The sequence below is a fragment of the Azolla caroliniana genome, unplaced genomic scaffold, assembly GCF_043228905.1.
Source record: "Azolla caroliniana isolate FFs.n. ecotype wild unplaced genomic scaffold, voAzoCaro1.0.p SCAF_9, whole genome shotgun sequence".
Classification (NCBI taxonomy): domain Eukaryota; kingdom Viridiplantae; phylum Streptophyta; class Polypodiopsida; order Salviniales; family Salviniaceae; genus Azolla; species Azolla caroliniana.
The window spans coordinates 12,821,820-12,893,908 of NW_028230444.1; the positions used below are offsets into that span (position 1 = coordinate 12,821,820).

The window sequence follows — 72,089 nt, forward strand, 5'->3', positions numbered from 1 at the left end:
ACATGGTCGAGTAGTGTGAATACAATATGCTGGACAGACCCACGCCCACAGTACGAAGCGTAGAAACACAACGACCACCTCGCCAAAATGATCAAAGGCGCCAAGAAGAATGACCCCGGTATACGGATCGGAATTGCTGGAATAACAACGATTATGAGGAAGAAGAGCCGGAGGACGAAGATTACCGGGGCAACTGCAAATATAATAAAGGAGGACACCGTTATGAAAACTATCGTTTGGCGAACAAACGTGGTGGCTTCAATGGGCCTCGTGGGAAGCATCGACAGTATAGGGACCAACGGCGTTACGACGAAAGTTCGGAAGATGACCGGCACCAAGAGCCGCGCCGGGACCAACAACAACCACCGCAGAATTTCAGAAGAATAAACCAAGACTAGGAGGAGCAAGCTACACCTGTGGATAGGAACACACCACCAGCTGCCGAGAAAGGCGAATCCAACATCCATTGTTTCGTTTGCCAACAACTCGGACATTATGCCACTCAATGTCCAGTACACAAGGGCAAAGGTCCTGCCTTCAATACAATTATGGTGGAAGTTCAGCAAGTTACGACGATGCAGCAAACAAAAAATGTTGATTGGGCCGCGCAAGATGAGATAAGTAAGACGGCCCAAGCATGGGTCAAAAAAGCAAATGTGGCCAATACGGAGCGCATGCGGCAGGAGTCCGCAAACAATGTGGGGCCATTAGAGGAAGAAATAATATCCCCGAATCCCATATGGCAGGCATTGGCAGGATGCGAAATAACACTAACCATGGAGAAACTACTTCAATTAGTCCCACGGTTCCATCAAGCCGTCGAGGATCGCATAACATGCAGACCTGGGGTGACCGTCTCCGCCAATTTTACGGACGCCAGCAACGGACCGATGGTGGTGGATCACCACAATCCAACTATTAAGTTGGTATTACACGATCAGGAAATCGCAAGATGCGTAGTTGACGGGGGCTCCGGCGAAGACATGCGAACAATTGGGAATTTCAAAATGGGAAACTTGCTCATTTTGGCTTCGCATGGCGGATATCCACTCAGTTAGGCCTTTAGGCTTAATCCGAAAATCAAGCATCATCATTGGCGGCCATCACTTCGACATCTCGGCGGTAGTCCTCGCCCTCGACGCTCCGGGAGCATATCCAATGTTGCTTGGCAGACCTTGGCTTCGTTCGGCGAATATCAAACAAAGTTGGCAACATAAGTGCATCAGTTTTCGTCGAGGACGCACCAAGATCCGCGTACCCACAGAGGAGATGACGGCACAACCCAAGGGGATAACACCATTATATGCAGAAGAGATAAATATGCTGGATGGGGTGGAGGATAAAGAGTTGGAAGCATACTTGGATGACCACCCCCGAATCATTCCACTATTCGAAATCGACGTAATGGAAACCGCGGAGGAGTTTCAAGACGAGTCGTTGCCTCGTCCCTAGAAGAAGTTAATGTAGGCACGACATCAGACCCCTGACTCCTCTCCATCGCAAAAGAATTCTACCGGATCAGAGAGACGCGATGATAGCACTACTCAAGAAGTATAAAGATGTGTTCGCTTGGTCCCATGAGGACATGAAGGGATTAGATCCGAAGTTCTATCAACATAAGATCAATTTAGCGACTGATGCGAAACCAGTCCAGCAGCGTCAATACCTCATGAATCCGAATTACGTGGCTCGTGTAAAAGGGTAAATTGACAAACTTCTCAAGGCCGGATTCATTCGACCAGTCAAGCAAGCTACATGGCTAAGCTCGATAGTAGTCGTACCAAAGAAAAGTGGAAAAATACGTGTGTGCGTGGACTACAGGATATTGAATGTCGTAACCATTACAGATGCGTTCCCTTTACCTTTCACCGACAACACACTGGATGCAATCGCAGGGCATGACATGTACAACTTTCGCTTCAGTGGGTACAATCAAGTACGCATGCACCCTGACAACCAAGAGAAGACAGTGTTTGTCACAGACTGGGAAGTTTATGTCAGGGTCTTCATGATGTTCGGGCTAAAGATGGTGCCGGCTACATTTCAGCTGACAATCACAGAGATTTTTGGGGAATATATACCTGCCTTCATGCAGGTCTTTTTAGACGATTTTGCAGTGTATGGGACAACATCCGAACATTTTACGCATCTACAGCTTTGCCTGGAGCGTTGCCGAACTTCACGCTTAAACATGAATCCCGCCAAATGCGCCTTCGACGTCACCAGTGGAGCCCTCCTTCGCCACATAGTCAGTAAGGAAGGGATAGCGGTAGATCCAAACAAAATCTCCACGATTACTCATGCAAAGACACTAACAAATGCCAAAGCACTCAGCCGGTTTCTAGGACAAATACGATGGCACAGTCGGATGATATGCTATTTGGCGGATTTCACCACACCATTACATACCGTCATCCACCGTACTCCTTTCAAATGGACAGCAACGGAAGACAAGGCATGTGATGCGCTAAAAATAATGCGAACGCAGGCACCGGTCATATAGCCACCAGATTGGGCGAAACCATTTCACGTTTTTGTGGATGCCTCAGATATAGCAATAGGTAGTGCGCTGATGCAGCTCACGGAGCCGAATTGGTACCGACCCATGTACTACGCTAGCCAGAAACTATCAACGGTTGAGCGTAACTATTCCAAAACAGAACGTGAAGCATTGGGTATGATATACAACATCAATAAATTTCGGCATTATTTGCAAGGGCGAAAATTCACGTTTCACGTGGATCATATGGCATTGCTATATCTAGTGGAGAAACAAGCACTAACAGGAAAATTGGCTAGATGGATGCTGTTGCTCCAAGAATTCGACTTTGCAATTCAACACCGACCGGGTGCGCAACACGAGGTGGCGGATTTCTTGAGCAGATTAGATAATGGAGAAATGACACAAAAGGATGACGATGACTTTCCGGATGCAGACATTCTGCGAGTAGCAACTTTAGCAACAAGAACAGAAAAGACTTTTCCGGATCGATGTTGGATGGAAATGACCTACTTCTTGACCACGGGATTACCTCCACCACAATTAAGGACAGACGAGAAAAAATGGTTGGCCGTCCGGAGTCGTAATTTCTGTTTAGTTGAAAATTTCCTATATCACAAAGGCAGTGATGGCATCTGGAGGTGCGGGATACGGCAAGATGAGAAGGCAACGGTTTACGCGAAGCTCACTGTGGTACGACGGGAGGACATTACGCGGGCGATGTTACAACCCGTAAAGTCTGGCAAGACGGACTGTGGTGGCTGATTATGCAAAAGGATGCGTATGAATATTGCATACAATCCACACCTTTCAGGCTAGCATTTGGACTAGATGCCATAATGCCAGTTGAATTTCAGATACCCAGTCTGCGGATTCAAGTACGAGACCAACTGCCAGAGCACAAATCCGAACAAATACGGCTACAACAACTGCTAGAACTAGGCAAAACACGATTACGCAGTATGGCCATATTGGAACAGAAACTGCGGCGGCACAAAGCATTCGTGGACCGACATCGGCATGCGCGTTGAAAGGATCTCACGATCGGGAAAGCAGTACTAGTTTTTCAAACACACATGGGGAAAATGCTACGAAAATTAAGATTCCGCTGGACAGGCCCATACTGGATAGGTGGAGCGGAACACGACACGTTTCAACTTGGCACCTTGGCTGGAGAAGTGCTACGACAAAAGGTAAATGGGTTTCTCTTAAAACCTTACCTGGGGCCTATGCCACCTAATTTGTTCCCCGCTAGACAAGACAAAGCTGGAGAATCCACAGAGTAATTATAGAGACCTACTTGTATTATAGTTTAAACAGAATATTGTATGTAACCGTTACGAAAGAAAAAAGCAAAAAAGAAAAAAGAAGAAGAGAAGATAGCGACGCTATTAAAAGGACTTGATCCATGCACAAACTTCTAGAGCAAGAACACGCGGCACCACGATGGCTCACAGACCAATGAACCCTAGGCCACAAAAAGAAGAAAATAGAAGGTTTTCTACAGAGTACAGAAACCAATCTTCTAACCCTCATCACTCTCATTGCTCTAATCGCTCTCCTCACTCACCTTCCTCTCCATCATACCATAGAGCTCATGTTCGCCATTGCCAGCATACCTCACCCTCTGTAACCCACGAGTCTCACACACCTACAATGTTGATCACTATTTCTGCTGCCTTGCGTAGATGGCTTGTCGAAAAGTGACTGGATGGATGCATCAAAGTCGCAGAGGCACCTGCTCACCCTGAACCCCTGGACATTGCCAGGAAACTCAATATAGATACGGTTACCAACACATCCATCTGGAAGAAGCTTGACCTGTCATCACTTGGAGAAAGACATTTCAACATCCCTCCTGCAAAAACCTTGCAGAGATATTTCGGGGCATATTCATCATCCGCCAAACCATACAGGACGAAGGAAATCCCCAACCCCTTCTTTCGTGAAATAGCCAAGTTCTTGTTGGAGGTAGGTTGCCTGCATGTAAATGCCTATGGGATGCCAAAGTAGAAGGCAGGCATCATCATTGATACCTTCGAAGGGCGTGCGGTCGATTGGGGGGTAATTACGGGACCAACGTTACAAGAAGGCCTACACGCGTATCAAGGCGGCAAAAAGCTAACGCCAATCATACAACAGTATCTGACGATACTATTTCCACCCCGAGGTTTGCCCGCACCACAGCCCAGCAAACCCACGCCGCTGCCACGTTCCGCGAAACAGAGGTTAGCAAAGTTGGCTACCACAGAATGGGAGGATGAACCCCAATCTTCCCAACCCAACACGTGGACAACACAGGGAGAACGGCCGGAGATCAGGGAGGAAGCTCCGCAGGAAGCCAGCCGAGCAACGCTAGGAAAGCCCGAGGCCAAAATAGCGAAGGCTAGACAGGAAAGATGGGCGCGGATTAGTTAAAGACACAACCGTGGCCACAAAGACAACCGCCTTGGTCGACAGTTCCGCAACTATGGAGCCCAACACCACTTTCGAAATAATCCGAGAACCACGGTCGATCATTACGGCCCAATCACAGCGGGGGAAAGGCGTGTTTACGGCGGAAAGCGAGGTCCTAAAGTATCCAGACATTCCGGGCACAACCCATGAGTTTGGCGCACTGTTACAGTTCGGAACGACTTACGAACTCATGGAAATTTTGGCGACGCAACAAATAAAAGTCTCACAACGGATGACCGAGGAGCATGCGGAACAACAAATGATTGAGTGTGCGCTAACACAAACAATAGAAAGCGATGATGAGGGGCCGCTAGCCAGAGTAGGCAGATAGCGGAATGTCGGTATATTGAGCTACCCCCATTAAACGCAGCCCTCGTCGAGGTTCATCGGGAATTGGCTAAGGTTAGTATTGGAGCCAAAGATATGGCGATAAAGAACAAAAATGTCTAGAAAACGGTTAAACAGACCCAAGTTGAGCTACAAAAGGCCAATGTTACCGGCCGGCAAAGAAGGCTAAAGGAGGTCCAAACCAGAGTGTGAAAGGAATAGTTATTCGGGAACTGTTGGAATTAGTAGTCTTAATATATACATATTATTATATAAGAAGATGTGGACAGACGGACCGGAATCGGTATACCCATCCAGATCCGGAACAATTCCGTAAAGGTGCCGTTTGGCACCGTTTTGTATTTCGCACCGGAGACGTATATAAAGGCCCGGTTACAATGTAATCAGGAGCGGATAATTAATAAAGCTTATGGTCTTAATCTTCAAGTGTTGATTACTGTTCTGTGATTATTGTCATATCTTACGCGTGTTAATTACGAATGGCTAAGTAATCGATTAAGGTCTAATTAAGCGTTGTGTCGTAAGTCTTTCTGTCGTACCACCCTTTGGTGACGTGTCTTAAGTGGACACCCTGTGTTAGGCTGTTGTCCGGCCCTAGCAATAACACAGTTTTTGGTGACCACGATTCCTACATTATCGCAGTGAACAGCGGCAGGAATGGATGACTAGGCCAACAGACGACCCGGTTATGGAGAGAGCACGAAGACTTGCTGAATGGAGACGGCGGCGAGAGGCTTTTCCGCAAACAACAGAAGAAATCCGAACGGATCGATCATTTTCCAAAGTGATCCGGAAAGTGGCGGAGGAGTCGCTCCGTCTGCAACAAAACGCCTACCCGGACGAAGGAAGCAGCTTAAGCAGCCTCCGGGAAGCGGAAACCCTTCTCCAAGCCCTGGCCGGAAGAGAAGGCGAATCTGAAGCATTCTCAGCACTGGAATCGGGTTCGGAAGGGGGTTACAGCATGCATACAAACTATCGCAGCAATAACGACACACTAGGAGGACCGGAGGACAAGGAGTCGGATACTTTACCGACACCAGAACCAGAGTTGGCAGACCAAGAACCTCCGACACTTGTCGTGGAGCAACCTCCGGCACTCGTCAGGGAGCAACCTCCGGAGACGGAAGTACACAGGCAAAAACCTCCAACACCGGAAGTCGAGCCGGCAACACCAAAGGAAAACCGGCAAAGACCTCAGACGTTGGCGGAACAGCAGGAAAGACCACCGACACCGCCAGACCGCGTACCAACACCGGACGACGATATGCCGTCCCAATACTCCAAGTATCGGGATGACCCGGACGCGGAGGCTCATGTTCACGCATTTGAACAAACATGGGAAGCAAACCATGTGTCACAATGGTTAACCGCGGCAGAAGAGAAACAATCTAAGATAGCCGAATTCGGCGTGACATTAGAAGGACCGGCCGCCAGATGGCACCGGATGCAAGATCGCAACACCATCACCACCTTTGCGGACCTGAAAGACAAATTCTTGCACTTCTTCCAGAAGGAGGTGGATCAGCGAGAAATGCTGGGCTTATTTTACACCATTTGGCAGGACCACGACGAGAGCATCCCACAGTTTGTCATACGGTTTCAACGGATGCACAGTCAGCTTAACCGCGCACCTCCGGAGGAAGAAACGCGGGATATATTTTTAGCCGCGCTCCGGGAACCTCTACGAACGGTATGCACGGTCCTTGACTTTCGCACAAGCACCGTCGACCAGGTCATCGACCGGGTTCGAGAAATGGAGAAAACGACCTCTTGGCTAACAATGGGAGCCCTCCAACGAGCATTACCAACCGATGAGGATCTCCGTTTCCGGCAAGCAATCCAATGCACGACTTGCTTGAATTCCGGACACTCGTCACTAGAGTGCACCATGCAGACGCACTGCTTACTCTGCCAATCTACGAGCCACACGATGGACCAGTGCGAATATAACTTATTGAATCGGCAAGCTCCACCAGTCTAGCAAATCGAGCCACGTAGCAGCCGAGACGAAGAAGACGAACGCTGGCAACGAGAGGAGCGATATCGACCGGCACAAGATGTTCGGTACGACAATCAGTGAGACAACTACGACCGGTACAAGAGATACGACAAGTACTGAGAATACAATGGACGGTACGAGCATCACAACCGGGATCACTTCCCCGGGTATCACCAACGACAGGAAGAGTACGGGAGGTATGACGACCAACCCCGGCAAGGGTACCGCAACAAAAAGAGCTTTAATAAAAAACAGCATTTCAAAAACGGGAGCTACCCACGTGAACCGGAAAAAGGCGCCTCAAGCAGCCAACCAGACCAGAGCCCCGCGGTTACCACAAGTCCTCTACCGGGTACAGGAAACAATGTCGAGTCCAGCAACACCCGGAAAGCATATTGCTATTACTACCAGCAAGAAGGACATTATAGTAATCAATGTCCGGCAAAAAGCTACGATAAGCGACCGGTAGTAAACATGGTAGTCGCTGAAGTCGTAGACCTCCAGCAGGTCACCACAAGGTCGAAGGGGAAGACTACGGAATGGGAGACACAAGAGGCCATCTGGAAACAAGCAACGGAATGGGTAAAAAAGGCCAATGAGCGAAATGTAGCAGAACTCGCGCAACAGAAGGAGAACACCGAAGAGCTCGCCGGAAGCAGTCAGTCCGAAAACGCGACATGGCAGGTATTGCAGGAATGCCAGATCACGCCGCCGTTAGGACGACTCTTGCAGCTAGTACCAAGATTCACAGAATGCATGACGACAGGCGGAACACCACCGGCTCCGGCATTCTTCTCAAATCCGGAGGAGGGACCGGCCGTGGTGGACCCCAACAGTCCGGCAATTACGGCCATTGTGAAAGGGAAAGAACTCCCCAACACAATAATAGACGGAGGCTCCGGCGTTAATGTAATCAACCTCCAGACATGCGATGCTCTTGGAATCCGAGAGTGGGAGCCATGTCCGTTCTGGCTCTGAATGGATGACACAAGTTAGGTGCCACCGACAGGATAAATACGGAATTTGGAAGTAACCATCGGGGGCCACACATTCCGAATCTCTGCCGTAGTTCTCCAGTTGCAGGCTCAAGGAGCGTACCCATTATTGTTGGGACTTCCTTGGTTAAAAACGGCACATATCAAGCAGAACTGGAGGAGAAATATGATTACGTTTCGGCGGGGAAAAGCGAAGGTATGGGTACCAACACAACAAAGGGAGAGCACCGGCAAGGACCTGACACCGTTATATGCGGAGTGTGTCAATATGCTGGAGGGATTAGCAGACAAAGAAGAAGAGCAGTACTTGCTAGAGAACCCGAAGATTGTACCCCTCTTCGAAATTGACGTCGCGGAGGCGGTATCACCCTACTTACTACAACCGGACGAAACCGAAGTGGAACCAGATAAAGAAGCAATCCGGGAGTTACGGCATGCGCAGGAGGCGTTGGAAAGGGAAATGGTCGTATCCCAGCGCGTAAAAGCGTCCCAATTAGAAGAAGTAAATCTAGGAACGGCGGAGGGGGCAAAACCGGTGCACATCGCCAAAGAAATGAATGTAGAGAACAAAACGGTGATAATTACACTCCTCAACGAGTTTCGCGACGTCTTTGCCTGGTCGTACGAGGATATCAGAGGCCTGGATCCTCAGTTGTATCAGCACCAGATACATCTGAGCAAAGACGCCAAGCCGGTGGCACAGCGTCCGTACCGGATGAACCCACACTACGCTGCCAAAGTCAAGGAGGAGATCGACAAATTACTGAGGGTCGGCTTCATCCGTCCCGTAAAGAAATCCACATGGCTAAGCCCGATTGTAGTCGTACCGAAAAAGAACGGAAAAATTAGAGTTTTTGTCGACTATCGGAAGCTCAATGCGTCAACGGTAACGAATGCATTTCCACTTCCGTTTACGGATGGAGTTTTGGATGCCGTCGCCGGCCATAAAGTCTACAGTTTCTTAGACGGATTTAGCGGGTATAATCAGATCCGGATGCACCCTGAGGATCAAGAGAAAACGTCTTTCGTCGCTGAATGGGGAGTGTTTGTTGCGGTGGTGATGATGTTCGGGCTGAAAACGGCACCAGCAACATTCCAACGGATCATCATGGAGATCTTTGGCAAGTACATACCGGCTTTTATGCAGGTGTTCCTTGACGACTTCGCCGTCTATAGTAGAGAAGAAGATCATTTGCAGCATCTCAGACTATGTCTAGAGAAGTGTAGGGCGTACCGGCTAAGCCTGAATCCGGCGAAGTGTGTATTTGGAGTGGCCAGCGGAACGCTACTAGGGCATATAGTAATCAAGGAAGGCATTGTTGTAGATCCAGACAAAGTGAAAGCAATCCGGGAAGCACCGGCCCCGGCATTGAGTCGTTTCCTAGGACAAGTCCGCTGGCATAGCCGTATGCTCCGATATTTGGCAGACCTGGCTACACCTTTGCATACGGTAGTACATCGAACACCGTTCCAATGGACCGACATCGAAGACAAGGCGTACCGGGCACTAAAGTTGTTATTGTCACAAGCACCGGTAGTGCAGCCTCCCGATTGGAGTAAAGAATTTCATGTGTTCGTGGACGCTTCCGATATCGCAATTAGCAGCGCGCTCATGCAGCTTACCGAGCCAAGGTGGTACCGGCCAGTGTACTATGCCAGCCGGAAGCTATCCCAAGCGGAACGAAATTATTCTACCACGGCAAGCGAAGCTTTAGGAATGATCTACAGTGTAACAAAATTCAGGCATTATTTATTGGGAAGAAAATTCTCCTTCCATGTGGATCATTCGGCACTCCTTTACCTAGTATCCAAAGCGTCACTTACCGGTAAGCTGGCCCGGTGGACTTTGTTGTTGCAAGAGTTCGAATTCGAGATATTCCACCGACCCGGCATACAGCATGCAGTCGCAGATTATCTAAGCCAGGGGAGACAGGGGACGGAGTACCGAACGAGTTTCGGGATGCAGAGCTTTTTTGAGTCACCACTAAAACGGCAACAGATGAAACGGTGGCACAAGAAGATAAGTGGCTAACTAATATACACCAGTTTTTGAGCACCGGATTGCCTCTGGAGGAGATGAACCGGGACGAGAGAAAACACCTGGCGGTACAAAGCCGACACTTCTGTTTATTATAGGACATGCTATACCACAAAGGTGCAGACGGTATTTGGCGACGAGCGGTGCGCAGCGACGAGAAGGAGGTAATACTACAGGAGGCACACTGCGGAGTCGCCGGAGGCCATTAGGCCAGAGATGCGACGGCAAGGAAAGTATGGCAAAGTGGCCTATGGTGGCCAACCACATTGAAAGATGCAGTCCGGTATGTGAAGGAGTGTGATCTATGCCAACGAATGGGTAAGCCAACGGAACAAGCTCGGATGCCACACCAGCCAGTCCTACCACTAGAACCATTCCAGAAATCGGGGCTGGATTTTGTCAGGCCATTCAAACCACCAGCAATGAAAACCGGCAACCGGTACGTGATCGTCGCGACGGAATACTGCACTAAGTGGGTGGAAGCAAAAGCCCTACGAGACAACACCGCGGCATCAATAGCGAAATTCTTATACGAATACATTTGGTGCCGATACGGATGCCCCATAGAACTAATAAGCGACCAAGGAGGGCACTTTCTTGGACAGGTGGTAGAAAGTTTGACAACGTTCTATGTGGTAGTACATAAAAGAAGCACACCGTACTATCCGCAAGCAAATGGGATAGCTGAGTCGACGAACAAAATGCTCCAAAATATCCTCTGGAAGATCGTCAATGAAAATCGGACAGATTGGGACACAAAGCTACACAGTGCGGTCTGGGCTTACTGGACAGCATACAAAACAAGCATCCGGACAACACCGTTCCGGTTAGCATTCGGATTGGAGGCAGTCATGCCGGTCGAGTTCCAGGTACCAAGCTTACGGAGTCAAATTAGGGAACGATTGAACGAAAAGGAATTGGAGGCAATTCGGTTAAAGGCTCTGTGCGAACTGGAAGAACACCGACTGGCGAGCATTATGAACCTGAAATTGGAACAACGGAGACGGAAAGCATTTGTAGATCGGCACCGAAAGGGAAAAAAAAAAATGTTCGGGACTGGCAAGCCGGTACTCGTGTTCCAGACCCGGATGGGCAAATTGCCAGGTAAACTACGGTTTAGATGGACCGGACCGTACTGGATCACACGCGAGTTCAATGGGTCCTACCAATTGGAGACACTTGCCGGAGAAGTGTTGGGCAAATGGGTCAACGGATTTAGATTAAAACCATACAAAGGACCTATGCCTAAGAACCCATTTGAACGAAGGGCCGAAACCGAATCAGACGCCGGCAGGCCAACCATAACGGCAACCGGTGGAGACGACGGCTACCACCAAGCCAGTAAGGAGAAGCATGAGCCGGCAAACCGACAAGAGGCCGGCGAGTTGCACGCTTCGGGCAAAGGTCCGACAAGACTGGAGAAAAACTAACCACACAAGTAAGTTAAAAAAAAAAGAAAAAAGAGAATAAAGGAGCGAATCAAATCCATCATGGAAAGGAGTGGTGGAAACGGCCATGCACACGAGGAGTAAAGAGGCACGTCGAAAAGGTACGAGGAGCTATGAATAGGACATTAAACCACCGCCACATGGCACGCAATGCTATTATAGTATGTAGAAAGTAGTGTGCGGAAGCAAGTATGAAGACAGAACAGAGGAAGGAAACACAGATTTAATGGAGAGCTTGGGCTTACGCAGTATACGTGGGAGAGACAGAGAGAAAGATCAAAAACTATATTTCACAATAATACTCAATCTCTGTGTACATAAGACGTGCTCCGTGAGCACTTTTATACAAGTCCTAGAAGGACTGACCGAAGTACTGACAGTACTTCAATGCTCATCAAGAGCCCCTACACTAACTCCCAAATATATTCCTCACGGAATATCTTCCCTAACGACCTCCCGGTTTACGCACTCAGCCTAACCGATCGGTCCCAGCCGATCTGGCCGATGTTGAGCTTGTCTCTCAATACTCCCCCTCGAGCTCAACTTGAGGTTCTTCGGGATCTTCACAGCACCGGTTCCTCCTGGCTTCTCGCCTCGCTCGCTCTCCTCGACCTGTTCGACTCCGGGCGCTTCGACCCTTCCGGTCGGCTTGTATGCTCATGCAGCCCTTATAAGCTCTTCCGCTGTTGCGGTGTCGACGCTTCTCCTACTGCCTTTTCTTCCGCTTGGGCCTCGGTTGATTCAGCCTGTCTGAATCAAACATCCGAACCGACTCGGCTACCTCCGATCGGTTTTCGCTCTCGTCCGAGTTGGTTGTCTCCAACTCGTCTTCGGTTTTCTCGCCCTTGATGGCGTCATCTCCCCTATCCGTGGTTGGCTTCGGCGCTCTCCTTCTGTCCTCTTCTGAACTTTTCCGCGGGTCCGCCCTCGGCTTCTTCAGCCGATCCGTCTTCAACCGAGTCAACAAACGAGTCAACCGACTCGGTGTCATGGTCACTGCTCCTTTCCTGCTGCCTTGCTTGGTCGTTCGGGACTGGGACTGTTCTCCCCCTCAAGTTCGGCACGTCGAGATGACGCAACCCGAGCGCACTTGAGAATTGCCGCAACTTGTCCAGACCAAGAGGCTTGGTGAAGATGTCGGCAGTCTGTCGATCCGTCGGAACGTACTGAAGTTCGACTTCACCGGAAAGGACACGCTCACGGACGAAATGGTAGTGCACCTCAATGTGCTTGGTCCGTGCGTGGAAGACGGGGTTCTTCACGAGCTGGATGCTGCTGAGGTTGTCGCAGTAGATCGTCGTTGGATCAGACACCTCCTCTTGCAGGTCCTTAAGTAGCCGCTTCAACCATATGGCTTCGCATGTCGCGACAGCCGCTCCTCGGTACTCCGCTTGAGTGCTCGACAGTGCAACTATCGGCTGCTTCTTACTGCTCCACACGATCGCGGCACTCCCGAGGGAGAACGCGTATCCAGACGTGGATCGGCGATCGGCGGCGTTGCCAGCCCAATCAACATCGGTGTAGCCGACTAACTACACGGCTGCACCGGTCCGATATAGCAGTACTCAGTCCTTAGTTCCACTTACGTACTGCAGTACGTGTTGCGCACACTGAAGGTGCTCCTCGGTAGGTCGTGCCATGAACTGACTGATCACCCCGACCGGATAGCTGAGGTCGGGTCGGGTGATGGTCAAGTATATGAGGCTTCCGACAATTTGTCGGAACCTCGTCGGGTCGCATACCTTTCCCGTATTGGGACGAAGCTTGATGGTTCTGTCCAGAGAAGTCGAGACGGTCTTACAGTCGGCCATCCCGAATTTGAAGAGCATACTCAACACGTAATGACGTTGGCTGATCAATATGCCTTCGGAGGTACAGATCACCTCGATCCCGAGGAAGTAATGAAGGTCTCCCAGATCCTTCATGTCGAACGATGCCGCAAGCTGGAGCTTCACGCGGTCGATTTCACCGAGGTCGGCGCCGGTGATGACCAAGTCATTAACATACAGTAAAATACTAACCGGTCCGAGTCGACCTTTCCGGATGAACAGGGAAGAGTCCGATTTTGACGTGACGAAGCCCATCCGACGCAGTTGTTGCGTGATCTTCGCGTTCCAGGCACACGGGGCTTGCTTTAGTCCGTAAAGAGACTTCTTCAGTCGGCACACTGCCGAGGAGTTCGTTCCGGAGTGAAATACGGGGGGTTGTACCATGTACACCTCAAGGTCACCTTGCAGGAACGCATTCTTTACATCCATCTGATTTAAGTGCCACCCCTTGGCCGCGGCTACTGCGAGCAAAAAACCAACGGTCGTCATTTTTGCAACCGGCGCAAACGTCTCATCGTAGTCGATGTCGTGTTTCTGCGCATAGCCCTTTGCCAATAGCCGAGCCTTGTACCGGTTGACCGAGCCATCGGTGTTGTACTTGACCTTGTACACCCATCTACACCTGATCGGCTTCACACCCTTCGGTGCGTCAACCAGGTCCCAGGTCTCGTTCTCCGCCAATGCGTGCATCTCTTCCTCCATCGCGGCACGCCAATTCGCGTCTTTAGCCGCTTCTGCGTAGCTCTCCGGCTCACGCACATCCGCTACACAGGTCATGTACACATAATGATGCGCCATGTACTCGTTGTATCCGAACCGCACAATTGGGTTCTTTTGGCGGGTAGATCGGCGTAGTCTCACATTAGCCGATGTCGAGGCCTTCTCGGTCGACGCAGTCTTCACCTTTAAAGATCTGTCATCGGTTCCCTCGGAGTCGGATTCGCGTCGGTCTGACTCGTTCCTTTCCGTGCCGGAATCCGACACCTTCTTCTTCCCTTTCTCTTTGCGCGTAAGCCGTCTCCTCGGCTTCCTGCGCGGGGACTGCACGACCGAGTCTCCACTACTCGCCGGCTCTTCATCTGACTGGTCGTACCGACTCAGTCATCCAATCGGTCCGCTTAACCGGAGTGAAATCGGACTCTCTTCGCGGGTCTCGATTTCGGGCACATCCGGAGGCATCTCGGCCTCGCTGACCTCATCGTCAAAACTTGGATTGGACTCGGGGTTCGGAGTCGGGGGCTTGTACCAAGATGCGGACTCGTCAACCACAACGTCGCGGCTAACACACGCTTGTTTGGTGCGAGGGTTATAGCACTTATAACCCTTTTGCTCGTCCGAGTAACCGACCAAGATGCACTTCTCGGCCTTTGCATCTAGCTTCCTCCTTTTCTCCTTCGGTACATGCACATACGCAATGCTACCAAACACCCTCAAGTGTCGCAAGTTCGGCTTCGTTCCGAAATGTAGCTCGTGCGCCGACACTTTGTCTCCAATCCGGTTCTGGATGTATACTGCGGTCCTTACCGCCTCGGCCCAGTAGAACTTGGGTAAGCTCTTCTCCTCCAGCATTGCCCGTGCCGCTTCCACAATCGACTGATTCTTCCTCTCGGCCACGCCATTCTGCTTTGGCGTGTATCTACAACTGAATTCGTGCCGAATTCCCATTTGTTGTAGATAACCGTTGAATTGACCGGAAAAGTACTCTTCCCCGCCATCCGACCGCAGGCACTTGATCTTCCCGTTTCGGCTTCCACGAACCCTTTGAGGTCTCGGAAACAGTCGAAGAATTCGCTCTTCCTCTCAATGAGGTAGATCCACGTGTGCCGCGTGTGGTCGTCGATGAAGGAGACGAAATATCGGCTCCCGCCAAGACTAACGTTTTGTGCCGGCTCCCACACATTCGAGTGTATATGGTCGAGCCTGTTCCGGCTCCGGTTTCGCTCGTTGGGGAAAGGAAGTCAGTGTTGCTTCCCGAGCTGGCAGGCTTAACAAATTTGTGCCTTTCGGCCACTAAACTTGGGCAATCCGAACATTACCTGTTTCGATTGCAGATCTTGAAGCCGCTGGTAGTTGACGTGGCCTATCCGCTTGTGCCACAAGTCGATGTCCGACTCGGCTTTTTGTCCCTTTGCGAACATTGCGGTGCCGCCGTCAGTGGAATCGAGGATGAACATCCTCCCGTCTCTGCGCCCTTGCGCAATCACACGGCCTTCTTCCTCAATGAAGCACCCGAGGTGTGTAAACCGAACCTCCATCCCTTGGTCGACGATCTGTCCGACCGAGACCAAGTTCTTCGTGATTGTCGGAACGTGCAACACGTTCTTGAGTTTCCCTTTCTGCCCTACATGGCTAAGGGGAACTTCTCCGACATTCACGATCGGATGCGGAGTGTCGTCTCCTGTTGCGACTACTCCCGGTTGTATCGGTTTTTCAAGGTACGAGAACCACTCCTTATGGCTCGTCATGTGGTTTGACGCGCCGGAGTCCACGTACCACACCTCGTCCGATCTCGGGGTGCTCTGTTTCATTGAGTTTGCTTCGTGTTTCGTCACGAAGACAGACCCTTCTCCGGCTCTCCCGGAGTCTTCGGCGTAGTGCGATCGCTGCCGATTTCCCTTATCGGTATGTTTGGAGCCATTCCCGGAACCAGTTCTCTCCGAGTCAGCGCGCTTCTTCCAGCACTCGCTTTCCCTGTGGCCTTTCTTGCCACAGTACCAGCACTCCGCGATGGACTTCCCTTGCCAGTTCTCATCGCTTCGACTCCCCCTGTTTCCGGAGGGTCCGGAGTTGCTGTCGGCATCACTTCGGTGCCTTCTTTCTTGATCTCGTCGGCCGCCTCCATTGCGTGCCGACTCGACTCGTCCTCCACGTCCACGAAGCCTATCTCCCTTTGTGTACAGCATTCTGTTGTCGGTGTGCGTGCTCGTCGACGCACCCGCGTGGTTCTCCTCTACCAGGAGCATCGACTGTAAGTCGAAAAAGGACGGCGTATTCTCCCGGGTACACACAACCGTTCGGAACGCTCCGAACTTCGACGCCAAACCTCCGAGACAGATCTGGACCATCTCGCTCTCCTCGATGTTTACCTCTATGGAGGCGAGGGAGTTGCAGATATCCTTGATCTTCGAGGTATAGTCCGCCACCGACAAGTCGCGTTGTCGTAGGTTGCTCAACTCTTGTCGGAGCTGCAGCTTCCTGGCTGTGGTGCTTGCGGCGAAAATCTTCTTCAGATTTTCCCACGCACCCTTCAGCGTCTTTGCATCCCGAACATAGCTCAATAGTTGTTCGCCCACACACGACGCGAAGCAGTATAGTACCCTGCTCGCTGATTGCTCCCACGACGGGAAGTCTCTGTGTGCCGCGTCATTAGCTCCTTCGACCTAACTCCAGTAGCCATGCCCGAGCAGGTACTGGTGCATCTTGTAGGACCAAGACGCGTAGTTGGCTCTATCGAGCTTCTCTGTTGGAAGCGAGCTCGCCATGCCTCTATCCATCGTTCTTCTTGTTCTTCTTCGTCAAGTTGTGTCGGCTGCAGAGAGGTTCTCAACCCTCGCGCTCTGATACCATGTAGAAAGTAATGTGCGGAAGCAGGTATGAAGACAGAACAGAGGAAGGAAACACAGATTTAATGGAGAGCTTGGGCTTACGCAGTATACGCGGGAGAGATAAAGAGAGAGATCAAAAACTATATTTCACAATAATACTCAATCTCTGTTTACATAAGATGTGCTCAGTGAGCACTTTTATACAAGTCCTAGAAGGACTGACCGAAGTACTAACAATACTTCAATGCTCATCAAGAGCCCCTACACTAACTCCCAAATATATTTCTCACGGAATATCTTCCCTAACGACCTCCCGGTTTACGCACTCGGCCTAACCGATCGGTCCCAGCCGATCCGGTCCTCGGCTTCTTCAGCCGATTTGGCCGATGTTGAGCTTGTCTCTCAACATAGTACACAACCTACACATGCAGAGGCTCGAAAAAGGCGCCAAGATGCAGAGAGAAAAAACCCCACGCATTGAGACCTTCTCCTATCGTGAACCAAGGAGAACAGACGCAGAGCGACGCGTTGTCGCGTTGTTACGCGCGTGCGTGGAGAAAGGCGGGACCACGGGGGTCTTGGACTAGGGAGTGACGGAGTGTAGGAAGTCGTACTTCACCGTTTCCGGGGCATCCCAGAAGCACACCGGAAGCAACCGAAGGGAGAGAGAGAAATAGAGGGAGTGTGCGTTTGACACCGACACACGCGCACACACAGGCCGACCCGACTCACGCCCTTATGTACAGGAAACGCAGGAAAGGGGAAGCAGCCGACACCAACAGAGACACCAATATACATAGACAGACGCAAATGTATATATATAAAAGGAGGAATACATTCCCGGCTTCGAGCCGGACCAAGGTAGGTTACAGTAGTCGTTGGCTGCCAAGCCGCAGGTCAGGAGCTCACAGGCTTGTCGCGCCGAGCGGGGTCTTGCACAGGAGACGAGCTGAAGCAAACCCTAAGCAAACAGAAGGGGGAGAAGAAGAAGAAGAAGAAGAAGAAGAAGAAGAACTAACCCTAAATCTAACGATATACCCTCTAACGCAAAATGGGCAACCCTTTCATAAAGACCGCTCCTTTCCTTTAATAGAACAAGGAGAGGGATGCGTTATAATGTGGGATAAATCCCGCCTTACATGGGATCGTCTGTCCCGACTTGACTACTCTTCGGCGCCATAAAGGCACACTCGTTATTCACACTAAATGTACAAGGGTGCGCACACATGCTGCACCCCGCCGATGTAGCCAATGTTTCCCTGTTTCCGCCTCTGGCCGAAATTCTTCACGACATTCGCCCCCACCTAACCACACATCCACCGGTATGTGCCAAAACATAGGGGAGAGAACACGAGATTTTCGGCCACGACGACCGGCCGAGTCCTTAGCGCCCTCGTGGGCCCGCCCGGTTTTGTCCTCCACTTCGAGCAAGACCACCCCCCCGTCCACACAAACTGTCGCCGCCTTCCGGTCCACCATCCTCGCCGAATGGTCTCGAACCGTCAGCGCCATCCGATCCGCCACACTCGACGATGTTCGCCGAGTCATTGCCTCCACCCGATCCGCGACGTCCACCGTGGGTCCTTGAACCACCGACTACATCCGACCCGCTGTATCCGATGCCCGTGCTTTCCTCCCCGTTCGGTCCTCCCGAACGTCGTCGCTGACCCGGTTGCTCTTCCTTTGTCCGGCTCGTATATCCTCCGGATGAGCTCCCGGTCGCATGCCGGATTCCGCCCTTTGCGTGCCGCACACCTCGGCGTGCCGATTCTCTTCACTCCCCGCTTGCCTTCCGTAGGCTTTCCCCGTTGTTCACCGTGCTCTCTCGCGGTAGAGCGTACTGTCATCCCGACCTCCGTGTCGGTGTCCCTCGAGGCTCTCGTTACCGCTTCGCCTCAACTTGCGCCCTCTTGGCCCGCTTGGCCTTGCATGCCCTCCGGGAAGCCGCGCTTCCTCTTCCCGGCGCGTAGCCCGTTGCTCTCTGCGCACCTTCTTCATTTCTCAAGACACGACTCTCCGCTCATGCCGATCGCGCTCGGCCCATGTCGTCGGTCTTGGTGTTTCGCCGCGCCATCCTTCGTCCCACAGTTGCCTCTCGAAGGCTTGACCTGACCGTCATCGTCGGTCAATCGTTGTCGCCCATGCGCCGTATGCATGATTGTGTCTTGGCCCTCCACCGGCCGTAATGCATGCGTCTCATGTCGCGCTTCCGCCGTAGACCCGACCTCCGCGTTGGTCTCCAACTCCTCGCCACCACCCACCGTTTCTTCGTTCTCCTTTCTATCCACGACCGCCGATGCCTCACGGGTAGGTGTGGAGGGTTCCTCCCACTCTCGGTCCACCACGGAGTCCTCGCCTCTCAAAGGCTCAATGGGTCCACCGTTTCCGGTCACTCGTTGACGCTCTCTCAGATGCATGCTCGTTCTTGGGCCCTTCACCGACCGTAATGCATGCTTCGTGTTACGCCCTTCATCCGTCGTAGACCCGACCTCCGCGTCGGCCACTTCTTCCTTTGTCACCGTAGCCCGTTCCGCCCCGGGCTCGCCATCTTGGACCCGCTCGTCCATCATCTCATACCGGATACCCGCTCCAATAACTTTGTCCGCTTCGGCCTCCGACTCCTCGCCGCCACCTGCCGTCTCTCCGGTCTCACGTTGATCTGCAACCGCCGAAGTCTCTAGAATGGGTGTGGAAGGTCCCTCTCGCTCTCGGTCTTCTAGCAAGCCGTGATCACCATGCCCACTAGGCCTCCTATCCTCACGGCCACCGCCCATCTCTCCGGTCTTATGTCCGCGCTCGGGCGCAACCGCCGAAGTCTCCGGCCCCGGTGTCGAGGGATCTCGCCTCCATCTACTACAAACCTCCTCTTCGTCATTTCGGTTGCCCGCCTTGCCGCCGCCACCGTCCGTCTCTCTAGGTCTCACACCGGTTCTCGGGCCGGTTGCCGGAGTTTCTAGGACTGGTGTGTGGAAGGTCGTGGCACCGCCGCTCGTCTCCTCTTCTTCCTCGATTTCGCAAGCCTCGAGTATGCTCGCGAAATCCTCGTAGAACGTTTCAGGCAACCGCGTCCCGAAACTTTTGCCCACTCTCGAAGTGGCGTCCATTGCTCTGTAGATATCGGCCTCATCCATGGCCGTCCTCTTTCCACAAGTCGAGAGGGTCGCTAGCTTCGCACCCTCTCCCATATCGTCGTCGTGGTCGCCCGCCTTGCCGCCGCCACCGTTCGTTACCCTAGGTCTCACATGGGCACTCAGGCCGGCCGTCGGGGTCTCTTGAACCGGTGCGTGTAAGGTAGCAACGCCGCCACTCGTCAATGCTATGCCCGTAGCCACCTCCATTCGGACATCGTCGTCCGTGGCTACCCCGCCTCCGTATATGCAAGCCTCAATTATTCTTGCCGCCTCCTCTTCCACGGTCTCCTTACCGTTGTCTCGGTTGCCCACCTTGCCGCCGCCACCGCTCGTCGCTCTAGGTCTCACGCCGGCAATCGGGCCGACCGCCGGTGCCTCTAGGGCCGGTGTGTGTAAGGTCATGGCACCGCCGCTTGTCTCCTCCTCACTCGGTGTTTCGGGCCGCCATGTCCCGAATCCGTAGTTACTGGCCTCCATGGCCGTCCATTCGCCGCAAGACGAGAGGGTCGCTCTTTCCGCACCCTCTCCCATGTCACCATCGTGGTCGCCCGTCTTGCCGCCGCCACCGCCCGTCACTCTAGGTCTCACACCGGCTCTCGGGCCGGTTGCCGGAGTCTCTAGGCCCGGTGTGCGTAAGGTCCTGGCACCACCGCCCGTCTTGTCCCTGCTCGATGTTCCGGGCCTCCATGCCCGAACTCCCTCATGTCCGCTCGAACCGGCGATCGCCGCCTCACCGTCCCCAACCTCGTCCTCGGTCGATCTTTCTCCGCATGTCGAGAGGGTGGCTCGCTCCGCACCCTCTCCCGTGGTACCGATGTACCATCCTCTTTCGTCCTCCTCATCCTCCGATCCGCTCAGGCCCGACTCCGCAATAAGCCCTTCTTCGACTTCGATTTGTGCCTCTACGATCTCGTACGCTTCCCGCACCAAGGCTTCGATGTCGAGCTCCTCCGAACCGATTTGCGTTGAGCTCTCTTCCGGCGATAGTGCGTAGTCGGTCGCCGCTCGCGGGCCGCGTTGTGGCCGACCGACTCTCATCGCATTGTATGCACGCCCATTCCACCTCGTTCCAATCTTCGGTGAGGCCGTACGCACCTTCATCGTCTTCGAGGTAAGGAAAACTGGCCATTCTCCCCCTTTCATTGACCGACTTCAAGAATACTGGGACCTTGTCCGCCCCCACCGATTCTTGATCCCGGACCAAAAGTTGGGAAAACCGGAGATCGAACTCCCGGAATGCCTTCATCGCGCTTCGAGGAGCCTTTGTCGACGACACCCATAGATCGAACTCGCATCGATCGTACTTGTACGCCTCTTCTCGTCTTTCTCTCCTTCTTGCGTAATCCCTTGCCATTCTCGTAATTACTTTCGCGATGTCTCCGTCTTCCATCTCCTTCCTCCCTTGCCGCCTCTTCACGTCGGGTTCACCAAATATGTCGCGTTGTTACGCGCGTGCGTGGAGAAAGGCGGGACCACGGGGGTCTTGGACTAGGGAGTGACGGAGTGTAGGAAGTCATACTTCACCGTTTCCGGGGCATCCCAGAAGCACACCGGCAGCAACCGAAGGGAGAGAGAGAAAGAGAGGGAGCGCGCGTTTGACACCGACTCACGCACACACACACACACACACAGGCCGACCCGACTCACGCCCTTATGTACAGGAAACGCAGGAAAGGGGAAGCAGCCGACACCAACAGAGACACCAATATACATAGACAGACGCAAATGTATATATATAAAAGGAGGAATACATTCCCGGCTTCGAGCCGGACCAAGGTAGGTTACAGTAGTCGTCGGCTACCAAGCCGCAGGTCGGGAGCTCACGGGCTTGTCGCGCCGAGCGGGGCCTTGCACAGGAGACGAGCTGAAGCAAACCCTAAGCAAACATGAAGGGGGAGAAGAAGAAGAAGAACTAACCCTAAATCTAATGGTATACCCTCTAACGCAAAATGGGCAACCCTTTCACAAAGGCCGCTCCCTTCCTTTTATAGAACAAGGAGAGGGATGCGTTATAATGTGGGATAAATCCCGACTTACATGGGATCATCTGTCCTGACTTGACTACTATTCGGCGCCATAAAGGCGCCCTCGTTATTCACACTAAATGTACAAGGGTGAGCACACATGCTGCACCCCGCCGATGTAGCCAATGTTTCCTGGTTTCCGCCTCTGGCCGAAATTCTTCACGACAGCGTGAAGATAAATCGTAGAGAGCTCGCACACAGAGAACCCCCTCCCTCAAAACTTTCTCTCTCACATTCTCCCCACCATCAAACCTCTCCGACCTCGACGCAGAGATGGACTGCCAAACGCTTTCTGAAGCCGCCAAGAAATGGTTACGGCAGCACGGTTTGGAGGGTTTCTTAACGATCATGGAGGCAGCGCCACACAAAGAGACCGAGAAGATTATAAAAGAAATCGACACGGAGGTGATCACGGAGGAGGCGATCCGTGCGTTAATAGGCTTTCCGGAGGGCGGTATCTACACGATCAACAATCCTACCCCCGAGCAACTTATCAAATATTTCGGTGAGTACTCTCTAGCCAACAAGGGCTATAGTACACAAGGCGGCGAAGATATTATATTCCGAGAAATTGCCCGTGTGCTCCACGAGTTCGGCCACGTGTAACCTCGACCCCCCGTCATGCCTCAAAACCGAGCAGGCTTGATCATCGCAACGTACGAAGGGGTCAAGGTAGATTGGCCGGTGCTGATCGCCGATGGGTTGTGTACGGCCATTGATATAGTAAGGGGAAAGGACGGCAAGGAAGGCCGGAAAATATGGCATGCAGTGACACAATGGCTCACCCTGTTGGCGCCACCGGTCGAGCCCGTCCAAACCAAGAAGCGGGGAAGAACAACGGACGGCACCCCGAAACCTGCTTCGAAACATCAACAACTGTTGGCTTCCAAGGCCACTAAGGGGAAGACTTCCGAAGTAGAGAAGGCGACGAAGGAGCGCGCCAACCGGAAGCGACCAGCGGACACGCACGAGGAGACACCGGCACGGGCCTTGAAGAGCCCACTCCACCGACCAGCACAACAAGAAACGGACACCTTGGCCGCAAGAATGAATGTCGGGACTCAGACGGAAGAGATGGAGGAAGAACCCACGGAGCACCTCCAGCGGCGGCCGGTGAAGAGCACCGCAGAATCAGTCGGGAAACGTTCAGACCCACAGAAGGATGGAACACCCGCAACTCACGCTGAGCAACCCACGCCAAGGGAGGCACCGGAACCGGTTCGGATGGAACCGGTCACAGAAGTCCCGGCACAACAGGCAACACTGGCAAGCCCTGTCACCCAAGAGCCGGAGATACAAAGGCCAACCGCCCCAGCCGGCCAAGAACAACTAGACAAGGGGGCGACCAGACGAAACACACTTAGAGCCGGAACGGCAAAGTGGTCAGCTGGCAGAACCAGAAGCGCAGCTTGACACAGAAAGGCGGGACCAACCACCGGCGAGTGAACCCATCAGCCAACTCTCCGTGCAAGCGCAACAACAGTGCACCGGCAGCCAATGGCTCCGGTGGATAGGAGACCAAATTGCCGGAGTAGTCAGAGGAAAGAGCGCAAATGGAGTGATTGCTCGTCACAACCGATGAACTGGAGATGGCCCGGTCAAGGATCCGGTGCCTGGAACAAGACTTGGATCGTATCACAGGAGATATGGCCAAAATGGCCTTAACCGCAACGCAGGTCTAAGCACCGGTGACTCTGGTTGATGTACAGAAGAATAAGACCTCGGAGACACAAACGGTCCTGGAGAAAGAGGCGGCGCAAGCCCAAGAGCTTGCGGAATTACGAGATGAGCTAGCCGCACAAGAAGCATTACGGAGCCGCAAACGCGACTTGAAGAAGGCGGCTGAAGAAGAATTAAGAAAGACTGCTGAGAACCTTCGCCGTGCAAAGGAAAACCTGCGTAAAGGACATCATACTTACGACTAGCTGAAGGAGGAAAAAGAGAAAGTGTTGCAAGAAAAAGACAAGCTGCGACGGATGGCGGAAACGGAAATCAAGCGGGAGGACCACGCGCGTCGTCAAATAAACCAAAGGTTGAAGCAGAAGACCGATGATTTCGATCATCTGCATCGGGACTACAAGCAGCTGGAGACGGAGCATCAGCAACGGATGGCCGAGCTCCGGCAAGAAGTTGATAAGGCCACAATGGCACTCGCCGAAGAACGAGCGGAAAGTTCCAGGCTATTGGAGGAAGCGTCGAATGCCCGGATGGAGCTCCACAAACAGAACCATGAAGACAAGGAAAGAGCGACAATGGTACTACAGAGGTTGCAAACAACCTATCAAACTCAATTGTCGCATTATAGGGAGTAGGAGGCGGACACGGTTCGGATCATCAAGCAGTTGAAGGAAGAGCGACAAGCCACAGAAAATAAATCACAGATGGGAGCCGAACGGATCCAGTGCATCCTCCGGTCATGGCTCACTAAAACCAAAAGCTTGATTGATGACAACTCTGTGCGTTGGTGGGCAAAATGGGCGCAGAATACCGTGGAACTCCAATTGCTTAGGGCGGACGTTGAAAATCGGCGAAAGGAGGGCGACAACTGCTATATGCTGACCTCAGAGGACTTGACCACCGTCAGGGACGAGCAGGCGGAAGATTTCACAGCCTAGCGACAAGCCGCAGAAAATAAATCACAGATGGGAGCCGAACGGATCCAGTGCATCCTCCGGTCATGGCTCACTAAAACCAAAAGCTTGATTGATGACAGCTCTGTGCGTTGGTGGGCAAAATGGGCGCAGAATACCGCGGAACTCCAATTGCTTAGGGCAGACGTTGAAAATCGGCGAAAGGAGGGCGACAACTGCTATATGCTGACCTCGGAGGACTTCACCACCATCAGGGACGAGCAGGCGGAAGATTTCACAACCCTGGCGGATGAACAATTGGTGCAGGTTCGACAGCTCGTAGCTCAACTAGACGATGATCGGCTGGAGGCTCAAATCCAGTTCGAAAGCTATGAGTGGTCCTGGCTCCGGGAAGAAAAAGCGCGAAAGACGGCAACGATCAACCTTAGTGATGAGGAACCGTCGCCGGTGCAAAGACCGGAGGGGGAACAGGCCGGGGTCAATCAGTCACAGACAACTCCGACGGAGGAACCAACGACGGAAACACCGGTGCCAGAGCCACAAACGGAGCAACAGCCACATCCGCAAATGGAACAACAACAACAGCCACAGCAACAACAACAGATTCTCCACGAGCCACTAGAAATTTTGGAGCAAAGCATTCTGGACATTTTGGACGAAGCGTAAAAGGGCCGGATAGTGGGTTCGACGTACAAGGTACTATCCCACGGGCGTGCCATGTGTTACCGGTCGGCAAAGAAGGCTAAAGGAGGTCCAAACCAGAGTGTGAAAGGAATAGTTATTCAGGAACTGTTGGAATTAGTAGTCTTAATATATACATATTATTATATAAGAAGATGTGGACAGACGGACCGGAATCGGTATACCGATCCGGATCCGGAACGATTCCGTAAAGATGTCGTTTGGCACCGTTTTGTATTTCGCACCAAAGACCTATATAAAGGCCCGGTTACAATGTAATCAGGAGCGGATAATTAATAAAGCTTATGGTCTTAATCTTCAAGTGTTGATTACCGTTCTGTGATTATTGTCATATCTTACGCGTGTTAATTACGGATGGCTAAGTAATCGATTAAGGTCTAATTAAGCGTTGTGCCGTAAGTCATTCTGCCGTACCACCCTTTGGTGACGTGTCTTAAGTGGACACCCTGTGTTAGGTTGTTGTCCAGCCCTAGCAATAACAGCCAACGAACGCATCGCGGAGTTGGAACAGAACGCAACTATGGCACAACAGGAATCTCGACCAATAGACACCACCGGTGAGGTCCAGTCCCTATGAGAAGAGCTTGAAGCCCAGATCGCCATCACCTCAAAAGCAAAGAGGGTCGTGTAGCTGGCGGAATCTGAGATTGACCGCCTCCGCTCCGAACTCTGCCAATCCTTCGACAGAGAAAAGGATATCCTGGCCAAAGGCCGACAAGTAGGGAAGACCCTCAAAGAGAAACTCGAAGCGGAGGAAGCGGTGCACACCCGCACGAAAGAAGAAAACACCAAACTACGCGAGGAAGCGCAAAAGTCGGAAACGGTGATCATAGGACTCCGGGTGTTATTGGAAAAGAAGAAAGTGTGGTACGACGAGCATCTCATACGGGAATAGGAGGTGAGGCATCAGGTCGAAATTCGCCTGAACAATGAAATGGGCAAGCTAAAGGAATTGCACTCGAAGGAATCTCAGATATGGGCAGGAATGAAGAGCAATTATGAGGAAGTGGTTGTGGTCAGTAAGCAAGAAATCGAAAACCTCAAGAAATCCCTGGAAGAAGCACGTAACCACTACCAAGTAATAATCGACAACGTGCGCATAGTTCTTCAGACAAATCGGGAGAGGTTTACGGCGCAATTACAAGCGGCGCTAGACAAAGGCTGGATGGCATGGGCAACACAAGCAGCGGAGTTGCATACCTACCGGGCGGACTGGGAGAACCGAAGCAAGGACAACTGAGGTTTCTACAAACTCAATGAGGAAGGCATTGCGGCAGTACGCGAGGACCTAGCGCAGGATTATCACACGCTAGCGGACCAGCACTCCGAGGAACTCGCGCAGCTACTGAACGATTTCGGCGAAAGTCAGGAGGATATGTTTCACCGAATCATGCAAGCCGGCAGCACGCGGCCAAGCGCAGAACCAATCGCGATACCATAAAATGATACTCCCGAACAGGAGGAACCTCAGCCCACTTGACCGGAAATAACAACTATGGCCGGCAACACTGAGGAAGTGGCGGACAGGACAGAGCCTCAACCTACCGTGAGCCCGTAGACGGATGAGCCAGCCACAGTAGAACGGGATGAGCCAACAGAGCCCGATCCGCCCACACAGGGAGACGTTGACGCCATTGAGAGTCCCACCGAACAAGTACAAGACATGGAACCGTGCAACGACGCGCCTACGGACACTGTGTCGTCCCCAGACCAGGACATCGGAGTGGAACCAAACATTCGGGCTATTTTGGAGGAAGAATAAAGGGATGGGTCCAACGTGCCATGGCATTGTCCCACAGGCGTGCTAGGTGTTGTCCGCCGTAATAGTAACTGACTGACAAAAGCGCAGAAGCATTAAATATAGTAAAGCGTAAAGAAACACATGTAATGGTTCACGCGGGAAGCGTGAATGGCTAAAGGCCCTGCGTATATAAATGGCAGAAATCCTCTATAAGAGGTAGCTTGTAATTTTGGTGCATAGAGCGTTTCTCTAAGAGAATACTATCTTCTCTGATTTCTGTGTAGATCTATGGTTTTATCTACTGTGTTTCTTGTTCTTTGTTGCGTACTATTAATCATAAGGGTGTAGGCGTAAGTGCGGATACTAGTGCACTTCCTAAGGAGTTCGGTTGTAGCCATCTCCCTTATACGCTACTAGGATACGAGGGAGTATCCCATTACGTATTACGGCACGACGATACCATTCCTTGCAACACAGTCACCTTGAGGCCTACGTCGAAGGACTGACCGTAGGCAGTATTCCTAATCGGTAACACCAGATCACTGCTGTACGATCGATAACTTCGATCGGAGCTTTGGTTGACTCGAACCTTCTTGTTCGGTCAGTACAATTTGCAATTGGATCACACACCAATCGGCTAGTTCAATATGGATTACATGGGTCCTGGATTCGGTCAACTATTAGAAAACATGTTGAATTTCTTGTCTCACATACAAATGGGCACATCATCCATGGTGAATATTCCTCCTCCTCATCCAAATTCTTCGTCTACAATGTTTTCCCCACAACCTAAGGAAGAAGAGCCACAAAGAATTACACAAGAAGAACAAGAGCACGAAAATGAGCATGAACGAGAAGAACATGAACAAGAAGTGCCCCAGATTGCATCTGATGAAGCTCCTGATACTGTGACTGGTTATATAGTATTTGTGCTATAGCTTAAGGAGCATCCAAAATTTAAAAGAAAGGGTGATGATCTGTTTGTAGAGCATGCCTTGAACCTTACAGAGGCTCTGTGTGGCTTCCAATTTGTTCTTCAGCATCTTGATGGACGATAGGTGCTGATTAAATCAAATGTTGGAGAGATTGTGAAAGCAGATCAATTCAAGGCCATTAACGATGTTGGCATGCCTATGTATCAGAGACCTTTTATGAAGGGCAAGCTTTATGTTCAATTCTCTATAGAAGTTCCAAAATCAGGGTCTCTGTCTTTAGACCAATGTAAGGCTTTGGAAGCCATATTGGCCCCTCGGCCATCAAATGGAATGACAAATATAAAGGTTGAAAAATGTGAAGAAATTATTTTCCAAGATGTGAATATGGAAGGTTTGAGCAAGGTGCTCGAATTTTTGCTTAATATCAGAGAAGACTTCATCAATATGAGGCCTAAGCAATATCGAGATAGAGGGCCTGATATCCATCGTGGAGATGCGATTTGCCGCCGTTGTTGCCGCTACCGCCATTGCGGAGATGAGAATTGTTGTTGCCGCCGCCGCCATCGTTGCCACCGTCGTCGCAATCGTTGTCGACGCCGCCATATTGATGTCGCTAGAATACCAGTCAAAGAAGATGGAGAGGAGAACGAAGAGAAAAGGGCAGAAAGAAATTTACAAGAACTCGAGGGCACGCACTCGAATTTCAAAAGCTCGAGGGTAGAAGAAAAAATTTCAAAAGCTCAAGGGCATGACATGAGATTTCAAAAATTGGAGGGCAGAATCCAGAGGCCGAAAATAAAATTTCAAAAAATTTGAGGGTAAAAATTTTAAAGACCAAAGGGTAATCTATATATATATATATAACTCACTTCACATGATGAAAGAAAGAATACACAAATGCACAACACGATTTCACGACCCATGCTACATTGAACTAGCTGATTGGTGTATGATCCAATCGCGACTTGTGCTGACCGAACGAGAAGGTTCGAGTCAACCAAAGCTCCGATTGAAGTTATCGATCGTAGAGCAGTGATCTGGTCAAGGGATTTCCAACCGTTGAGACGACTGATGGAGTTCCAGTCGAGAAGAGTTGGCATGGCGAGTGGGTTCACCGTGCAATGCATTGTCCCACAGGCGTGCCATGTGTTACCGTAAGAATATACGGGGAGGCATAAGGGTATGTGTAATGATGTGGTTGATGTGTATGTGTAAAGTAAATGAGTATGTGAGGATGACTCTGTGTGAGCACATGCACAATTATGTGCATGTGACAAGAGTGTAACGGTCGTCTCTTTTGTAACGGTCATTATTTACCGTTACATTATGTATTATATAAACCCCTTATGGGGCATCTAATGGATATACATTTTTCCCCTCTCATTTTGTGTCATATTGTATTGGTCTTTCTCTCTTGCTCTCTCTCTAACTTAACCCCCTTAGGAGGGGGGTGAAGCCATTCTAGGTTTCACCCCCCAACCCCAACAACAATGTGCAGGTTTAATGGAAGCTACAAGAATAAGTAGAGAGAGCAGGAGAGACAGAGAGAGTAGAACAGTAAACCTTAATTCAAAAATAATGAACACTCTCTATACATACAATGTTCTCAATGAGCACTTTTATACAAGTCCTTAAAGGACTGACATGTACTTCAAAGCTCGTACCGAGCGACTGACACTAACTCCCAAAAATATGCCTACATACTAGGCTAGGATCGTAGGCCTCTAACGGCCTATTGGTTACACTCTGATCCGGACATTGATACGGCTCAGGCTTACTCAATCGATCCAGATCAGGTTGAGCTTGCTCGCACAACAGGACAGTCCCAAAGAGTCATAAGCAAAGTTGGGACAAGCTCATACAGCTCTGTTTCAGTCCCAATTTGAGTTGGGACTCAAGAAAGGAACTAGACCTAGTCCCTATCCCTATCCCTATCCCAAAAGGGGTGCCACCCTAGGTTGGGACAACTAGTCCCAATGGACTACCCAACGACTAGTCTAACAACTATATCTTGGCCTATATAAGGAGGAGCCTCTCCTCATTTTTTATGATTCTTTATCTCTGAATTGTACTCTCTCTCCCATTGTAATATTGAATACTCTCTAGCCCTTATTTATCTTTTTGTTTGTCACAACATTGGGACGGTTGTAATCTTGTATCTCCTTATAATATAAATCATCTTTCTTGTCCCAATTCTCTCTAGATCCCCATAATCTAGGGGAAGAACACATTATCTCAATATCCTAATGATACTATTGAGATGTTGATGATGATCTTTTAGTGTCATAAGGAGGCCATTGCCACAGGTGCATCATTTACTTTCTAAGTTCACTTGTGTGCTTAATAAGTAGAAACCATCCACATGTGCCTAACAAGTAGTTGGGGGCTTGGTGTTTTAACTTGAAGAGCAAGTACCTTAGTGTGTGTGGTAATTGATGGCGGAAAGCATTATCAAATGTTGCAAAATTTATGTCATTGTCATGCTTTCTTCATATTCTCGAATATACGTTTTATGAGTTTTTGAACGTTTGATTATAATTTATAATGACATATTTTGATTCAATCTCTATAGTTCATACTCATTTTTTTATAAAGTTCTAAAAATGAAGAAATTGATATCTTCATTAGTTGCGAGATGAGAACATCGATAATTGCAAGATGAGCTCATCATCAATACAATTATGCCTTTGAATTATTTGATTTTTATGTTCGTGCTTTCTAATGTTTAGTAGTTAAGTAATTCCTAAGTTTTGAGCTTTCAATTGTGTTGACATTTGATTCAATCAATATATAATATAGACCATAGTCATTTTTTGAAATTCCAATCTTTATTTTTTTTCCAACTTTGAGATGATTTACCATACATGTTTGATTGAATCATTCTTGAATGCGAATGCACGTATGTTACATATGGTTCATTCTATGGTTGCAAGTTTGCACATTCCATCTCGTAAACCGTTTGTATGTATTTTCTAGTTAGCAGAAGACACAATTTTGCTTTTACTTGTTTTAAATATTTTGTGGCTAGCATCCCAAGCATGGATTATAATGCAATATGCTTCTATGTCATTTTTTCACATACATGTGAGTCTCATAGGACCCTTTAGTTTGATGGGTTTCACAACTATTTCAAGGAGTTGAATGGTGGTAAACGTTGAAATTTCCTACATGGTTTATGGATAGGCCAAATAGAGCAGGTGACAAGCGGCACCTGTCCTTTATCCTAAGATCGCTTCCAAACTCATGAAAGCAAACCATATTGTATTTTTAGCACACATTGCACTTGCAATTTTATGCCTCACACATGAAAGAATCCATGTTAGCTTACCCGTCTTTTAAGTTCTGCTCAGTGTTTTTTCTTAGTTGTTAACAAGAATCTTTACATTTGTTATCAAAATAATTATTGTAAGGGAACTCTATGAGCTTGTAATTACCTCTCTTCTTAATTCCAAAGGCGAATTGCAAACATTTTGGATCATTTCAATTAATTTATGTCCATGTGGATGTACATTTCTTTGAGTTAGCTTTCAAAGAAATCAAAGTATATCTCAAACTTGGCATAGTTTAACAACTCAATATTCCATGATAATTTCATGGAATATAGGTTCTTCAATCAAGTTTCCAAAAAGATAATCACAAAGTAAGGAATGTAGAGAGATAGTGCAAGATAGATGAGAAAACAAAATTTTTCTGATTATTGTTGATTATACTAGCAATTGCATTGTCCATGTTTTCTATATAATTGGAAACTTCAAATATCTGGATGGAACCAATCTCTACATTGTTATACAATGAAAGTACATACTTGAATATCAATGTCTTTCTCATTCCTCTTAGGAATAGTTTTGGCCTCTCCAATACAACTTAATTCATACTCACAAATTAGAGATTTAAAGGAGACCTAGACAACTAAGGGAATTTTCTCAAAGAACTGGTAAACTTACACAACTCAAGATTCCTCACTCAATTATAATGCATCAGGTGGTTGGTAGGTAGGTAAGTAGTTTACTACATAGTTTACCAACCATTGTTCCCCTATTAATGGCAAGTATTGAGAGAATTTACTTGATCCACTTGGTTTACTAGATTGTCTCGGTCCATCCCACTAAACGTGTGAGTATTAGGGGGGGACCCCTAATCTTAAGGGGTCAAAGCAACCTTATGAAAACCATTATTGAACTTGAAAATTTTCCTCTTCCCAATTCGAATATCTATCAGGAATCAAAACTCAATCCTAGAACATGAAACATCATGAGTCATTTCAATTTTAACATTAATTTACACTTAATTGTGCTCATGATTAAGGCTCAACAAAGATACATGTCCAAATTCCTTATACAATGCCATTAAAAAGGCTAGAAATTCAAAAGTATGGTAACAATGATGAAGAATTTCCTACACATGATGCATCTGTAATTAAGAATCTGGGGCAAGCTCTAGAGCTGAAATTCCATAAGGACCAAGTTCGATCTCCAACCATTCACGTTCTCGTATCCAATCGCTTCTTGCCTTGGATTTCCCTTCGGCAAAATCAGGTGATTGATTCGAACCCATAGTTATAGTATGCTCTCTTTTTGTCCTCCATTTCTTCTTCATTTTTGCTTGTATCACATTAGAACAGAGGCTTGAAACATTTATGCTATTTGAACTACTAATTGCACTACTATGTGCTCCTGAAGTTATATTAGAAGATTTTATTAGCCTCTGTTCTCTTTTTATAGACTTTACTAACCGCTTATGCTCTTTCCGTATCTCCTTCTTATGTGCCTTTTCTGCATCCACATCTTTAAAGTTCACATGAGATACATCCTCGTGTGGAACAGTTTCTTGTGTATGACTTTCCTCATATCTTACTTGCATTTTAGAAACGCCATAACTAATATCTTTACTGCTTGATTCTCCATAATGGACGTCGTCATGCTTGTTTCCTCTATGACATGATGTATTGAAAGAGTCAAATCTAACATTCTTGGTTTGTTGTTCCTCCCCCATTGTGCGTGGCTGGACATTATGAAGACTGTTTCTGGTGGCAATTGATTCAACTTCACTCTTTAAGAAAAAGTATACAGAGAACCGCTTCATACCCACTTTCTTGAATCTAAGAGGTTGCAAATCTTCATCTGTTAAAAGATATCGCTGCTTTGCCTCCATCTTAGTCACCAAGGAATATTTCTGACATGCATGCTCACATCTGTGGCAGCACAAAATCTCATTGAGAATCTTCCGTCATGTCATCGTGATTGTGATCATGCTTATTGTTTGATTATAACCAAGCTGAATGAAATAGGAAAAAAAATGGATTCTATATATAATCAGACTTTGAACTCTTTCAGAGGCATACCTCTCACAAAGTGGAAAGCGAGAGCTAGATAAGGTGTGTACATATGAAGTATGCTCCTGACATTCAATGCATCTTCTGTTCTGTTTGCACAAGCAAATAAAGTAAGTTCTAAATAATAATCACTAAACTTCTTCTAAGTAATGGACTTACATCAATTTTGTGAAGCCCCAACCAATATAATCACTTATTTAAACGCCTTCCCATGTTTTATGTGATTTCTTGTTAACATACAGCATAATCATGCTACTGAAATGCACCATGTCAAATTTGATGTCAAAAGAATCATGCATCATATCCTCAAACAAAAGATCCTTCACATGGAACTAGTTTATTTTTGGAAAGTTTTGTGCATTCTAGTGAATTCCAGAGGTATTTTGGTGTTTCACCCTCTCTCTGCTTGACCTCATCATATCTAGGGATTTCTCGCCCACGCCAGTGGAAATCTATGGGAGCGTGTATATATCACTTATCCACAAAGTTACTGCTAACAAGAAACATCATGTGAAGGAATTTCATTTCATTCCCCTTCCATCTTCGTCTTCAGCTTTGATTTTCATTTTGATTGTCTTGTTCATTTTCATCTTCACTTTCCACTTCCGAGAAAATTAAAAAAAACCTGTTTATAGCAGAACATTCGATGCCAAGAAGGCCACGGCGAAGGAGGAGACGTGAAAGGTTCTCGGAGACCCCATTCTAAGACGAAGATTGGGAACCAGAGGTTGTCTGAGGTAGAGACTATAGAGAGCCTCCTGTTGCAACAGGAAAGCCTGGCCAGAGAGTCACGATCCAAGAGCGGAAGCACAGAATGGAGCAAAACAGAGTCGGGGATTGATTCCAAGGGTGCCTCCATCGCTGTGACAAGCGATCCACGCACGCGCAAGATAAAAAAGAGCGTTAAACTCTCTCTCTCTCTCTCTCTCCTGATGTGAGAAAGAAAGAAAGAAAGAAAGAAAGATATATTAACGTCTTCTAAGGCCAAAATTGGCCCATGAGACAAATGGTTTACAACAAAAATGGGATATTTACCCATTCATCGAAGTAAAAATAAAAATAAGATGAAAAATAGAGTTTAAGCTAAATAGTTCTAAAAAATAACAAACATGTTTTATATAGAAACATGTTCTACTACAATGAAAATGGTGTTATACAATTGTTATTTTCATTTCCATCCAAGTCTCTCGAAGAGAAGCGGAAGGTCAAAGGGTTGCGATGTGGATGTGGCCCGTGGTCCCCATGTAAGAGGTACCCCAACCATAGCTTCTAGTCGACGTAGCTCACGTTCCCTTATCTTCTTAATCTTGTCTACTCCGCGTTGACTTGTTTTGAAGCCCAACATTCGAGGGCGTTTCGTTATTCTTTGCATTTCTGCTTCCTCAAGGGAGAGGCCGAGCGGCGTAAGTGTATCCACATTCATCGTCTCCCCTTGTTCCTGAAAAATTACACTAGTTACATGGTGATGAATACTAAGAGGGTTATCGTTAGCACTTTGTAATTTATTCTCCCTATGTTGTTTTAGGTCTAAGATATATCTACCTAGTCTCTTTACATTCGGGGTATCTAATAGTTTGGAGAGGGTGGGAGAGGGTCCTAGTATGTCTTGGTATTCCGCTCGTATCTCGGCATAAGTTGGGCATTTGCATGTGAAGTGATACTCATCCGCTATCTCTATGTGGCATAACCTACATAACCTTTCCTCTCTAGGGACTCTATTAGCCCGACCATTCTCAATCTCAAGTTGGTGAGATGATATCCTAAGTTGTCCAATGGCCACCCTTAGTGCATTTGATAAGAATGTATCTAAATATCTTGGTCGTGTAATAAAGCCTAGCGTAGAGAAGCGCAAGAAGTGTTCCTTATAGTACACCATTTTAGATGGGAGTGGTTCTCGTGGGGTGATCCATTTGTATCGAGTGTAAATTTGCCATATTTCTTGGCGTATCACTTTATTACGATCTTCGTGAGAGATTAAAGTTTGATCAGTCCCATGGTTGTACTTAAGGGGAGGTAGGTTATTAATGTCTATGCCGTTCGCACGGAGCCAACTCACCACGATGCTATACCAAGAGCTAGTGTCGCCAGACACATATAAAGATCGAGACGCCTCAAAGGCTCGACGGGATATCCTATCTTGTGGTTGGCTATGTATCCGATGAATAAAAACTACCACTTGAAAGAGTGCTTCTACTAACATCGGGGGTAGACTGAACTCAGCTCTAATAATGTCATGTGGTACTGTCGATTTGCTTCGGAGTTGACGTGATAACATCGTCACTAAAGGTCTCTCTAATTGCGTCCACATGAAAGATGGTAAACCTGGAGCCCATACTACTGATGCATACATGAGGAACGGGGTCACTAATGAGTCAAAAAGCCATCCCTTAGTCCGTGGCTCTTGAAAGTATGCCTGATGGCATTGTCTCTCTAAGAGTGAGAGGGATGCATACCCTCTCGTTAGCCTATCTTTGACTGCCTGGGTCATCGAGAATTTACCTGAGCGAGCACTAAAGGTGACTCCCAAGTATACATACGATCCCACTACCTCAACTGGTTTATGAGAGAGGATTAGGTGACATTGACTCCTAACTCGGGACGATGTATGAAAGATAAGGACTTTAGTTTTCGCTAAATTCACTACCAGTCCTCGTTGTGTACAAAAGTCATCCAGGGCATTAAGATGCTTTTGTAGGTCGTGTTCCGACTCTGAGAGCAAGACAATGTCGTCTGCGTAGAGTAAGAGACTAACTGGCGTCTCCCCAATAGCTACTCCCTTGCCTCCCTTACGAGCAATAAAATCAGTGATCTCATCAATGTAGATCCCAAAAAGAGTCGGTGATAGGGGGCAACCCTGTTTTACACCAATGGTGCTAGTGAAACAATCGGATAGGCCACCTGGGCATCTTACACACCCAGAGACTTGCTCATATAGGGCATAAATGGCCCAGATCATGTCATCTGGTATCTCCAAGCTCTTAAGTCTATCAAACAACCTTTCCCTAGGAACCGTGTCAAAGGCCTTGCGAAAGTCCACAAAGCAACAATATAGTTTCTTCTTACGAGCCTTTGTCTGGTCAATTAAGCACCTGAGTGTGAAGATATGGTCAATAGTGGAGAAGGCTCGTCTAAAGCCAGCTTGCTCAGGTGCTCGAAGACTTAATGTTTCCATATAATCACTGAGCTCCGCTTCCATTACTGCACCATATAGTTTAGCGAGCGTATGACCTATCATAACGGTCCTATATGTATTTGGGTCCATTGAGTCCCCTCCTTTATGTATAGGGGCCACTGTGTTCATGGCCCATTGTGGTGGAAAACCCTCGGCGAGGGCGCGGTTGAAGATTAGAGTGAGAAGGGGGGCTAGGCACTCTCGAGCATATATGATGTGCTCGGCACACAATCCTGTGTGGTCCATGGATTTCCTATGTTGTAATTTTTTGATGACCTTCGTGACCCTAGAGGTCGTGAAAAGTGTCCCCATGGTAGGTCGAGGTGTGGAGGGCATTGGAATGGGTGGTTGGTTCGGGACATGGTAGAGTCTCTCAATATATGTGTGCCAAATATTGGGATCCTCGATGGGTGTTTGTGGTCTCGGTTCCCGTAGCCTCTTCCATGCGAGGGCACAATCCCTACTCATGAGCATATGGTAGAGTTCCCAATATTGAGATGCTTCCCAAGCCCGTCTTTTACGACGTGTCATCTTGCGCATCTCTTTGCGAGCCTGTACTGAGGAAATAGTACCACTAAGCCGCGATACTTTAAGTTGTCTATACAACTCTCTACAATCCTCATCATACCACTTGTTCTATGGCATAGACCCAACTCTACTATGATTGGAGTCTTTCGTGTATGGGAAGCTACTAGTTGCTGCTGAGTGGAGGATGTGTGTGAGTTCTGTAGTGAGGTGCTCTAAAGGCAAGGAAGAATCAAAAGAGGAGAGATGCGCTTGAACATGTCGAGAATAGATGTCAGCGAGCTCATGCGTGAAATGGATTATAGTGCGATGGGTTGGTTTACTAGAGTTGGTGGCGTGGGAGGCGTCACATTTTAGCTCAAAGTATAGGAAGCTATGGTCTGCGCCAATGGGGCATGGGGCCACCCGGAAGGAGCTAACCATGTGGGTAGCTTCAGGGCGTCCTATTAGGTAATCAACTGTGCTTTCCCCTCCTCCATGTGGGAAACATGTGAGCTCTTCCGAGCCCGGCCACTTGGCTAAGCCATTATATATGATCATCTGGTGTCGGCTTCCAAGTTCAAGCAGATGATGGCCAAAGCTTGTGGCGTCCGCACCTTGATCTTTTGATGTACGTGTTATGCCTAAGGCTAAAGGGTCGACATTCACCATTTCTAGGTTTCTATCCATCTGAAATATTGTGCATTGGCGGGATTGGGTTCTCGCATTGAAATCTCCTACAAGGAAGACTTCCCCTTGAGAAGAATATCGGATTATGTCATCCAATAAAGGTTCGTATGGAGAAGGCCCATGTGGCGTTCCTTCATCAACTATACTCGCCACTCCAGCCATATTATACCGAGATCCTTTCGGGGGGAAGTAACAAATGGCAATAAATATCACCTGATCTTTGCTAGTGAGTACTTTCACCCACATAAAACGGGCTTCTGGGTCTTTCTTTAGTATTTCTATCCTACTATGTATCTCTCTCCGAAATAATATCGCAACCCCTCCAGACCCTCTAGTAGTGTGTCGACGTGAGGTTTGTCTAAAGACAGATTCCCAACGAAAACCATCAACTCGTGGTAATCCTCGATTTGGACTTTGATGTGTTTCTACCAAAAAAAGTATATCAGATACCCTCAAAATCTCCTCTAGACGGCCAGGGTGTGTCCAAAGTGCACCGTTACAATTCCATAAACTCATCCTAAGTCTATTATTTGTCACATGGGCCACACGCCGTCAATTGGCAGCGCGATCATTTATTATGACCCGTCCGTCTCGGTAGAAGGCACGATGCCCCTCTTTACGAGCTTGTATGACTCGCGGCATACAAGTTTTACGATGCTCAATTTGCATCTTGGTCAAGTCTTCATCGAGGTAGATGGGCTCCCCGCCCAATCCTCGAAGAATTGGTCTCTTTTTAAAAAAGGCGATTCTAGATTCCGAGTCCTTAAATTGAAGAACTAAAGCTCTTTTCCTAGTGGTGTCACGCCCTACCCTCCAAGTTTTAGTGATTGGTAGGGCTTCATATCCCAACATTTTACCCAAGGTTTGTGCATCTTCGTCGGGAGATGCCCCTTCCTTGAGCCCAGTAACTCGTACATTTAGGCGTCGAGCTTGACGCATTTTTTCCTCCTCGAGGGTAGTGTTTACAATATTTTCGTCCTTTAGTTCTTTTTTAATATTATGTTTTACTACATCAACCCACCCAGTTTTTGCTAGTTCTATATCACTTTTAACCTCTTCTTTAACTTTTTTTATCTCGTCCTTAATATCCTCTAGAGAAGATATTTCACCATCTTCCCTAGATGTTTCAAGGTCCTTAATTCGTTTTTGAAGGTTTACGTTATCTACCTTAAGTTTCGCTACTTCAGCAATAAGCAATTCTCTTTCTTCCTTATCTTTTTGTTTTTCAGCTTCAATTTCTTTCACCCATTTTTCCATTTTAACGAACCGGTTAAGGACATCTAAAAAATCTTCCTTACTTATAATTTCTTCGTTTGTTTCCTTATGGTTTCGTCGAGAAGTCATCTTGTAATTCAAAAGATAAAGAAAGAAAAAGACAAAAGGACAGAAAAAACTTAGCCGAGCATCGACGTCTTTCGCGCTAGATATGAGTGTAGAAGCACATGTATGCTTGTTTCAGCCGGTGACGTCGTCCGGTAAGTGAAGTACCACGATGAAGGGCAACGGCTACACACGATAAAAGCGGCCAAGAATCGAGGACGGCGACAATCGGCAAACAACACGCCCAAGAACGACGGTAGACGAAAGAAGATGGCAACGGTGACGGCGACGGCGACAGTCGGCAGACGGCAGACGGCAGACGGCGGCAGCAGACGACGACGACCGTTGACAAACGACGGAGACGGCGGCGACAGTCGGCAGACGACGGCGACGACGATAGCAGGCGACGGCGGCGTCAGCAGCAGCAGCGACAACAAGCGGCGTCGTCGGCAGCAGGAGACGGCGGCGACAGCAGGCGACGCGGCTGCAGACGACGGCGGCAGCAGATGACGGCCACGTAACGGTCCGAGACAACAGGCGACAAGTTAAGGCGACAATGTATGTACATACATACATATGCCCCAACAAAAGTTCAAGAGTCCGAGATATGTATATGTATATATAATCTGCGCTCGCTCTGCTTTGCTCTACCTTTGATCACCTTCAACACTATTATGCTTTCCACACATCTTCGGTCAAACACAATCCTTGTACGAATTTCTCTTACAATCACAATGTGCACTCTTGATTGCAACATTTATTGGTAAATTTCTTGATCATCGAGAGTTGCTACTCTCACTTTCACATGTATTACGTGAAATGTAATATTTTTGGACTCATGGGTCATATTTAATCTCCAAAGACAATAATAAATTCTATCTATCCCTATTTTCTTAAGATACCAAATTACCACCTAAGTTTCCATGAATGTAGGCGTGTGTGCGCGTGCATTGCCTTGCCATCATCTTAACAAACGAGATGTTGCACTTTGATGGTTCTCTGAGAACGAAGGGGGTGAATGTTCTTGTAAAGAGTTAGAAACGAGTTACAACTCAATTCAATTGGGTGTTTCTGCCCTTTGGATGGATGAACAATCACATGTGGCCGCCAAAATACCAAGTGAAATAGCGAAGAGTCTTGAATCTACCTACTCTGACACAAAATTGCTAAGGTTGCTCTACCACTCCATGTTCACGAACTAATGCATAGTCTCTCACTTTCCTTTCTCAAGGCCATTCAATAGCATATAAATGACTACTCCCTTGATTAATTTTGATCACTCAATTGTTGACCGGTCGTCAAATTCAAAGAGATGGCATATGGATATATATACACCTTGATTTTTCCATTGATTATATTCTAGTATATGGGTAGGTTGTTCTATGCTTACCTTGTTCACAAACACAAATTATAGAATGTAAAGCATTTTGTTGTAGACCTAAAACATGTCGGGAACTCAACGCTCCTTATACCCAACGCTCGGCCACAACCGAGCCTCTTCAATACACAGGAAACAGGAAACGAAAACACGCGACACAAAGGAGAGAGAAAAAAAAGGGTACACAGAATGTTTACGTGGAAAACCCAAAGAGGGAAAAACCACGACAGCCCACAGGCTGCAAACTATCACTAAGTTGGAATGTACAAAAACAGTGAGTTCACAAAAGCAACGACCTTGTGCTCACGATCTTCGCCACAAGCAGCGGTTACAACAGAGGCAACGACCTCTTTCTCTCTCTCTCTCACTCTGTACACTATTACGTGCTCTCTCTTCTTCTTGCACCAACAAGAAAAGTAACAACCACACAATTAGTTTTGCCCTAAGTCATATTTATACTAATATGACTTTTCGGCTATTTACAAATATAGCCACAATGGGCTCTCAGAAACATATTTACGAATATGTCTCTTCCTCCGGTTCATACCGGGTCTGCACCATCCGGCTCTCCGTAGCCAGGTACTCCTCATCCGGTTCATACCGGGCCTGTATCATCCGGCTCTCCGTAGCCGGGTACTCCTCATCGGGTTCATACCGGGCCTGTATCATCCAGCTCTCCGTAGCCGGGTGCTCCTCGTACCGTTTCCCATCCGGAGGGACCTGTCTCCCAACAAAACATGGGGATCTCGAAACAAGCTCAAAACATGGTTGGGACAAGAGAGATCAAGCCAAAACAATATTTCATTATCATTAAATAATTGTATACGTGATTACGAGAAGGGTTTATTACAAGCTCCTTAGAGCAAAGATAATTAGAGAATGAGAGAGAGTGAAATCCAAAACTGAGAATCAAGGAACTCGTCAATGAAAATAAGGAGAACCTCCTCCGTATATACGACAAGGGGTGCCTAGTCGTTATGCCAAGAGCTATCTATTGCGTTCCCCTAACGTTCGGCCAAGCGATGGCTATTGGGCTCCCCTGTGTGTGGTCCTTGGGACTGGGATGTTGGGGTTGTCCCAACTGTATTAGGGAGTGCTCACTATTTTGGGATTGTTTGGGATTGTCCCAACCCAAACCTTTCTTTAGTTTGTCCCAACTCTGTTTTGGACTTCTTGCTAGTTGGGACTACATGGGTGCACCTCCAACCTAAGGTGGCGCCTTCTTTGGGATTGGGACCGGGCCCCTTGGTGAGTCCCAATTCAGTTTGGGGCCATGTTCTGATTTTGAGAAATGTCATTTCAAAGTCATTGAACCTAAACCCAACCCATAATTTCTGTTTAAAGATACTCCATTCAATTTATATCAATTTACAAACGACTTTCAAAATTTATGCTTCTCTTCTAGAAGGCACTTTACAATACATAGTATGTAGATTATTCAAATGCTAGCTCTTTTTAGGTTTCTCTCTAAAAAGGGCACAATGAAAAAAGGGAACCAACTTGGAATTTCATGCTAGTTAAACATTTCGAAATGCCACAATCCTAGATTGTAGTATGGAAGGAGCCTAGTATGAGGGTGCTTATATCTATCTATGTGTGCAAAAATGAGTAGGGACACAAAGTTGAACATGAACATGGTTTAACGAACTTGGAGTTTATTATATTGTCTACATAAGAATCTTTCTCTGTGGTGTCCCTAGGTTGTCCCAACTAGGACACAGTCCCAATCTGAATTGAGATTCACCAAGGGGGCCAATCCCAGTCCAAAAGAAGGTGTCACCTTGGGTTGGGACAACCCAATCCCAACAGGTAGTTCCAAGGGGGACCACCCAACGGCTGGTCCCAACATCTAGCCACCCCAATAGCTAGTCCCAACGGCCATATTTGGCTTATATAAGTGTTAGGGTGTCATGCAAGATTCCGGTCACTAGCGAAAAAGCCCATAGGATGCGTGTGAACAAGGGTTGCATGTGTGCACATGAACAGGGTCTTATATACAAACAAATGTAAATATCAAAATATTAATAAGTACAAGACAACATAGTTAATAGGTACTTACGGGCCCGCAGAAAGAGGGAGGAATGGTAGGATGTGATGGCAAAAAATCATGGGAGAATCTCTGACAGGAACGACGGTCATACCTACTAGTGTAACTAACTCTCCTTGAGCTATAAAAGGAGAGGAAAGAAATTGGTTTGGTGAGGTCGTTGGGAGAGGAGAAAGTTGTTGTCGGATCGTGCGCCAAAGTGTTATAGGAGTTTCTGTTCTATTGATTCGGTTAGGTGGTATGAGGCCTTTGGTCACGTAGGTAGCTCGTGTGCTCCTGACTAGAGGCTCACTAGTCTGTGTGTGTCCATTGAGCTTGACGCTTTGCTAACCGGCTCTCTTTGTCTTCAATTGATTATTTGGTATTGTTGTATTCGGGTGCTCTTTTTGTGGTCCCTGCTTTGGTCTCTCTATGGTATGTGAGCATTTGTATCTCGTATGTGGTGTTCGAGGAGGTGTTGTTGTTCCCTCCTCTGTTTTGTGCCTACCCAATTGTGTATGTGAGCCCATGTGCTCAACTTCCGGAACCCGGTGACAAAGCCGGATCAGATATGGTTCTACAAGCCTGTGTAGTTAGTATCCAACCTTTGGTAGCCAAGCCGGATAGGCCACTGCAAGCTTAGTAGTAGCTCCTCCTTAGGCTCCGTGGTCCGAGACCCCGGTGATCCCGCCCGAGCCGACCTGCAAGCTGCCGAAAACCGCAACATCTTTGGTGAACCCAACATGAAGGGGTGGCCGGGGAGCTGCAATGTGGGAAGGCGAGCTAGCAAAGACCATGGCGGCACCCATTGACCGCCTTGTGAATGCTTAGGAGAGCTCAACTGGCCTCGACAAGGCCATCGAAACTATCGTCGGCATGACAGGCCAATTCAGTGGACGGGATGTCACGAGTTACTTGGAGGCCTTCGTGGCCGAAATGCTGATGAGGAACATTCCGGGCGACAGTCGATTGTTCGGATTTGTCTGAGTCGTCACACAAAGCATCCACGTTGAGATGCTCGAGATTTAGGTTGACTGTCGTAATTGGTCGGAGTTTGAGGATCGACTCCTCAAAAGGAAGTCGACGACAATCGATTGTTCGGATTTGTCTGAGTCGTCACACAGAGCATCCACATTGAGGTGCTCGAGATTTAGGTTAACTATCGTAATTGGTCGGAGTTCGAGGATCGACTCCTCAAAAGGTATGACTTCGACGACTTGCTTCGGTTGTCGAAGAAGGAGCTCATGGAGTGGGTCAAGCTTCCGGGAAAAGGACAGAATATGACGACGCTTCTCCATGAATTCGAGAAGCGATGTAAAGAATCAAGAGATGGATTCTTGTGAAGCGGAAGAGATATGAGTTATGTGTGTATATGTGTATATGTGTGAGAGAGAGAGTGTGAGAGAGACAAGGAGTAAAACACAAAGAATACGCAAGGTTAAGTATATTAACAAAGGAGAAAGACTCAACACTATACAAGGTGGGAAGAGGGTGCTTTATGTAGTCATCCTCTCTCTTCATTAAGTACAAGGCTCATGGAGCATGGGGAATGTGAAAGCTCATAAGTTATGTGTCATAGAATATGATTCTATGACTCATACTAAATGCTAGAATACAAAGAGGTGACTTAATGATAACTCTTGACTGTTGGAGTGTCTATTCACTCTTAAGGTGAGTTCACACACTAGACCAAGTTGAGCTTGATTCTGAACACGCCCCCTCAAGCTCAAGTCGGGTCTGTTTCAGACGGTATCCAAAATCCGCTTCGGCTCACGTTCCGGAGTCCGCGTCGACTCGTGTCAACTTGCTTTATGCGGAGTTGCGGAATCCATGCTCCAGCTTGCGTTGTGCGTAGTTGCGAAGTCTGTGCTTCGGCTTGCGTCTTTCTTCGCGGCTTCGTTGCGTGGTTGCGTAATCCACGCGTTATTGCGTAATGTGCGCAGTTTGCGGAATCCACACGTTATTGCGTAATGTCTTCAGTACTCCTCCTCAAGCTTGGTAGGTCAGGGATCGTCAACCCGAGATCGGTCATGAATTGCCATAGCTTGTCGGCTCCTAAGGCTTTAGTGAAGATGTCGTCCGTTTGAAGATTGGTGCTAATGTGTTGTAGGTCGACATCGCCAGCCAGAACGCGTTGTCGTGAAAATTCGTCACTATGTGCAGATCGTGAGACGGAACCGTCGGGGTTCTGGACTAGAAGGATTTAGTGCAACACGTACAACACAAGAAAGTTTTAAGCATAAGACAAGTGGGAGAGACAAATCATTCATTTATTGCAAAAGAAAATCGATTCTTTATAATTTCAAAATCGTGTTACAATGGGTCGGGTATGGAAATGAGAGATTAATTTTTCAAAGAAAGGAGCCAACAACCATGCAAGGAGTGCTCCGATATGAATACGAGAGATAATTTTTGACAAGAAAGATTGAGTCCCCAAAACTAGGAGTTTGATATCAATATGTGAGATCATTTGTTTCTCGAAAACCCAACGGGAAGAAGAAGGAAGAGGGGGGAAAAAAAAGTAGGAGGGAAAAAATGGGACATATATCAAGCTCCTCGTTGATCCTCCTCCCCAATGTTACTTTGCATGCCCACTTTTAGTTGGATGGCCTCTATTTTTAGTTGCAAGCTTCCATTTTTGGATGCATGCCTTTTACTTTTAGTTGCATGGCCTTGGCTTTTGGTTGCATGCGATTGTCCGTATAATTCGGCCAAATGACACAATCATCCATAAAGTTTAGCCCGTTCGCAATCCATACGTGCGTCGCAACCAAACCGTAGAAGCGTCCGCGCGCAAAAGTCTCGATCGCGTAGTAGTGTACGCATCCACGCATGTGCGCGTCCCAACCGCGCCGTTAGTGTACACATCCACGCGTGCGCACGTCCAACCCGCACCATGTACGCATCCGCGCGCACGCACGCATGCATGCGCACGCTCACTCACACATACGCCCAAAACTTGCATACACGCGTCCAATTGAAGTCACCTTGAACATTCTATGCTCCACACATTGATAGAATGAATATGTTTTGGTTTCCCTTATATATTCTGGGTTCCAATGTTGTTCTATCTATGTGGGATATCTCACAGTTTTGTCTTTTCTTTTCTTTTCTTCAAACTTTACACTCACATAACTTGATACTTGTTTATCCGTTTTATGCGTAGTAAAATACGCTATGAAGCTCTTGAACACATTTATCTTTGCATATCCATATATTAAGCTAATCGTAAATAATTATTTTACTAGTTTTCATATCGTGTGTGAAAAACCACACGACAGCGCTCTCAGATGAAGTGATGGTGCACTTCGATGTGCTTTGTCCACACGTGGAACACCAGGTTCCGAGCCAGATAGATACTGCTCATGTTGTTGTAGTAAAGGGAAGTTGGATCCTTGATGGGTACGCCCAGATCCTTCAAAATCTTCTTGAGCCATACGGCTTCACACGTAGCTACGACTACGCCCTTGTATTCCGCCTCTGTACTTGAAAGAGCGACGGTAGGCTGCTTCTTGCTACTCCAGGATATTGCTCTGCTGCTGAGGGAGAAAACAAATCTGGAGGTTGATCTTCTATCAGCTTTGTAGCCGGCCCAATCGGCGTTTGTGTACCCCTCGTGTCGTATTGGCATCGCGGTCTTGTAGAGGATGCCGCAATCCATTGTGCCGCTCACATAGCGTAGAACTCGCTTAGCACAATCCAAGTGAGTATCACGCGGTGTTTGCATGAATTGGCTAAGGAGAGTGACCGGATAACTGAGATCGGGTCGTGTGATCATGAGGTAGATGACACTCCCGATGAGTTGCCGATACTGAGTCGGCTCACACGCTTTGGTGCCGGAGTTCGCATCTAGTTTGAGATTGCGATCGAGCGGGGTTGCCGCGGATTTGCACTCAGCCATCCCGAACTTGTATAACAAGTTGAGGATGTGGTGCCGTTGAGAGATCAGGATTCCAGCCGGAGTCCGAATTACCTAGATGCCGAGGAAGTAGTGGAGCTCCTTCATGTCCGTCATCTCGAACTTGTCGGAAAGGAGGGATTTGACTTTATTGATTTCGACGAGATGCTCACCTCCAATGACTAGGTCATCCACATATAAAATGATGACGATCGGACTTGCGGAATCGCTTCGTATGTAGAGGGAGTTGTCCGATTTTGACATACGGAAGCCGATTTGATGAAGATATTGCGTTATCTTCGAATGCCAAGCACGCGGTGCTTGCTTGAGGCCATAGAGTGGCTTCTTGAGTCGGCAAACCGCTTTTGGATGGGTGCTCGAGTTGAAGCCGGGTGGTTGTATCATGTACACCTCCTCTTCTAATTCGCCTTGTAGAAAGGCGTTCTTGACGTCCATTTGATGGAGGTGCCACCCTTTTGCCGCGGCAAGCACAATTACGGTTCGTACCATCGTCATCTTTGCCACTGGGGCAAAGGTCTCCTCGTAGTCAACTCCGTGCGTTTGGGCATAGCCTTTCGCTACGAGTCGCGCTTTGTAGCGGTTGACGGAATCGTCGGCGTTGTACTTCACTTTGTAAATCCATCTGCATCCGATCGCCTTTTTGTGTGGTGAGGTGGGAACAAGAACCCACATCTCGTTCTTGCGTAATGCCTGCATTCCTCGTTCATGTCTTCGATCCATCGCGAATCCTTGGCTGCTTCGGAGAATGTTTCCGGCTCACGTACTGTAGCCACCTTCATCATAAAGGCATTGTGATATGCCATGTAGTCGTTGTAGCCGAATCAGATGACCGGATTCTTTTCATGGGTGGAGCGACGGAGCTTTTCATTTGCAGAGATGAGGGCTTTCTTAGCTCCGATGGGAACATCGAAGCCGCCGAACTCACTGTCAAGTGAGTGAGTCGACTCATTGTCATCAAAGCGATCGTCTTCGTATTCCGCCATTTTTGCCTTGCCTTTGTCCATCTTCGGGCTACGTCGTGATGTGCTTTGATAGCTCAAAGGCTCTTGTGGTCCGCTTAGTCGGGTCATGATCGGACTTTCTTTGAACATGCGCATAAGGCGATCTTCATCCTCTATCGCTGGTTCGACGGATTCCGGGTCGAGCGGAGTCGGAGTCAGAGTTGTCTCTGGTGCGTACCAAGATGCAGACTCGTCAAATACGACATCTCGACTTACTCGATATTTTCGAGTTGAGGGGTTGTAGCACTTGTACCCCTTTTGCTCCAGTGAGTATCCTACGAGGATACATTTCTCCGACTTCGGGTCAAGCTTTTGACGCTTCTCATCGGGGATGTGCACGTACGCTATCGCGCCGAATATCCGGGTGTGCGATAAGTCCGTTTTCTTTCCAATGTATTTTTCGTGCGGAGTGACCTCGTGCACGTCGGATGTTGCGCATCAGTTCATTAGGTAGACAGCCGTATTTGGAGCTTCGGCCCAATATGACTTGGGCATATGCTTCTCGTTCATCATGGCTCGCGCTACTTCAAGGATGTGCCGATTTTTGCGCTCGGCTACCCCGTTTTGTTGCGGAGTGTGTCGGCAAGGGAATTCTCACCGAATTCCTTCCTTTTGGAGATACGCCGTGAAGGCATCCGAGAAGTACTCCTTGCCGCCATCCGATCGAAGGCAGCATACATGTCGGCCCATGGCTTTCTCGACTTCATTCTTGAAGGTTTGGAAGTGTCCGAACACTTTGCTCTTTTGCCGCATCGGGTAGATCCAAGTGTGCCTGGAGAAGTCGTCAATGAAGAGCACGTAATATCGGCATCCGCCGAATGTAGCCGTCTGCGCCGGTCCCCATACGTCAGAATGGACTACGTGGAGTAGACTTTTGCTCACGTTCCGCTCTTTCGGGAATGGGTGTCGGTGTTGCTTGCCGAATTGGCACGCTTTGCATACACCTTCAATCTCCTTCTTTTTGAATGTTCGGAGTCCGAGGACAACTCCTTTCGATTTCATTGCTTTGAGCTTTTGGAGATTTATATAGCCAATCCGCTTGTGCCATAACTCTATGTCAGAGTCGGCTTTCGTGCCTTTCACGAACATGGCGGATTTCATCTCGTGTCAATCGAGAATGAACATCCGGCCCTCTCTTCGTGCGCGTGTGATGAGTCGGCCCTCTTTTTCGATGAAGCAACCGCCTTGATTAAATCGAACTTGCATCCCTTGCTCTACAATTTGGCCGATGGAGACCAAATTCTTCGTAATGGTTGGTACATGCAAGACATTTTTAATGTAATTTTGCTTACCTTCTTTTCCGAACGGAACATTGCCAATGTGCCGAATCGGGTGCGTAGTGTCGTCTCCGGTTTCGACCTAGCCGGGTTGGTCCGGCTCTCGAAGTTCTCAGAACCATTCTTGATGCGATGTCATATGGTTCGAGGCACCGGAATCGACGAACCATACGTCTGCCGGACCGGAGGCACTAGTTGAGGTAGCGGCTGACATAGAGTTTTCTCTATGTTTCATCATGAACATTCCGCCACGGTCGGAATTGTGCGCATACATTCCGCCACGATCTTCATAGTCGGAGTTGTGCTCTGATACCACTTGACAGGAACTTCACGCTCCCTATACGCAACGCTCGGCCACAACCGAGCTTAGAATCATACACAAAAAACGGGAAATATATGCACGACACAAAGAAGAGAAGAGTACACAGGATGTTTACGTGGAAAACCCCAAACTAGGGAAAAAACCACGGCAACCCACAGGCTGCAAACTATCACTATGTTAGAATGTACAACAGTGAGTTCACGGAGGCAACGACCTCGTCCTCACGATCTTCGCCACAAGCGGCGGTTTCAACAGAGGCAACGACCTCTTTCTCTCTCTCTCTCTCTCTGTACACGGTTACACGCTCTCTCTCTTCTTGCACCAACAAGAATAACAACAACAACAAAAGTTTGCCCTAAGTCATATTTATACTAATATGACTTTTCGGCTATTTACAAATATAGCCATGATGGACTCTTAGAAACATATTTACGAATATGTCGCTTCATCCGGTGCGCACTCCTCACCGGGTCTGCACCATCCGGCTCTCCGTAACCGGGTACTCCTCATCCGGTTCTCACCGAGTCTGCACCATCCGACTCTCCGTAGCCGGGTATTCCTCATCCGGTTCTCACTGGGTCTGCACCATCCGGCTCTCCATAGCCTCGGCCGAGTTTGTTCATCAACACTGTTCTTCTCCCTTCCCATCCGGAGGGACCTGTCTCCCAACACATTTCGGCACGGTCGGAGTTGTGTGCATACATTCCGCCACGATCTTCGTAGTCGGAGTTGTGTGCGTAATTCGTGAGTTGTCGGCTTGTGGAAGCCGATTCACACATCTTCTTTCGGCACTCTTCTTCGTGGTGGCCGAGCTTTCCGCAATATCCACATTCGGTTGCGTTTTGACGGCTCGAGTTGGAGTGGAAGCTCCCCGTTCTTGCGAAGGTTCCTCGTTGGCCTCCGTTTTGCGGCTGAAATTGGGAGTTGTTGTCGTAGGTTGGACCTCGTCCACCTTGTCCTTGGCCGAATCGGCCTCTCGCTCGTCTGTGTCCTCTTTCTCCATTAGAGTGCGTGTAGAGCATGTGGCCTTCCGACTCATTCCTCCTTGTACGCACGTGGTTTTCTTCGATCAATAGCATTGATTGGAGCTCGAAGAAGGAGGGAGATTTCTCCCGTGCTAGAACAGCGGTTTGCATCGCGCCAAACCGTGGTGCGAGGCCGCCGAGGCATATTTGCACCATCTCATCATCATCTATACTTACGCTTATTGAGCCGAGCGAGTCACAAAGCTCCTTGATCTTCAAGGTGTATGTAGTGATGGACATGTCCCTTTGTTGAATGTTGTTCAACTCTTGGTGGAGTTGAAGCTTCCTCGCGGTCGTGTTGGCGGCGAAAATCTTTCGTAGATTTTCCCACGCTTCCTTCGGCGTCTTGGCTTCTCAAATGTAACTGAGCATGTGGTCGTGAACACATGTCGCCAAGCAATACATCATGCGGCTTGCGGCTTGCTCCCATGTCGCGTATCTGGGAGCCGCTTCGGCAGGTCGGTCTTCATGCGCTCCTTTGATGTAGCTCCAATAGCCTTGTCTGACAAGGTATTGGTGCATCTTGTACTCCCGAGATGCGAAGTTATTTCGATCCAACTTCTCGGTAGGGAGAGCGCTCCCCATTTGAGTATTCATTATGTTGATTCTTCTTCTTCTTCTTCTTCTTCTCTCTTCGAATGCGAGCTATAGTGACGCTACGATAGCTATGAGCTGGTTCTTGGTCGCCGGCGTAGAGCACAACACACGATCACGATGAGACGAATGGGCTAGATCGAGCTACCAAATCGCTTTGATACCATGTAAAGAATCAAGAGATGGATTCTTGTGAAGCGGAAGAGATATGAGTTATGTGTGTATATGTGTGTGAGAGAGAGAGTGAGAGAGACAAGGAGTAAAACACAGAGAATACGCAAGGTTAAGTATATTAACAAAGGAGAAAGACTCAACACTATACAAGGTGGGAGGAGGGTGCTTTATGTAGTCACCCTCTCTCTTCATTAACTACAAGGCTCATGGAGCATGGGGAATGTGAAAGCTAATAAGTTATGTGTCATAGAATATGATTCTATGACTCATACTAAATGCTAGAATACAAAGAGGTGACTTAATGGTGACTCTTGACCGTTGGAGTGTCTATTCACTCTCAAGGTGAGTTCACACACTAGACCAAGTTGAGCTTGATTCTCAACAAGCGATTTGCACGATTCTCGGTGTTGGACCAGACTGTGCTCGATACGAGCAAGGTCCTATTATTCATCAAGTCGGTCGACTCGCGTGATCGTGAGAAGGTGGGTCTCCTCCTGGAGACAAACAATGGCCTTACGACCGACTAGGCCATGGCCAAGAGGATATGCAGTCGTTTCGATAAACGACGTGAATGGAACGACGAGGGGATGTTGTCGACTGGCCCAACCGCAGGGGGAAGAGTAGCAACGGATGTGCCAACTCGGTCGGATGAGGTGAGAAGGCAGACCAACTTGGGCCTAGTACTGACCAACGTGGTCGAGGGACCATTCGGGGGTGCGGCACTGGAGGAGCTAACAAAGATGGTTCGACACCTCCAAATTTCTCAGGCTCGGAGGGGTGGCGGGGGTCAATCGTGTGATCAATGCCCATCTAATGGCCTTAGATGCATGAGTGTGACGGTGTTGACCACATCCGGAGGGATTACATTGACTTCGCCGAGGCGCTAAGGAAAAATGTGGTGTATCTATGGAATGGCCGAGTACACGCTAGTGAGACGAGGAGGTCCCTAGACATGAACACCAGATGAGGTGGCATGAAGCGGATAATGGAGGAAGTTATGGCACGACATGTCAAAGCCATCCACTACTCAATGTTGACAAGTATCCAGGTAGGAGGGGAGAAGAACACCAGCAGGTATCCGTGTAGGAGGGGAGGAGTATAGAGTCCGGCATCGATGGGCGAGAAAGACGACATGTGGAGGGGTGCTTAAAGGCATGCAGTGCCATGGACCCCGACAACTCAATCAATGGCGCCGTGGAGGTGGTCTCATTCGACGACACCCTCAGAGAGATTGAGAGGGTGGTGATCAAGGGAGATCTAACCGGGGACTAGACGATTCCGATCAGCACTATCGAGATGTACGAGGTCATCAAGGATTTTGGGCATATGGTCGGGGCGGGTCGGACCACTCACGTTGACAAAAAATACAAGACCGTGGACCAGAAGGTGAGGCCAGTCATGGCTCCCTTACCAAAGGATAGGTGGGAACGGATGAGAGGGGTCACGACTGACCCAAGTTTGTGAGAGACCCTATGGAAGCTCAAAATCGGAGGGGGTGTCTCCCTACTGCTTGCGGAGGAGGACTAGTTCCCAAGAATGCTCGAAAGACATGGAAAGGCTTTCGCATTCTCACTGGTGGAGTTTGGGTGCATCGACCCGACAATTGTAGAACCTATGGTGATATTCACGGTACTATCCAAACCAAGAATAAAAGATAGAGTGATGGAAGAAGGATATAAGGGAACACGAGAAGAAAGGAATGAAATGCTAAGAGAAGAATGGGTGTATTAAGATAGAGAAAGAAAGAGAATGGATACAAGATATGTAATGAGAGCTAAAGACTAGTGTTTATTCGAATTGATTTGAGAATACATGTATGCCCTTATTTATAGGTTCCTATAGAATAGCTTAGAGATTTCTATAATGTTCTAGAATGTTCTAGACCTAGAATGTTCTAGGAAATTCTAGAATGATGTAGAGTTTTTACAATAATCAATCTAATACAAAAAGTAGCTTTTATCCTCTTATACGACAATAAGCTACCTTAATGGGTTGAGGTTTTCAATTATGGATTACAAGGTTCGAGGTTCAAATCTAGGTGACGCCATAATGGTCATGTGTTCATGACACTATCCCTCCTTCGAGAATGCCGAGTGGAAGTCGGCGTTAACATTGTAGGGCCGGGTTTGTTTGGATAGTGGTGATGGAAGTCGTCGACAAGAGCTTGAGCATTACAAATGTTATTGACAGGTTCCCAAGTGCGATCACTCGGAGGATAGCCAAGCCAATCAACTAGATAATAAAGCTTATTGCACACAATCTTAGAATCGAGAATAACAGCTACCTTGTATTCGGGGTCATTAACAAGTTGGACAGAAGGTGGTGGTGGTACGACACGATTAGGAATTAATGAGGTGTGGCAAGGTTCCAAAAAAGAGCTATGAAAGATTGAGTGAAGTCGCATATGTGCAAGAAGGTTAAGACGAGATGTTACATCATTAATCTGCATTGTGATGTCAAAAGGACCTAAGCATTGATAATCGAGCTTAGCACACGGGCAGGTAGTCTTGATGTTCCGACGAAGCAACCATACTCTGTCACCAACCTTAAAAGGAGACTTAAGACAATGCGATCGGTATTGGTCTTATGGTGTGCTTGCGCTTTTTGAAGATGTGAAGATAAGTCAAATTGGATTTGTTGTAGTTGGTGGAGGTGATCCGCCGCACTAGGGTTTCGTGACACCTCAAGGAGATCCAGGATACACCATCAAGAGTGGTTGCCAGTGTAGGTAAAGAAAGGTGTAACTTTGGTAGAAGAGTGTACCGTGTTGTTGTATGCAAACTCGACATGATGTAAAATATTGCTCCAATCATCTTGTTGATAACTGATGAAGCATCGAAGATACTACTCGAGTGTTTGATTTGTCTGCTCTATTTGTCCGTCAATTTGTGGATGATAAGCCGAAGAGAGTTTGCAGGAGATTTTGAGGCCTGCCCATAGGTGATTCCAAAAGTCTGAGATAAATTGAGGACCTCAATCGCTAATAATATCATTTGGGAGACCATGATGGCGAAACACCTCACACATAATGAGATCTGTAGTTTCTTCACTAGTAATGGTCTTTACACATGGTACAAAATGTGCCATCTTTGTGAACCAATCCACCACAGCTAAAATACTATCAAAGCCTTTGGAAGGTGGTAGATCCGTAATGAAATCCATAGAAATAGACTGCCATGGCTTGCTGGGAGGTGATAATGGTTGTAGTAAGACCTAAGGATGATGCTTGGGTATTTTGGCACGACAACAGGTGTCACATGTGCGAACGTAATCTTTGACAAATGTTTGCATGTGAGGCCACCAAAACGAACGTTTCACCAGCTCAGTGGTCTTTGCAATACCAAAATGTCTAGCCATGGGGGCATCATGACAATGTTCTAACACTGAAGTCGGGGTGATCCGTCAGGGATGTAAAGGAGATTCTTGTAGAAGAGTAAGTCATCTTTCCACGTGAAGTCCTGATAATGTTGAGATGACCCTTGTAATTTGGAGCACGATGGACAACTTGAACCAATGTGGGCTAAGACATCCTTAGCGAAATCATCAGAGTGAAGTTATTGCCGAATAGTGTCAAGAAGGCTAGAATCAAGTGGCGTGGCATAAATTGTTGTTGCATATAGCTTTGATGGCCTGAGGAGAATCTGCTTTTGATTGTCAAAGGCCATATCTCTAGGTTGAAGAGCTAAATACGAACATCAAGACAAAGCATCTGCTTTCCCTTGTTATTTTCTAGGGCGAAAAATGATCTTGAAATCGAAACGTGTTGTCGTAGTGTGAAGCACACACTACATGAAATATGTAAAATACTATATCTGATTTAAAGTACATATAATAAATAAAATAAAATATTAAAAATATATTTATTACGTGCATAGGGAAACATTCAAACCATATACCTCCACGTAGACAAACCCCAACCTTATCATTGTACTAACTTATCCTTAGTGTTCTAAATATAGATTTAATACCTATAAGACCTTTATTTATGCCTACCTTTATTAAAAAGGTAAGTCATGCATTTTTAGAGTATGTGAATACTTTATTTAGAAGAAAAATGTAAACCAATAAAATATTACTCATGCACATCTAGCGTGCATGAGCACTATATTTAGCAAATAAAAGCAAGGTTTAAAAATAAAATAAAAAACATCACATGCACATTTAGTGTGCATGAACACTTTTAGGAAAAGGAGGAAGCCATGTTTACCCTCTCCCATCCTTATATAAGGAGGAGAGAAATATGTATAAGGCTATTGATTATTTTAGAAGGGTTGATTAATATAATATATTTGTGGGATTCACGAATTTGCTAACTATTTTTCTCTCTTAATCTGAGTACTCACTAATATACTATACTCGTGGGATTCATGAGTTTTTCATATCTTTCTTTCTTACAATATTTTTCATATTCTTAATTGCCTTAGAATTTTCTTTTCTCCTAGTCCAAAACCTCAGTGGTTCCCACCCGACTCACACAGATCCGGAGCCGAAAGGCACGACAACGTTAGAAATTGGGCCCACCGAGCTTGTCGTCTATTTAATACTTGAGTGGTTTAAAATATGTGAGATTTTTGTGATCACTATAGATGATAATCTGATCAGGTGATCCTTCTAGAAAATGACGCATTGCTCGAATGAGTCAACCACAGCTAGTAACTAATGGTCAAGCACCTCATAGTTTATCTCCGAAACAATAAATTTTCTCGAGTGAAACGCAACTGGATGAGTCTGCACGTCCTCGTTTGGTTGCAATAGGATACTCCCCAATGCGAAGTCTGACGCATCCGCCTGAATAGTAAATGGATTTTCGAGATCAATATGCGCTAGGATAGGTGCTGATGTGAATGCTTCTTTCAGCCGAGTAAAAGCCTTGTCCGCTTCGATACTCCAAAAAAATGCCTTATTTTTCTTGGTGAGTTGGATGAGAGGCAACACAATGCTTGAATAATTACGTATGAATTTACGATAGAAGTTCGCAAATCCGAGGAAACACTAGACGTCTCGAACTGAGCATGGGGGTTTCCATTCCAATATTGTTTGGACTTTTGTCGGGTCCATGAAAATACCCTTGGATGAAATAGTGTATCCCAAAAATTTGACTTGTTTGCAATCAAAACTGCATTTCTCAAGTTTGGCATAGAGACCATACTTTCTTAGGTGTTCAAGTACTTTCCGCACATGTATATCATGCTCCTCCTATGTTTTAGAGTAAATCAACTGATCATCTAGGTAGATGATGAGAAAGATATCCAAGAAATCCCGGAAAATGTCATTTGCCATATGTTGAAATACTGCGGGTGCATTTGTGAGCCCGAAAGGCATGACTGTATATACTCGAAATGACCATACCGAGTACGAAATGCAATTTTCCACTCATCTCCTGGTCGAATTTGAACAAGATTATATGCACCCCTTAGATCAATTTTGGTAAAATGCTTTGCCCCACCAATGCATTCTAAGAGATTGGAGATTAAAGGTAGAGCATACCTATTCCTTATGGTGACTTTATTTAAGCGTCGATAGTCCATGAACAAATGAAGGGAGCCGTCCTTTTTCTTCACAAAAAGGATAGGAGCACCAGCTAGAGACTTTGAATGTCGAATAAACCCATGTGCAAGATTTTCCTCGACGTCTTCTCGAAGAACCTCAAGCTCAATGGGTGATAAATTGTAAATCGGACCCCATGGTGGCTCTTTTCCTGGTTGGAGATCAATAGGACAGTCGTACAACCGATGCTTTGGAAGAACACTAGCTTTGACTTTGTCGAAAACATAAGCATAGTCTTGATATTTTTTCGGGAATTTGGATGTCTGAATTCCCTTGAGTGGCACTAGAAGGTGTCACTGATACTGCAAATAAGAAAAGATCCTCCTTGCCTCCCACTTGGTGCAATTGTTGCAATGTGATGGCTGAAATTTGATGAAAAGGAGATGGTGCATTGGTAGAACTATATTCTTCAAGAGAATAATCTTGAGTTCGATCCTTGGCAATGATATTTTCTGCTAAAGGGCACCAAATTTCTTGCTTCCTCCAATCAATTCTAGGGTTATGTAGCTCAAACCATGGCAAACCAAGGACAATTGGATGCTCATGACTATGGATTGTGTTAAAGGAAACTACACATCCTAAATCACCTAAGAGTATGTGTATTGGCTCAAACTCTTCGAATATCTTCTTGGAAGCTATGGGACGTCCATCAATCACTACTACGGAAACTGGACAAGGAAGTGTATGCAAGGATATTTGGTGTTTTTGGGCAAAATCTCTATCCATGAAACAAGAATTGGCTCTAGTATCTACGAGGGCTTGGACTTGAAGTTGACAACTCGGTGTCCTAACTTGTACTTGGGTTGAGAAGACTCTACTAACATGCTTGGAAGAAATGGAACCCACCTAGGTTGTACATATCTAGGGTTGTCCAACCAAATGTCTCATATTTTGGCCAGACTTATTCGTTTGACTCCTCTTCTAATTGGCTGAGGACTTCAAGCTTATTGGACAAAGGTGGATTATTCATAATATTAGATTCACTAACTGCTTCTAAAATGTTGGACTCATTTTTATTGTCATAGTGAATTTGATTTCCCTGACGTCTCGGCCTACGGGAGAAATGAATGGCTATATGTCCTGGACCTCCGCAATATAAGCACAGAAGGTTTGCTCGGCGTCGTTGCTTCTCTTCGTCCGACAATGGTCCTCGTCGTTGAGTGATATCGATCTCCATGGGTGTAGGACTATCCATTGGGATTGGACTATGTGTTTGCCTTGGAGTTGGAGTAGGGCTATATGTTTGCCTTGGGGATGATTATGCCGTTACTAATGCATAAGTTGGTGTGAATCTTGATCTTGTTATTTATTGTTGTCGCTCACATCGACGCTCAAAAAGGCAATTATCACACCATATTGCTCGACTAATAGCTTTTGTAAGTGATATTGGATCCTCAAGGAAGGTAAGAAGTAAGTCTTTGACATCACTACGAAGGCCTGAACGGAATTGATTCATTAGGGCTTGTTCATCCCAAGGAATATCGCTTACGATGAGACGGAAATTGGTTGCATATGTCGAAGCTTACTGATCACCTTGATGTAGTGTATGAATCTTGTTGATAGTTGTTCTCGCCCCATCAGTATCTTTGAAACAAGCCTTAAATTCTTTGATAAATTCTTCAAAATTATTCAGTAGAGGAGAATTTGTCTCTAGCAATGGAGCAAACCATGCGTGAACTCCTCTTGTTGTTGCTACTTCTCTACAGTAACCTTTTGTAGATCCCCAAGTAGATGTTGATTCTCTACTTCAAGAGATGTGAACTTGGATTTACGATTCTCCATTTCTGCACCAAGGGTGAGATATTCTTCTGAGTTAATGGCGGCCATGGTTTCGTGATGGTTACTGTGAAAGTGTTTTTAGAATTTGTTACCCGACCGACAAAGGAGTTAAATACCAGAATGTGAAAGGGATTGTTATTCAGAATCTATTTTAATTAAGTAGAATAGATTATAATTAAGTAGTGAACGGACGGACCGGAATCAGTATGCCGATCCGTTTCCGGACCGGTTCCGAACAGGTGCCGGTTGGCACCGTTTTGTACGCAGCACCGGTGACCTATATAAAGGCCCGGTTACAATGTAAAACTTTAACGGAGAATTAATATAAGCTTCTTGTTTTATCTTCACGTATTGATTACCGTTCTGTATTAATTGTTATATCTTACGCGTGTATTAAGTGAATGCCCTATTGCTAAGTAGCCAATTAAGTCGGATTAATCATCGTGTCTTAAGTTATCTCGCCGTAACACCCCTTTGGTGAAGTGTCTTCCGTAGACAACCTGTGTTAGGCCATTGTCCAACCCTAAGGATTAACATAGTTTTTGGTGACCACGATTCCTGCACAATCGCAGCGAACAGCGGCGGGAATCGATGACGCGACCAACGAACGACCTGGTTACGGAGCGAGCAAGGAGACTTGTTGAACCACTGAGGAAGCGAGAGGCTTTCCAGCAAACGGCAGAAGAAATCAGAGTGGATCGCTCATTTTCCAAGGTGATCCGGACAGTGGCCAAGGAGTCACTTTGATTATCACAAAACGACTACCCGGACGAAGAAAGCAGCCTAAGCAGCCTAAGCAGCCTCCGGGAAGCGGAATCCCTTCTCCAGGCATTGGTAGCGGGGGAAGGTGAATCCGAAGCATTTTTGGCATTTGAATCGGGTTTGGACAGGGAATACAGTGCACAGACGAACTATCGCAAGAGTAATGACACCCTAGACGGACCAGAGGACGAGGAGTCGGATACCTTGCCGACACCGGAACCAGAATTGACAAGGATGGAACATCCGGCACCGGAGGTCGACCACACTCTGGAACCAGAAGTCGAGGAAGAGAGACCTCTGACACCGGAAGTTGAGGAGGAGAAGCCTCCTACACCGAAAGAGGAGCGCGAAAGACCTCCGACGGCGACAGAGGACCGAGAAAGACCTCTGATGCCGACAGAGGAGGAGGAACGACCACCGACACCACCAGCCCATGTACCGACACCAGACGACGATATGCCGTTCCAATATCCCAGATATCGGGATGATCCGGATGCGGAAGCCCACGTCCATGCGTTTCAACGGACCTGGGAGGCAAACCATATGTCCCAACGCTTAAATGCAACCGAAGAGGAACGTTCAAGAAGGGCAGAGTTCGGCATGACCTTGGAGGGACCGGCCGCCAGATGGCACCGAACACAAGATCCCAACACCATCCCCAGGTTTGAAACATTAAAGACAAAATATTTGCATTTCTTTCACAAGGAGATGGACCAACGGGAAATGGTAGGCTTATTTTACAGTATCCGGTAGGAACCAATGGAGAACATTCAATAGTTTGTCATCCGGTTCCAGCGGATCCACAGTCAGCTCAGCCGAACACCACCGAAGGAAGAAACAAAGGCCATATTCTTAGCAGCACTCTGGGAACCCTTACGAACGGTGTGCACCGTCATTGATTTCCGCACCAACAGCATAGATCACGTGATCGACCAAGTTGGGGAAATGGAAAACTCAAGTTCATGGCTAACCATGGGCGTACTTCAGCGTGCACTACCGACAGATGAGGACCTCCGTTTCTAGCAAGCAGTTCAATGTACAACATGCCTAAATGCCGGACATTCGGCGCTGGAATGCACCATGCATTCCCAATGCTTGCTCTGGCACTCCAGAAGTCATACAATGGAACGGTGTGAGTATAACTTGTTAAATCAACAAGCACCACCGGTCTGGGAAATTGAACCACGAAGCAACCAAGAGGAAGAAGAAGAACGCTGGTGGCGAGAGGAGCGCTATCGGCCGGCACAAGATGTCCAGTACCATGATTGAAGAGACGCTTATGACCGGTATGACAGACAGGATAGATATTGGGACTATAATGGACGGTATGAGAGATACAACCGGGATCACTCCCCTGGTTACAACCAACGACGGGACGACTATGGCAAGTATGACGACCAACAACATCAAGGTTACCGAAACAAAAAGAATTTCAACAAGAAACGTCATTTCAACAAAAAGGGGGGTCATCCACGGGAACCGGAAAAGGGCGTTCCAAGCCGCCAACCAGACCAAAACCAAGCACTTACCACAGGACCTCCACCAAGCACACACGCCGAATCCAGCAACACTTGGAAGCCGTACTGCTATTATTGCCAGCAAGAAGGCCACTATAGTAATCAATGTCCGGCGAAGAGCTACGACAAGCGACCAATTGTAAACATGGTAGACGCGGAAGTCGCGGACATACAACAAGTCACTACAAGATCAAAAGGCAAAGCCTCGGAGTGGGAAACTCAAGAAGCCATCCGGAAGCAGGCAACCGAATGGGTGAAGAAGGAAAATGAGAGGAATGCGGTGTTGGGATTTCGGTCCCTTTCGGATGGGATGGTCGGATATCGGAGATGAATGCCGACAAGCCCGGTTTCGGTTTCGGATCCGGATGACGAAGACCCCGGTTTCGGTACCGGATGACGAATGTACCCGGAGAGCGATCCGGATGCAGGGACATATCCGTGAATATGTTCGCTATGGGCCCCTGAGGCTACAGTTGTAAATAGCCCAAAGTCATATAAGTATAAATATGACTTAGGGCAAACAGTTTTGTAGTTGCTTCTCATTTTTCTGTTTTTCCACTTTAGAGGAGTGAAGAGAGAGCAGCCGCGAGAGAGATAGAGCGCGAGAGAGGAAGAGGTAGACGCCTCTGTGTATTTCCGCCGCCTGTGGCGAGGACAGCGAGCTCAAGGTCGTTGCCTTGCAGCTCGCCATTGTATATTTCTCTGTGCATAGTTTGGTTTGGAGTCTCGCACTCCCGTGGTTTTTCCCGTATAGGGTTTTCCACGTTAATCCCTGTGTATCGTGTCTTTCTCTGTATTTCCTATTTTCTGCTGCATTGATCCGCGATTACTCGGTTGTGGCCGAGGGAAGAAGGTGAATAGAAGGGCCTATTCCCAACAAACTGGTATCAGAGCGACTGTTGCAGAAAATGGAAGGCGGCGGCAGCGGGCAGCCGATGATGATGGTGCTGAATGCGCAGAATTACGCCGACTGGAAGATCAAGATGGAGGATCTTCTGATTGTTCGGGACCTGTACGAACCGATTGACAGGTCGGAAATTCCGAAAGGGGTACTTGAGTCGGAGTGGAAGCTCCTGAACCGGAAAGCCGTAGCGACGATCCGACAATATGTCGATGTAAGCGTCCTACAACATGTGGCGAACGACACCAACGCATATGAGATGTGGAAGAATGCGTTGAACCGGACCTCCCTGATGAGGAAGATAGTGAATCTCAAGTACCGGGACGGCGAGAGTATGGTTGAACACGTAAGCACGTTCATGGGATTCGTGAATCAGCTTGCGGCGATCAAGTTCCCGTTGGAGGATGCAATGCAAGCCATCATCCTGATGTGTACATTGCCGGAAAGCTGGGAGAACTTGGTGGTGACTCTCAGCACCTCGTGCACCGAAGATAACTTGTCCTTACAAACGGTAAAGACAAGTATTCTGAATGAAGAAGCGCGTCGGAGAGATAAGGAACCGGCCTCCGACCCGAAGATGCTGTTTACCGAATCGGATCGGGGAAGACAATGGAACCGGAGTCCGCAAAGACGGGAGAAGTCGGGGACCCGGTCGCAGTCAAGAGGAAGGCCCACATGCTTCCACTGTGGGAAGCCGGGGCACTTCCGAAAGAATTGTCGGCATTACCGAAAAGACAATGGAACCGACAACACCGATTCGAAGAAGTCACCGGAGAGAAACGGTGCATACCGGGGAGCCACGGACCGGAATGGTTCGGATCGGCGAGGACAGGACCGGAAAGGAACGACGGCACTCGCGGCAAGTGAAGAGGAGATCATGCTCATCACCGAAGAAGGTGAACTAAACATTGCCGGCGATGAGACGACCTGGGTGGTCGATTCCGGAGCATCGTTCCACCTGACCCCGGAGAGAAGATACTTCTCATCCTACACAGCCGGTGAGCATGGCTGTGTTCGGATGGGAAATGAAGGTACGTGCCGGATTGCCGGCATCGGAGACGTGTGGTTGACAACCCCGACCGGATGCAAAATGCTGCTGAAGGATGTCCGACACGTTCCGGAGGTTCGATTGAACCTGATTTCGGCCGGGAGGCTAGACGATGAAGGCTACACAGGTAGCATCCGGAACGGCGTAATGAAGTTCAGCAAGGGGAGCCTGATAGTGGCTCGGGCCCGGAAAGTCAACACACTGTACCTGATGAATGCCCGGTTATGTCCGGAAGAGTTGAATGTGGCAGCCGACACTGCCGGTGAGCTGTGGCACAAAAGACTGTGCCACATGAGTGAGAAGGGGATGAAGAGGCTTGCAGAAGACAACCTCATCCCAGTGAAGCATGTGCACCTGGAGAAGTGCACCGATTGCCTGGCCGGTAAGCAGAACCGAACCTCCTTCCACTCAAGGCCACCGACGAGACGTAGCGCACCATTGGAGTTGGTGCACACTGACGTGTGTCAGGTAGAGACGAAGTCACATGGTGGAGCCCAGTACTTCGTAACATTCATTGATGATCACAGCCGGAAGCTGTGGACGGCACCATTGAAGACAAAGGACCAAGTGTTGTGCGTCTTCAAAGAACTCCACGCGAGAGTGGAAAGGGAATCCGGCAAGAAGCTGAAAGCGATACGAGCGGATAACGGAGGGGAATACCGGGGGCAGTTCCAGGAGTACTGTCGCTCGAAGGGAATCCGGCTCGAGTTTACTGTGCCGAAGACGCCGGAACTGAACGGGCTGGCCGAGAGGATGAACCGGACCATAATGGAGAGGGTTCGGAGTATGCTGGCGCATGCGAAATTACCCAAGGGGTTTTGGGCTGAGGCAATGTCGACGGCGACATATGTGATAAACCGATCACCCTCAGTACCTTTGGACGGAGACACGCCGCAGAAAGTGTGGACCGGTAAGGAAGTGTCCTACCGGCATCTGAAGGTGTTCGGGTGTCTCGCATACGTGCATGTGGCAAAGGACCGGAGAGGAAAGCTAGATCCAAAGACCCGGCCATGCATATTCCTCGGTTACGGCGACGACGAGTTCGGCTACCGAGTATGGGACCCGGTCGACAAGAAGATATTCAGGAGTCGAGACATCATCTTCATGGAGGACAAGACACTCGCCGACTGGGAGTCGGAGAAGAAGGTAAAGAGCTCCAAGTCGACCGGTGAGGATCAACTCTACAAGGAGCAGTCCCGACCGGCAAGGGACCGGTTAGCACTCGAGGATCCGGCCGAAGACGGTGAAGAAACCGAACCGGCCGAAGAAGACGAAAATGATACCGGAACCGGCCCCGATCCCGAAATGGATTCGGATGAAGAAGAATCGGAAGAACTGGTTACCGAAGCTCCGAAACGGAGATACCCTCAAAGAGAGAGAAGGGCCCCCCGGAGATTTCCGGAACCAGAGCACGTGTTGCTAACCGACGAGGGGGAGCCGGAGAGCTTTGAAGAAGCAAAGCACGACACCCAGAGCCGCAGGTGGTTGAGTGCCATGCAGGACGAGATGGATTCCCTGCATGAGAACCACACATATGAACTTGTGGAGTTGCCGAAAGGAAAGCGGGCACTTCGAAACAAGTGGGTGTTCAAGCTGAAACCGGGAGATGCCGGAAACCCCCCGAGATACAAAGCCAGGATCGTGGTGAAGGGGTTTCAGCAGAAGAAGGGCGTCGACTTCGACGAGATATTTGCCCCGGTAGTGAAGATGACCTCCATCCGGACGGTGCTGAGCATAGCGGCAAGCATGGACCTCGAGGTAGAACAGATGGACGTGAAGACGGCATTCCTTCACGGTGACCTCGATGAAGAGATCTACATGCAGCAACCGGAAGGATTCGAGAAGAAAGGGAAGGAGCACCTGGTATGCCGGTTGAAGAAGAGCCTTTACGGACTGAAGCAGGCTCCCCGGCAATGGTACCGGAAATTCGACTCCTTCATGACCGACGAAGGGTACCTCAAAACGCAGTCCGACCACTGCGTGTTTGTGAAGAAGTTCGAAGGAGGAGACTTCCTAATACTCCTCCTGTACGTGGACGACATGTTGATCGTCGGACGGGACCAGGTCAAGATACGGATGCTGAAGAAGGCTCTTCACCGAACCTTCTCAATGAAGGACTTGGGTCCGGCGAGGCAAATACTAGGGATGCACATCATCCGGGACCGGAAGAAGAAGCAGTTGTGGCTGTCACAGGAGAAGTACGTGACGAAGGTGCTTCACCGGTTCAACATGTCGGAAGCAAGACCGGTCGGATCGACCCTCCCGACAAACTGCAAGCTGTCCAGCAAGCAAAGTCCCAAGACAAAGGCTGAAAAGGAGGATATGATGAAAGTGTCGTATGCCTCAGCCGTCGGGAGCTTGATGTACGCCATGGTGTGTATGAGACCGGACATCAGATATGCAGTCGGAGTGGTGAGCCGGTACATGAGCAATCCCGGCAAAGAGCATTGGAACGCGGCCAAGTGGATACTCCGATACCTGAAGGGCACGGCAAACGTGTGCCTCCGATTCGGCTCCGGAAAGCCCGAACTCGACGGCTTTACCGATTCGGATATGTCGGCTGATGCAGATACCAGCCGGTCCACGTCAGGGTATGTGATGACGTATGCAGGGGGAGCTGTTTCATGGCAGTCGAGGCTGCAGAAGACGGTTGCGCTGTCAACCACGGAGGCGGAGTACATGGCGGCTGTTGAAGCCGGCAAGGAAATAATATGGATGAAGGACTTCATTAGAGAGCTCGGTATCCGGCAGGAGGAGTACCGACTCTACTGCGACAGTCAGAGTGCAATCCACCTTGCAAAGAACGCGGCCTATCACTCCCGGACGAAGCACATCCAGCGAAGATATCACTGGATCCGGGAAAGGATAGAAGACAAGGAGTTCGTGCTGACGAAGATCCACACGGACGAGAACGGGTCGGATATGCTGACCAAGGTGCTCACACCCGACAAGCTGGAAGCATGCCGGAAGAGGATCGGATTGGAGAGACATCCCATGCCGAAGTGAAGGGGGAGTTTGTTGGGATTTCGGTCCCTTTCGGATGGGATGGTCGGATATCGGAGATGAATGCCGACAAGCCCGGTTTCGGTTTCGGATCCGGATGACGAAGACCCCGGTTTCGGTTCCGGATGACGAATGTACTCGGAGAGCGATCCGGATGCAGGGACATATCCGTGAATATGTTCGCTATGGGCCCCTGAGGCTACAGTTGTAAATAGCCCAAAGTCATATAAGTATAAATATGACTTAGGGCAAACAGTTTTGTAGTTGCTTCTCATTTTTCTGTTTTTCCACTTTAGAGGAGTGAAGAGAGAGCAGCCGCGAGAGAGATAGAGCGCGAGAGAGGAAGAGGTAGACGCCTCTGTGTATTTCCGCCGCCTGTGGCGAGGACAGCGAGCTCAAGGTCGTTGCCTTGCAGCTCGCCATTGTATATTTCTCTGTGCATAGTTTGGTTTGGAGTCTCGCACTCCCGTGGTTTTTCCCGTATAGGGTTTTCCACGTTAATCCCTGTGTATCGTGTCTTTCTCTGTATTTCCTATTTTCTGCTGCATTGATCCGCGATTACTCGGTTGTGGCCGAGGGAAGAAGGTGAATAGAAGGGCCTATTCCCAACATGCGGTAGAGCTCGAATAACAAAAGGAGAATGCTGAAGAGCTTACCGGCCCAGGGCAGCCCGAAAACCCAACATGGCAGGCGTTACAAGACTGCCAAATAACGCTGCCATTAGGCCGGCTATTGCAACTGGTACCACGCTTCACAGAAGGACTGAAGACAGGAAGGACGACAGTTGACACACCACCGGCTCGGGCATTCTTTTCAAATCCGGAGGAAGAACCGGCAGTGGTGGACACTAGCAGTCTGGCAATCACAACCATCGTGAAAGGAAATGAGCTACCATGCACGATTATCGATGGAGGATCCGGTGTGAACGTGATCAGCCTTCGATCGTGTAACATTCTAGGTATCCATGACTGGGAACCGTGCCCATTTTGGCTTCGGATGGCAGACACAAGCTCAGTATGGCCGATCGGGTTAATACGTGATCTGGAAGTGACCATCGGGGGTCACACATTTCGCATTTCCGCAGTAGTTCTCTAGCTACAGGGTCAGGTAGCTTACCCACTATTGTTGGGACGCCCTTGGTTAAAAACAACACACATCAAGCAAAACTGGAGGAAGAATATAATTACGTTCCGGCGTGGAAAAGCGAAAGTACGAGTACCGACTCAAACACGGTCCGGTACCGGAAAGGAATCGACGCCGCTATATGCGGAATGTGTCAACATGAAGAGGTCAATCAATACTTATAGGAAAATCCGAAGATCGTACCTCTGTTCGAGATTGATGTAGCCGGAGCAGTATCATCGTACATACTGCAACCGGACGGGACCGACGAGGAACCGGATAAGGAAGCAATTCGGGAATTACGGCAAGCACAGGAGGCACTGGAAAGAGAAATGGCAGTGTTGCAGCACGTGAAAGCATCCCAACTAGAAGAGGTGAACCTAGGTACCACAGAGGACACAAGACCGTTGCACATCTCCAAGGAAATGACCCCAGAGAACAAAACGGCAATGATCACACTCCTAAAAGAATTTCGCGATGTGTTCGCCTGCTCCTACGAGGACATGCGGGGACTCGATCCTCAGTTGTATCAACACCAGATACATCTGAGTAAAGATACCAAACCGGTAGCGCAACGACGTTACTGGATGAACCCAAATTACGCAGCAAAAGTCAAAGAAGAAATCGACAAGTTGCTAAGAGTGGGCTTCATCCGACCGGTAAAGAAAGCCACATGGCTCAGCCTGATAGTCGTAGTACCCAAAAAGAACGGTAAGATAAGAGTGTGCGTCGACTACCGGAAATTGAATGCGGCTATGGTAACGAACGCCTTCCCACTTCCATTCACGGATGGAGTCCTGGATGTGGTCGCCGGTCATGAGGTGTACAGTTTTTTGGACGGTTTCAACGGCTATAATCAGATCCGGATGCACCTTGCCAACCAAGAGATAACCGCTTTTGTCACCGAATGAGGAGTCTTTGTTGTCGTAGTGATGATGTTCGGACTAAAAACGGCGCCGACAACCTTCCAGCGGATCATCATGGAGATTTTCGGAGAATTCATTCCGGCGTTCATGCAGGTGTTCTTGGACGACTTTGCTGTTTATAGCCGGGAAGGGGATCACCTTCAGTACCTCCGACTATGTCTGGAGAAATGTAGGGTTTACCGACTAAGCCTGAACTCGGCAAAATGCGTGTTGGGAGTAACCAGCGGAGCGTTACTGGGCCACAAAGTGAGCAAGGACGGTATCGCAGTGAATCCAGACAAAGTAAAAGCAATCCTGGAGGCACCGGCACCAGCCATGGCAAAGGTACTAAGCCGGTTCTTAGGACAAATTCGGGGGCATAGTCGAATGCTCCGGTATCTAGCAGACCTGGCTACACTATTGAATGCCGCGGTACATTGGACACCATTCCGATGGACGGACACAGAAGACCAGGCTTACCGGGCACTAAAAGTACTGTTGCCACAAGCGCCGGTGGTGTAACCTCCGGATTGGTCTAAAGAGTTCCATGTGTTCGTTGACGCGTCCGACATCGCAATCTGGAGCGCGCTGATGCAACTGACAGAACCAAAATGGTACCAACCAGTGTATTATGCCAGCCAGAAGCTGTCCCAAGCGGAACATAATTATTCCACAACGGAAAGAGAGGCCTTGGGTATGATGTATAGTGTCACCAAGTTTAGACACTATCTGCTAGGAAGGAAATTTTCCTTTCACGTAGATCATTTGGCGCTCCTTTACTTGGTGTCCAAAGCATCACTCACCGGTAAGCTGGCCCGATGGACGTTACTATTACAAGAATTTGACTTCGAGATATTCCACCGACCCAGCATACAACATGCGGTAGCAGATTATTTGAGCCGGTTAGATTCCGGCGAAATCGGTGACGGCGTCCGAGATGACTTTCCGGATGCAGAGCTGTTTAGAGTTACAGCAGAAACTGCAATGTATGGTACGGTCGCAGAGGAAGACAAGTGGCTCACCAACATGCACCAATTTCTGAGCACCGGCTTACCTCCAGAGGAGATGAACAGAGACGAAAGGAAACGCTTAGCGGTTCAAAGCGGCACTTTTGTCTATTACAGGACATATTGTACCACAAAGACGCAGATGGCATATGACGGCGTGCAGTGTGCAATGACGAAAAGGAAATAATATTGCGCGAAGCACACTACGGCGTGGTTGGAGGACATTATGCCGGAGACGCTACGACAAGGAAAATATGGCAGAGTGGACTATGGTGGCCGACGACATTGAAGGACGCAGTCCGGTACGCTAAAGAATGCGACCTATGTCAGCGAATGGGCCAACCAACCGAACAAGCCAGGATGCCTCACCAGCCCGTGCTACCATTAGAACCATTTCAGAAATGGGGGCTGGATTTTGTCGGTCCATTCAAACCACCGACAATGAGAACCGGCAACCAGTACGTGATTGTCACTACGGATTACTACACAAAATGGGTGGAAGCCAAAGTAGTACGCAACAACACCGCAGCATCCACGGCAAAATTTTTATATGAATGCATTTGGTGCCGGTATGGACGTCTGATAGAGCTCATAAGTGACCAAGGTGGGCACTTCTTAGGGCAAGTAGTGGAAAGTTTGACGACGTTTTATGCGGTGGTGCACAAACGGAGCACTCCCTATTATCCGCAAGCCAATGGATTAGCTGAGTCAACAAATAAAACACTACAGAACATCCTGTGAAAAATTGTCAATGAGATCTGGACGGATTGGGATACAAAGCTGCACAGTGCACTTTGGGCCTACCGAACGGCATATAAGACAAGTATCCGCACAACACTGTTTCGCCTAGCATTCGGATTGGAAGCAGTGATGCCGGTAGAGTTCCAGGTACCGAGTTTACGAATACAGATTCGGGAATGCCTAAATGAGAAGGTATCGGAACCTATTCGGTTAACCGCGCTGTGCGAATTGGAAGAACATCGGCTAGCCAGGATCATACACCTAGAACTAGAGTAGCGGCGAAGGAAAGCGTTCGTGGATCGTCACTGAAAAGGGAACGAAAAGATGTTCGAAATCGGTAAGCTGGTACTAGTATTCCAAACCCGGATGGGTAAGATGCCGGGGAAGCTACGGTTTTGGTGGACCGGACCATACTGTTGGGAGACAGGTCCCTCCGGATGGGAAGGGAGAAACCGGATGAGGAGTACCCGGTTACGGAGAGCCAGATGGTACAGACCCGGTTAGAACCGGATGAGGAGTACCCGGCTACAGAGAGCCGGATGGTACAGACCAGGTGAGAACCGGATGAGGAGTACCCGGCTACGGAGGACCGGATGATGCAGACCCAGTGAGGAGTGCTCTTCGGATGAAGAGACATATTCGTAAATATGTCTCTTGGAGTCCATCGTGGCTATATTTGTAAATAGCCGAAAAGTCATATTAGTATAAATATGACTTAGGGCAAACCTTTTGATATAGTTGTTGTTATTGTTGTTTGCGTGAGATCAGAGCGCGTAACTGTGTACAGAGAGAGCAAGAGAGAGAGGAAGAGGTCGTTGCCTCAGTTGTAACCGCTGCCTGTGGCGAGAATCGTGAGCACGAGGTCGTTGCCTCCGTGAACTCACTGTTGTACATTCTAGCATAGTGATAGTTTGCAGTCTGTGGGCTGCCGTGGTTTTTCCCTTAGTTTGGGTTTTCCACGTAAACATCCTGCGTACTCGTCTCTTCTTCGTTTCGTTCATTATTTCCCGTTTTTTGTGTATGATTCTAAGCTCGGTTGTGGCCGAGCGCTGCGCATAAGGAACGAGTAGTTCTTGTCACATACTGGATTACACGTGAGTTCAATGGTTCCTACTAGTTAGGGACACTCGCCGGTGAGGTTCTGGGTAAATGGGTCAATGGGTTCCGACTCAAACCATACAATGGACTCATGCCAAGAAACCCATTTGAACAAGTAAAGGCCGACACAGAACTAGACACCAGTAAGATGCAAGAAACGGCAACACGTTCAGCAATCGGCAAGCGCGAAGCCGGTAAGAGGGAGCACGAGCCAGCAAATGACGCCACGGCAAGCAGTCCAGCAGCCGGAAAGTCCCACAATCCGGATAGGGGTTCAGTGGGACCGGATGCGAATTAACCAAACCATTTTTACCAAAAAATAAAAATAAAAAATCAAATCAAATCAAATCATGCAAGGGCGAGGGGTGAACGGACACATGCAAGAACAAGGAGTGAACAAACACTTCGAAAAGGTACGTAGTGGGCTATTAATAGGATATTAAACTGCCACCACATGGCACGTCATTCTATTTTAGTACACGACGTGCACACGCGCAAGTCAGAAAAAAAAAGGCGGCAACATGCAACAAGAAAACTCCCACCGCGTGGAAACCTTCACATTTCGCGAACAAAGGAGCACAAAGGAGCACAAGCAATCAAAGATCAGCAGACGCGAGCCCACACACAGAGCCTCCTGAAACACACCCCTCACCAGTGCTCACCGACCTCGAAGAAGCCATGGACTGCCAAGCACTCTTTGAAGCAGCCAAGAAGTAGCTAAGGCAACACGGGTTAGAAGGTTTCCTCACAATCATGGAGTCTCCACCGCACTGGGAGGCGGAGAAGATAGTAAAGGAGATCGACACGAAACTGATCACGAAGGAGGCCATCCATGCTTTGATTGGCCTTCCGGAAGGGGGCATCTTCACTATCGACAACCCTACCCCGGAGCAACTCCGAAAATATTTTGGGGAATACTCTCTGGCTAGCAAGGCCTACCGGACACAGGGCGGCGAAGATCCACTCTTTCGAGAGATTGCCTGTGTGCTCCATGAATTTGGACATGTATACCCTCGACCCCCATGCATGCCTCAGAACCGGGCCGTCTTAATCATAGCAACATATGAAGGCGTGAAGGTGGACTGGCCAGTACTTATTGCGGATGGGCTCTGTGCGGCCATCGACTCTGTCAGAGGCAAGGAGGGTCGGAAGATATGGACGACAGTGGCGCAATGGCTCACCCTATTGGCGCCACCTATCGAGCCCGTCAAAACCACGAAGCGGGGAAGAACAACCAAAGTCACCCCAAAAACAGCCTCGAAATGGCAGCAGTTGTTGGCCTCTAAGGCAACCAAAGGAAAGGCGGCCGACACGGACCAGGCGGCAAAGGAGCGCGCCAATAGGAAGCGGCACGCGGAAACGTAGGAGGAGCCACCGGCATGGACAATCAAGATCAGGCTTCACCGACTGGTTCAACAAGCGCCAGACCCCTTGGCGGCGAAAATCAACATCGGGAATCACGAGCAGGAAGCGGAGGAGGAACCGTTAGAGCACCTCCAACGGCGCCAGAAGGCAAGCCCCTCCGAACAGGCCGGGGAGCATTCAGACCCAAAGAATGATGGAACGCCTCTACCCCGCACTAATCATCCCGCACCAAAGGTGGAACCGGAATCGGTTCGGACAGAACTGGTCACAGAGCTCC

General features: G+C 48.3%; 2 protein-coding genes and 1 pseudogene across 2 annotated transcripts; 1 reads left to right on the top strand and 2 right to left on the bottom strand.

Moving 5' to 3' along the window:
• Positions 1 to 27,995: 27,995 nt before the first annotated feature.
• LOC147860195 (uncharacterized) lies at positions 27,996 to 29,099 on the top strand (annotated as a pseudogene).
• A 3,461-nt stretch (positions 29,100 to 32,560) lies between these two features.
• LOC147860196 (uncharacterized) lies at positions 32,561 to 34,502 on the bottom strand. The gene is made up of 3 exons (XM_087325170.1): positions 34,241 to 34,502; positions 33,625 to 33,704; positions 32,561 to 33,474 (listed from the first exon to the last, which is right to left on the bottom strand). The coding sequence occupies exons 1-3, from the start codon at positions 34,472 to 34,474 to the stop codon at positions 32,700 to 32,702; spliced, it is 1,089 nt and encodes a 362-aa protein (XP_087181296.1). The 5' UTR covers positions 34,475 to 34,502; the 3' UTR covers positions 32,561 to 32,699.
• A 3,118-nt stretch (positions 34,503 to 37,620) lies between these two features.
• On the bottom strand, positions 37,621 to 39,621 carry LOC147860197 (uncharacterized). Its single transcript, XM_087324154.1, has one exon. It carries the CDS (start codon positions 39,323 to 39,325, stop codon positions 38,534 to 38,536), a length of 792 nt encoding a protein of 263 aa, XP_087180280.1. The 5' UTR covers positions 39,326 to 39,621; the 3' UTR covers positions 37,621 to 38,533.
• Between the last annotated feature and the right edge of the window lie 32,468 nt (positions 39,622 to 72,089).

Bases quoted from the DNA above. Each gene is read 5' to 3' on its own strand.
- LOC147860197 (XM_087324154.1), bottom strand. From the start codon at position 39,325: ATGACTTCTCGACGAAACCATAAGGAAACAAACGAAGAAATTATAAGT.
- LOC147860196 (XM_087325170.1), bottom strand. From the start codon at position 34,474: ATGGAGGCACCCTTGGAATCAATCCCCGACTCTGTTTTGCTCCATTCT. The intron at 33,705-34,240 runs GTTTTTTTTAAT...TTGTGCAAACAG, and splicing joins GAATGTTCTGCTATAAACAG to AACAGAAGATGCATTGAATG. The intron at 33,475-33,624 runs GTATGCCTCTGA...GTGCTGCCACAG, and splicing joins CGCTTTCCACTTTGTGAGAG to ATGTGAGCATGCATGTCAGA.